The 72,089-nt window shown below is 42.4% G+C and overlaps 2 protein-coding genes across 2 annotated transcripts; one reads left to right on the top strand and one right to left on the bottom strand.

Moving 5' to 3' along the window:
- Positions 1-39,961: 39,961 nt before the first annotated feature.
- On the bottom strand, positions 39,962-40,483 carry LOC139442264 (uncharacterized). The gene has a single exon (XM_071223051.1). It carries the CDS (start codon positions 40,481-40,483, stop codon positions 39,962-39,964), a length of 522 nt encoding a protein of 173 aa, XP_071079152.1.
- A 3,932-nt stretch (positions 40,484-44,415) lies between these two features.
- Positions 44,416-45,453, top strand: LOC139442029 (uncharacterized). Its single transcript, XM_071222785.1, has one exon. It carries the CDS (start codon positions 44,416-44,418, stop codon positions 45,451-45,453), a length of 1,038 nt encoding a protein of 345 aa, XP_071078886.1.
- The last annotated feature ends 26,636 nt before the right edge of the window (positions 45,454-72,089 follow it).

Raw genomic sequence — 72,089 nt, 5'->3', positions numbered from 1 at the left:
CCAGAAACCTATGATTGTGAGTTCGAATCCCGGTTCGCCCCGATTATGTTTCTAAGTTTGTCAGCACCATACCCGTGCTCGTGGGTTTCACTGAAGTGGTAAATGTCTGAGATCTGCATCACTTCGGGCTTTCCTCCCACATTAAGCTGACACGCCGTGATATGACTGGAATAATGTTAAAAGCAGAGTCAAACCCAACTCACTCACTGAGGTGTGGGGAGATCGACAGTTTGACAAAACAGAGAAGATCAATCGCCTCCCCGCTTGCATTTCACATGGGCGCCACTTGGGGCTAACGTGGGTTGGGAAATAGGCCTTACATGGGTAGTCTTTCGGGGCCCGTTCGGGGCCCGTTCGGGTTTTTCCAAGGGCTCCAAAAGGGTCCAATATGGGCGTATCTATTATAGCCAATATGGGACCCAGATGGATTGTCTGTGAAAGTGTTTGTAGTTTTATATCCCTGCATAAAAATCACATTGCATTCCTCTAATGACAACACTAACTCATACCTTCACATGCATATAAAATTACATATATTCCATATTTCATGGATATACGAGTTCAAAAACTCACTTAATATTTAATGCGAGGGTCACTTTTCAGAATCATGTATACTACGTAACACTTTTTGCAATTGTTGCGATTCAAATTCAAAATTACAATTATTTTATCTTGTCTTACGAAAACGGCCCTTTTTACCATCTTCAAGGTAAAACAAAATGAATATACTTCACAGTTTTTTTATGGTTAAGGTGCCAATTGGCGTCACTCAAACATGCCAGAAGCCTATTATCGTTTCCGAAACCCGTTTCGTTCTGTGTCTGGTAAAGTGGTGAACGTCAGAGACCTGCATCACTTTAGGCTTTCCTCCCACATCAAGCTGACGCGCTGTGATATACTGTTCAACGCAACGTTAAACTCACTCACTCACTCACTCACTCACTCAACAGTTCCTCTCAGTTTTGACTTGTAATATCAGTGAATGAGTGAGTTAGTATGGGTTTCCGCCGCTTTTAGCAATATTGCAGCAATATCACCGCGGAGGCACCAGAAATGGGCTTCATACATTGTACCAATGTCGGGAATCGAACCCGGATCTTCGGTGTGACCAGCGAACGCTTTGACCACTAGGCTACCCGCCCGCCCCTGCATTATCCGTGGATACGGGTAGAGCAGTGATCTGATTCGTGTGCAGAGCTTAGTTCCTTAGCCGGGCCAAGATATATTCAATGACGTTTCGAAACCCATTGGTATCATTGATTTGTCCGTTTCAATTAAATGTATTTTATTCACAAGGACAAGGATTGGGTCCAAGTTTTCAAAACTTTGGTAGCCCTCTGTCGAAACATTTACATGATTAGCGTTACATAACATCACATTTGAAATATGTACAAAAGGCAGTGTATACAGAGAGAAGCTGCATCAGAGTATTTGATAAACGTTTGTCCATACCCGGCTCGCAGGTTTCACCAACGTGCTACATATGGAATACTGTGAGAGACATTATCGCGGGCTTTCAAAGTGCGAGATCGCGAGAACGCGAGATTATGCCAGAGACCCAGCACCGCCAACGTGACCCAGCTTGGCGTAGCTCTTCAGGCGGAAAGGCGGACAATATCAAGGGCAACCAAACATAAGTTAATCAACAGTATGCCATCAACATGTCGTGCATGTGTGGCCCAACATGTCTGTCAGTCTGTCCGTCTGTCCGTCTGTCTGTCTGTCCGTCCATCCGTCTGTCTGTCTATGTAAGACATTCATTTCATAAGGGACTCATGTTAAACACACGTTGTGAAACGGTTCTACTCCCTGCCTGCACCCAACAGCCATTGTTTCTGGTGTACGTCACACGTCGACCTGATTATGACCCTTGGGTGGGCTTCAACACGCTGCGAACTTACTTCCTTCACCAAAGTGGTCACCAAGTGGCTTTCATGACTCGGGCTTTGCTCTGAATTAAGCTGGCACGGCGTGATAAAACTGAAATTCGCTCATTTGAACAAATATGCAAAGACTTTTGCTTCTATTTTTAATTCGGTTTCTCTTAAAACACACACACCTAATACGCCGCGAGGAAATGTGATATGACAAGACACGTGGATCTATAGCCATGACAGTGTGAAATATGTATAAAGTCATGAATTTCCACAACACTGCATTTAAGTTTAAGAAATAGAAGCGAGTCCACGCATGTAGCATAACTCATAAAACTGTCATGCGTTGTCGGGAATTCTTTGTTGAGTCGTTTCCTTCTGCACTCTCACGAACCAGGAAACCTGCCCAGCGACGTGACAGACAGCATCAGTCACGTCTGGAGGTGTGACACTGCAGCTTGTACGCCTGACCTGCTGGGGTCCGTCTTCACGTCTCACCGGACACGCGACTAAGCCTCGATTCGGTTGTGAGGGCATAGGCTGTCTAGCAAACTTCAATAAGGCTACAAATACGATGATAACGTAAGATTGTTTAAGCAGCGCTTGGAATAGGCTCTCGATGGCTACCTTTAAGCTAACACATGTCTAGCATTATATAATGAAAGGCCGTTTACAAGGGCGGTAAACCTCACTCACTCACTCACTCACTCACTCACTCACTTCATAATTACCTCTAGGCTGTGCTCTCTGTGTTCTTTCGTGGAATGACGATCTGTAGATATATAATTGTTAAATCAGGGTTTAAAAAATGAAATGTTCATATCTGACGTTTGAACAAGGAAGAGAATTCGTGGATGTCGACTTCTTATTAAGAGGAACACAACGTTTCGGAGTTTACGCTTACTCCTTCATCAGTTGAATGAAAGAGTGAGCCCAGTGTGTTCCTCCTAAAAAAGAAGTTGACATCCACAAATTCTTTTCTTTTTGTGTATAACTTTTAAATGCCTTTCAATGACTTGACTTTTGAATGTTTTGTTTGTGCTTTCAGTGAGTGAGTGAGTGAGTGAGTGAGTGAGTTGGGTTTAACGCCAATTTTAACAGTATTCCAGTTATATCACGGCGTGTAAGCTTAATGTGGGAGGAAAGCCCGAAGTGGTGCAGGTCTCAGACATTTACCACTTCGGTGGAACCCACGAGCACGGGTACGGTGCTGCCAAACCTCGAAACACAATCGGGGCGAACCGGGATTCGAACCCACAATCATAGGTTTCTGGCGTGCCCAAGGGACGCAACTCTCCACAGCGAATCGCGGCGCCTTAGACCACTAGACCACCCGTGCCCTCCATTGCCCACAGTAACACATACGCTCTCCCTCTTGCTTTTAAGACGAAATAGATAGATAGATCTTCTTTATTTCCTCCTTGGGGCGGTCGGGTAGTCTAGTGGTTAAAGCGTTCGCTCGTCACGCCGAAGACCAGGGTTCGAATCCCGACATGGGTACAATGTGTGAAGCCCATTTTTGGTGTCCCCCGCCGTTATATTGCTGGAATATTGCTAAAAGCGGCGTAAAACCAAACCCACTCACTCACTCTTTATTTCCTTCATTTCAAGGTATACAGTGAAATGACAACATCTATAGTATAAATGTGCACACACACACACATATGTATATTACATATATGTCAGAAGTAGTTCATATACATATGTATCATATTGATTATTTGTGTTATTAGATGGACAATTAGCATGTGTTATTTACAAATGTACACTTGTTTACAATACATACATTGTTTAGTATAAGCAGCTTCGGATGACTTCATCCCACTTTTTAACTGCACCACCAATATTTATCATGCTCTCTGCCCATACATTGTAGTCTAATTCTACTTCAAGTTGTTCAGGTAACCCGCCAAGCAGAAAAGGCAGAAAGGTATCATCGTCTGTCCAGATTCTCACAAATATTTTAACATCAAGCAAATCAATGATTTTATCAAATATGATATTTCTTTCTTCTAAATTCTTTTGACATGACATGAAAACGTGTTTCACTATATCATTCGCAACTGTTCCACAAATACATTCCTTTGATTCTATTGGCATTGAACCTAAGCGAACTAGTCTAGCTAAGGAAGTAAAATATGCTGGTCTATCGAGAGCAAGTTTCCATAACCTATGTTCTCGTCCAGATCGTATTGTTAGATATCTTGACAGACATAATCTGCTCAGAAACGCATTGTTTAGTAATTGTTTTTCGTGTAGGTGAATCTTTTCTTTCACCAGTTTTGTCCATAATCGTTTCTTGATGAAATTTAAACACATTATATAATCATTAACCTCGCCAAATAAATTGGAGACAAGATGAAAGATAGGTGATTTCGTGTCCCACTTGTTCTTATTAACTAGTGTTGTTTTATATCTAAACTGTCCAGGTCGGGCTAGAAACATTTGTTTGAAAATATACATAAGTTTGAATTACATAGCTTACCAAGGAGCAAAAACTTTTGTTGATCAATGTATCCTTGTACTGATATAACATCAATTGTGTCTCTCTCTGTGTTTCTTTGGGCATACGCTTATTAAAACCCTGGATTTTCTTACAGAAATAGCTTTGAGTGATTTCTAGCATTTCATATTCCTTTAAGGATAGTTTTCCCCACACATTACATCCATATAAGCCACAGGGTAATATCACTCGTTGCCAGATGCGCACGGCGGCTATAGGATTAAGTCCACCAAAGTACAGGCCAGAATCATGGTTTACATTTATCAATTTTCTCAGTTTTTCACATGCTAACCTCGTTCTTTCTACCGAAGTTTTAGCAGTACTTATGTACACTCCCGCATAGACAATTGCCTTTTGAACAGGTAATTTTATCCTACCAATGTAAAGATGTTCAGGCGACACTGTTTTTTTACTACATCCAAAAGTTAGGACAGCACTTTTGATCACATTGTATTTTAACTGCCACTTGTTACCATAATTTTCTGCAACGTTTAGGAGCATTTGAAGACTTGTTGTGTTACAGCTGATCAAGGTCGTGTCATCTGCTAACAGTATTCCTGGGCATCGTCCCCATGGGAGACATAGTCCACAACCAGAATTGCTTAGTTCATGAAGCGAATCATTTATATAAAGAGTAAAGAGCCATGCTGATATGCCACGACCCTGACCTACACCCTGTTTAACAGGGAAAATATCAGATTTGAAGCCGACAAAGCTAACACATGAGTACATAGAATTGTAAGATAAACGTAGAATTCTCCATAATTTACCATTGATACCAAATTTATGTAATTTGTAGAAGAGACCGTCAAGCCAAACACGATCGAAGGCTTTCTCATTATCGAGGAAGGCACAATAAACTGGTGAGTTTCTTTCGTTAAAGTATGAAATACTTTCTAGAAGAGTGAGAGCCGTTTCAGCACCAGCATTTTCCTAAATCCAAACTGTAGAGGGTGAGGAAAGGCTACATCGTCGCTTGTCCATTTTTCGATTCTGTTGAAAAGCATTCTTTCGAAAAGCTTACTTAGGACTGAAGTAAGTTTTATGCCCCTGTCGTTAGATGGATCACTTTTAATTTTTCCTCGTCCCTTATGTACTGGTAAGATTTCGCCAATATGATACACTTTGGGTATATATTCATGTTTAATAATAGCATTGAATAATACCATACTATGCTTTAATAGAGATCTTCCCGCATACTTAATATGTTCGTTTGTGAGCCCATCAGGTCCTGGAGATTTATTGTTTTTCAGTCCTTTAACTGTACTTACTACCTCTGCAATGGTGAATGGTCTCTTCAACTGATGGTTAGCAGTTACATCGTTATCAGCATCAGATGTTTCGTTGTTTTCAGTATTTTTGACTGAGCATATTACTTCATCAGCAAAAGAGCAGTCAAAATGACTTTGCATGGTTGGGATTCTCTAATGTATTTACCAAAGATTCCACAAATACCTTCCGCGTTACTATTTTGATTACATTAATATATTATAAAGAAGTTTGTGTACTCGGCCCTTAGTTTTGTGATATCGTTTTGCAGTTTTAAAGTATTCATGTACATCTATTTCAGCTGCCTCATAGAGTTCTTTCAGTCTGCTATCTATGAGCGATTGTTTGGATCTACGATGCTGTCTTCTAAAACTACGCTTTGCTTTTTTTAAATTTATATTTAAGTTCTCATTGTTCTTATCATGTGACCTGCAATTCTCTTGCCAATGTTGTATACACCCTTACAATACACCGCCAACATGTCCTGTTGGTTGTTTACACCCTTACAATACACCGCCAACATGTCCTGTTGGTTGTTTACACACTTACAATACACCGCCAACATGTCCTGTTGGTTGTTTACACCCTTACAATACACCGCCAACATGTCCTGTTGGTTGTTTACACACTTACAATACACCACCAACATGTTCTGTTGACACACCTGATACACCTAGTCCTTCCTGTTTCTTATCAACCCGTCACCTTCGCTCGATACCTCTTTGTCTTTCTGTAATGGTCTGTTATTTTCTATTGTTCCCTGCTTTGTTTGGAGTGTATATGTCGACACATCGTGATGTAACTGAAATACTGTTTTAAAAAAAGCAGCGTTAATCCCGACGCAATGACTCACTGATACGTGATACGCCATGGGGGAAAAACCAGTTGAGAGCAGTACAAATGCCCTCACCTTATCTAGGTGAACAGGGACGGAGGTTATTTTATTTATACGCGTTTTTGCTTATTTAAAAAAACAAACTAATTAAATGTTCTAATTACAAGTTATATTAAAGCAAGTCATATGACAGCTACACGTCTAAGCGATCAGCATTATATCCGCTAACAGTGTGGTTCGGGGTAACTCGTTTTGTTTGTTTATTTGTTTGTTTGTTTGTTTGTTTGTTTGTTTGTTTGTTTGTTTGTTTGTTTAAAACCGCACTCGGCAATATTCCAGGTTTGACGGCGGTCTGAAAATAATCTGGACCAGACAATCCAGTGATTGATATCATGAGCATCGATAAACGCAATTGGGATACGATGACATGCATCGACCAATTCAATGAGCCTGACCCCTCGATCCCGTTAGTCGCCTCTTACGACAAGCATAGTGGCCTCTAAGACAAGCATGGGTTGCTGAAGACCGATTCTACCCTGTATCTTCACGGGTCTAACACGCATGGACATAACGACAAAACATGACTCTGTTAATTTGAACAATAACTATTGAGTTATATATATAAAACATTTTATCATAAAAATACAATACATTAAAGGCTTGAGATTTAACTGTGTCCGCTTAACCCTATCCGGTATCAGTACCGGTTGTGAATGTATATTATTTTGTCATAGAAATCGTGATGAAAAAATATAATTTTCAATGACAAGATATTTCTTCTCTGACGGATCTTACGTGATTAAATGGCTGAAGTCACAGGAGGATTTCTCCCTTCTTTGGGGTGTAAAACTGTAGTAACAGCTGTAGTAGGATGTCCCCTCAGTGAAAACAGTGGCCTCGCCGTGGGGCTTCGGGCGTCCCTCCACACGACGTGACAAAGCAGAAATACCGTTCCGAGCAAGTAAAATTGGGGATGGTAAAATTAATGTGTCCATCGCGTGTAATATAGCGTCATTTAATGTAACCGTCTCGTTACGACAAGCTGAGTAGCCTCTTACGGCAAGCATGTGTTGTTGAAGACCTATTCTACCCCGGATCTTCACGTGTCTGTTTTCTGATAAACAAGATGTAGTTTATCCTTGAAGGTAACACTAATGTGTCCTCCGTGTTAGCGTCATTTGGGTTGGAAATGTAACCAACTTACAAATTAAAGAATATATGGAATAAAACCGGATGGCAAATTGCGTTTTTCCAGCTCATTCGGAAAATAAAATGGCCAATAGCTCAGCAGTGGCCCATGTTACTAATTTCTGTTTGACTTCATCACATGACACATGACACGTGACTCCCATAAACTATCACATGACCACTCACCCGGGGTGTATAGTGTTACCTTGACTATGACCCGCAGTCAGCAGATCTGGCTGCAAAATGTTTGTCTTGGGTCAGGTATATCTCTATACACAATGTACACCAAACGGATCAGGCGACGCTGACCTTTTTGCGAACACCTGGTATCATCACTATTTGATAGTGATTCATAAACACATGCTCATGATATTGTCGGACTCGTGCAATCCACTCTGCTTTTTGCAGAGCTTTCTTCGGAATATGGAAAGGGTTTTGCCGCTTCTTTTTCGTCTCCACATGTGAAGTTGATATTCTGTCATTGTGCCATTATGTTTGAGAACTCTATTTGATAGTTCTTCATGAAGATGTGAGGTGAGGTGAAATGGGTTTTAACGTCGCGTCCAAGATTATTGTACTTGTATAGCGACGTGTGTGTGTGTGGCTGCTTGTACTAGTCCGGACTGATGCCGATTTATAGTGCTAGCCCACTGAGATACCATGCCGCAGTTTAACATGAATACCCCACTCAGACACAGTATACTGACTCCGAGCCGACCAGTCCTTGTTTTAGCCCCTTAATGCCGAGCGCCAGACAGGGTAACAACAAGTACCATCTTTTAACGTCTTTTGGTATGACGGGGCCGGGGATCAAACCCTGGACCTTCCGCTCTCCGGGCGGACGCTCTACCACTAGACCACGGAGGCGGTCCTCTTCATGAAGACATCCGTATGATAGACATATAGTCGGACTCATGCAATAAACCTTGTTTTTAGCAGGGATTTCTTTTGATTATATAATTGGTTCTGTCGCTTGAACAAGGCCCGATTCTTACATGCATTCAAAAATGCAAATTGAATAGTATAACAATTGCAAATTTCAATTGATGCCATGTATCACAAGTATACAGACTTGACAGATTAATATAATCCCCCGCCTGAATACACCCACCCGACCTCACCTACCCGTGTGTGTTCACATAATCCACCCCTTTCCGGGTACGTCAGTTTACCCTGTCATTCATTAATCATCAAATAATTGTTTGCATCAACCAAGTCAGCTAGCCTGACCACCCGACCCCGTCAGTCGCCTCTTACGACAAGCTTCACCGTTTACGGCAGCACTTGAATGGTAGACGCAGACACGGACAATGCTATAGACTTGCATTAACACATTGAGTAAACAGAAACAGGTATTTCGCAATAGCATTTAGAAAAAGCCAGGTGTTAAATTATACGAATCACGACAAGGCGTCAATCAGACGTCTAAGCCTTTCGGTCGTCAAGGGTGACCTGCACCAAACACTTCGGGGAATCCCCCGATATCTCGGTTAACCGGATACTCCGTGGTATGTGAATGCCCCACTGGCTGGGTAACCGTGATTCAGCAAGAAACATACCATGTGACATGAATGGAGAGTTCAATATACAGGTAACATTGATCGTAATCGCTAGACGACTAATTCAGATAAGAGTTTGTTTTTTGAGAAACCAAATTTTTTTGAGGTGAATGGGCATAAGAGATTGAAATATATGCAAATAATCTATTCCGTCTGTATAAGTGGGAAGTCTACGAAAGAGACAGAAATATATGCTAATAAGCTTATTCTTATGTATTAGCAGGAAGTCTAGTAACGTGGTGCCCCTTGAGTAATAATCTTAAACCGCTTAGCTTCTCTACTGTGTAGACTACGGGTATTGAACAGAGGGTTGTTATCAATAGTCGTTAGATACAGTGTGAAGACTCGCCTTAAAGGGACGGTAATGCTAAGTGTGGGTGTGGCACTAACGACATGAATAGCTGAAATTTGGGTGTGCTTGGATGATCTTAACAAATCCACATACAAACAACGCACCCCTCCTTCTCCAAACACACTTGCACGCCCCCTACGCACATGCATGTGCGTGTTAGCACTACCTAGGTGCAACTGTGTATTTACGTGTACGTACTGTCAATGAACACGCAAAGTGTTGCTACCTTTAACATATACCTACATGTATTAGAATATTGTTCAAATTTGATATACTCACATTGGGCAGTGTATTCATTTGTTTGCGCCTGGGAGCTTATATAATCTAAGAAATTGATCGGTCTTGAAATCCTATCGCCGTTAGCAAGGCTATCCATATAGTGGCGAACTTAGACCTGCCTGGTTTCCACTCTCCATATAGTGACAAACTTAGACCTGCCTGGTTTATACTCTCCATATAGTGACAAACTTAGACCTGCCTGGTCGATACTCTCCATATAGTGGCAGACTTAGACCTACCTGGTCGATACTCTCCATATAGTGGCAGACTTAGACCCATCCGATCCTTACTCCCCATATAGTGGCAAAATTAGACCTGCCTGGTTTATACTCTCCATATAATGGCAAACTTAGACCTGCCTGGTCGATACTCTCCATATAGTGGCAGACTTAGACCTATCTGATCCTTACTCCCCATATAGTGGCAAACTTAGACCTGCCTGGTGGAAATATTATCACCGCGATGGAAATAGTTTTCTGTATTTTCTTTTTAGTTTTTGACATTTTAGTTTTTGACATTTTAGCTTCACTTTTCAGCGATTCAGTATCTTCTTTATACATGATTTATCACATATTTGTATGACAAATCGTGTTAATTTGCAAAAGTCTACGATAAATGTAAGTGAAATATCAAAATATTAAAAAAAGACTCCATGTCCCTTATGGGCCACCGTAACCCACCCCTAAACTAAGTGATTCGTGCTAAAATCGGTGTTTTTCCTCTTAAACTGCGCATATATACCCAAATTTCCTATCTGACCTCCACTATCAATAACTGAAATGACCGTGCATGTAGCATCGTAGATTGTTTACCTCGGTAAACCCCAAATTCAGATATATAATACACAACCTCGTTTAAAGCCATTCCCTCACAAACACTCTTTACTCACTCACCCTGTCACTAAAAGCCCCGCCCTACCCACATGACACACACCACCCTCACCCAACCCCAAAAGAAATGCACAGAAATACGCAGGTGTTGTAACGTGCATTCAATGTGAACGCGCGCGTTGTCACGTGATCGGATCGTGAAGGGGAATCCCCCTACCACGCTGACCTAGTTTGTAAATCAGATGGAAACTAATGTGTTTATTTCGATGGGCGCGGTCAGCGTATTTCTGTTATTGCGTAAACACTTGTCCCAGTGCACAGAATGACCCATCTGTACGCGAAGGTGCGAAACGATGCGTGGGAGGTGTAAGGGCGTTGTCCCGACAACAATATCACGAAATTTTAGGACTTGCACTTTGCCTCAGTTTAAACTATTTTGGAAATGTAGGGAGGGGCTAAATAACCAGATGTGGAAGTATTTGTAACTTTATTTGAATTTACTCTCATTTGCAAATTACGATTTAGTAGTAAAATAATACGGAATATTGCTAAAAGTGGCGTAAAACCATACTCACTCCGAACTTACACCTGATTTTTTTCTCTGAGAGACAAAATCCTTAATTTTTCCGAAAACGTTGTCTATTGTTTTACTAATTATTCGTATCAAATATTGACAAATATTATATTTCGGAGATGTTTGTATCTATCTTTGTTTATTTATTAAAAGTTTGAAATTTAAATACTTTATTTCTGTTTGGGTTGTCACTAAATGAAGTATGATGAAATTATGAATGGTTCCAATGTGACAACATCAGGGGAGTCTAGAGGGAACATTGCTACTTCAGCACAGCTGTTGAAACATAATTGAACTAGCATGCGCTCTGGTTGTCATGGTGACACGGATCGGCTGGCCAAGATAGCTGCTGATAATAAATAGCGCGACAAGAAGAAGACCAAGTCGGTCCTGACTGAGCGCTGACTCACTACTGACTAGCTACAAGTCGATGTTTTCACTTTTCTCTGCGACAGCGATAGACTACAGCTCATCCATTCTTACCCCCACTCACTCACTCACTCACTCGCTCACTCCCTCACTCACTCACTCATCCACTCATTCACTCACTCACTCACTCACCCATTCACCAACTCTCAGCCACACACTCCCTCACTCACTCACTCACTCACTCACCCGACCACCCACCCACTCACTCACTCACTCAGCCACACACCCACTCACTCACTCACTCACTCACTCACTCACTCACTCACTCACTCAGCCACTCACTCACTCACTCACTCACTCACTCACTCACCCGACCACCCACCCACTCACTCACTCACTCACTCACTCAGCCACACATCCACTCACTCACTCACTCACCCGACCACTCACTCACTCACTCACTCACTCAGCCACACACCCACTCACTCACTCACTCACTCACTCACTCACTCACTCACTCAGCCACTCACTCACTCACTCACTCACTCACTCACTCACCCGACCACCCACCCACTCACTCACTCACTCACTCACTCACTCAGCCACACATCCACTCACTCACTCACTCACCCGACCACTCACTCACTCACTCACTCACTCACTCAGCCACTCACTCACTCACTCATTTGCAACAGTATTCATGTCAGTATGTGATAAATATTAAATTTCCCCCTCGCTTCTACCATTGCGAGTTGTAGTTTCTCGATTTTTGATCAGTACAAAAACACCCCCTGACAATGTAATTAAGGGAAAGTGACACAAATGCGCAAAGTCAGAACAATAGGCACATTTTCCTTAATTTCAGTAATAATAAGAAATTTAAAAACAGTTAATCCCGGTAATGCAGATAGATTGACGGGATAAAATCGCCCAAGTATTCTCTCTGCCTCTACACGAAATCGTTATAAATATCACCATGTTCAAAGATGTGCAGATTATTTGATCTCTACATCACTCTGTGACTGTTTAGAACGGAAAATGATTCACGGGTTCGTTCCGTTTTGTATGCTAACGTTCCACTCATCCCAGTCACGATAATCTCTCTCCGGGTCTGAATGAAGGAAACTTTTGTACCCATCCTTGGATAAAGGTTCCGCAGCGCAGGGAGAGCGAGACGTAGACGATAGATGGCGCTGTCGTGCAGCAGCTTCAAGGATGTACTTAAAGCGGATCTATAGGAAGCATCACAAGTACACCCAAAGGACTTTCCAGAATATTGATATGAATATTTGACCGACTTTCGACGAATGGCCGATGTCGGTTTTTACATCCGCCAAAACCTGTTAATTGAACAACCTGTATCTTATTTGTCTACTACGTATTTGAATATGATTCTATTATGACATTGAACGATAAAAGATAAAGTTATAAAGAAAAAGATAAAATGGGATAAACGTATGAAACGCGGCCTATAGAGAGGTGACACAGCAGGATGAAATGTAATTTTGTTTGTTTGTATGTTGTTTAAGGCCACACTATCAATATTCCAGCTATATAATAGAGTCTGGAACAGACAATCCAGGGATAGATATCATGAGCATCAATCAATGCAATTGGGATACGATGACATGCATCAACCAAGTAAACGAGCCTGACCACTCGATCCCGTTAGTCGCCTCTTACAACAAGCACATAGATCGCCTTTTACGGTAAGCATGGGTTGCTGAAGACCTGTACTAAACCCGGATCTTCACGGGCCTGGCGTAAGGTATTTTATTAAACAGGTGTATCAGACAGGTGTATCAGACAGGTGTATCAGACACGTGTATCAGACACGTGTATCAGATAGGTGTATCAGACAGGTGTATCAGACAGGTGTATCAGATAGGTGTATCAGACAGATGTATCAGACAGGTGTATCAGACAGGTGTATCAGATTGATGTATCAGACAGGTGTATCAGACATGTATATCAGACAGGTGTATCAGATTGATGTATCAGACAGGTGTATCAGATTGATGTATCAGACAGGTGTATCAGACAGGTTATCAGATTGGTGTATCAGACAGGTGTATCAGATTGATGTATCAGACAGGTGTATCAGGCAGGTGTATCAGACAGGTGTATCAGATAGGTGTATCAGACAGGTGTATCAGACAGGTGTATCAGACAGGCGTATCAGGTAGGTGTATCAGACAGGTGTATCAGATAGGTGTATCAGACAGGTGTATCAGACAGGTGTATCAGACAGGTGTATCAGATAGGTGTATCAGACAGGTGTATCAGACAGGTGTATCAGACAGGTGTATCAGATAGGTGTATCAGACACGTGTATCAGACAGGTATATCGGACAGGTATATCAGACAGGTATATCAGACAGATGTATCAGACAGGTGTATCAGATAGGTGTATCAGACAGGTGTATCAGACAGATGTATCAGACAGGTGTATCAGATTGATGTATCAGACAGGTGTATCATATAGCAGAGTAGTAGCATGTGAGAAACGTGTATGACAACAAACTTTTATAAGTATGTTTATTAATCGTCATTTTCAGCTAATATTTTTATGGTATGGAAATTTATGTGGAATTTACAGCTCCATGGCACTCCTGTAAGGATATATTCCAGATTGTGTTTAGTGTGGTACTGGTACATGCATACATTGTATTGAACCTGTGAAGATCCGGGGTAGAATAGGTCTTCAGAAACCCATGCTAGTCGTAAGAGGCAATTAACAAGATCGGGTGGTCAGGCTCGCTGACCTGCCTGTCATCGTATCCCAATGGCGTGGATTGATGCTTTTGTTATCAATCACTGGACTGTGTCAACTAAATTCAAACCTATGTCAGAAAAATGTAAATGCAGAGATAGTGGCGAGTCATCAGAGGTATTGGTTGTCAGGACATGCACGTCAGCTGGTGGCGGTGATAGAAAGCAGTTAGCTTTGAATGGGGCTTATATATAAATAGCTCCTGGCTTAGATCATGCTGCTCGTTGGCGCTCCAGGGTGTGTTTGTTAGTACACAGAAATACGCACACGCACACGCACACGCACTCGCACACGCACTCGCACACGCACGTAATGTGTACTCATACATATTAGAGTGTGGAGTTAGTTAGTTTTTCAGAGAGCAGTGCAGGTTAGCCGAGGAATATGTGTTCGTTCAATTGTATTTTCTGTGATGTGTTTCCAGTTCAAACTATTTCCGAGCATACTTAAATCCCTTGCTTTTGCATTTGTAAAAAAAACATTTTCTAATTGTCTTTGATAATTTAATTTAACAGTTTAGCTTTCGACACAACAGGTGTAAGGTTATAGCATAGTCACGGTGCGCTTTTGTCGGTTCCATTGAGATAACTTTTACACGTTGTATGAATAAATGGACTTCGAGTTAACTACACGTATTCGAGTAATATTTAGCATCTCGAGTAATTTTTTGCATCACAAGTTATGGTACAACAATTGTATTTCACTCAAGAAGCTTTCTGGTCCACAAGTGGTCTGTTTATAGAAACAGGTAATTTTAGGTAAATGTCAGACACTGTCTGATTCACCAGGACAAGTGTCTGATTATAGAAACAGGGTATTTCAGGTAAATGTCAGACACTGTCTGGTCCACAAGTGGTCTGATTATAGAAACAGGGTATTTCAGGTATATGTCAGACACTGTCTGGTCCACAAGTGGTCTGATTATAGAAACAGGGTATTTCAGGTATATGTCAGACACTGTCTGGTCCACAAGTGGTCTGATTATAGAAACAGGGTATTTCAGGTATATGTCAGACACTGTCTGGTTCACCAGGACAAGTGGTCTGATTATAGAAACAGGGTATTTCAGGTAAATGTCAGATACTGTCTGGCTCACCCGGACAAGTGGTCTGATTATAGAAACAGGGTATTTCAGGTATATGTCAGATACTGTCTGGCTCACCCGGACAAGTGGTCTGATTATAGAAACAGGGTATTTCAGGTATATGTCAGATACTGTCTGGTCCACCCGGACAATTGGTCTGATTATAGAAACAGGGTATTTCAGGTATATGTCAGACACTGTCTGGTCCACCCGGACAATTGGTCTGATTATAGAAACAGGGTATTTCAGGTAAATATCAGACACTGTCTGGTTCACAAGTGGTCTGACTATACAAACAGGGCATTTCAGGTAAATGTCAGACACTGTCTGGTTCACAAGTGGTCTGACTATAGAAACAGGGTATTTCAGGTAAATATCAGACACTGTCTGGTTCACAAGTGGTCTGACTATACAAACAGGGCATTTCAGGTAAATGTCAGACACTGTCTGGTTCACAAGTGGTCTGACTATAGAAACAGGGTATTTCAGGTAAATGGAACTTGTTCATTATAACTTCCAGACTCTGAATGCATTACTTACGAATGCATTAAACGACCAGGCGTTACATGCATGCACACACTGACCGCACGCAAATACATGCACGCAGGCTGCACTGCTGGTGTCAGACAGGGGTGGGAAGAGCTAATGCATTGATATAATTCAACAACACGCCAATGAGGAAGGTGCTAGAAGGATACAGATGGCCCCGAATCACAAAATACCCAACTTTCTCAAATCGTTGGCTTTTCCAGCGTCAGAAGTAATAACAGCTGCATCATACAACCGAACGGTCTATGTTTCCTTTTAAGGGAAATTTCAATGCCTCAATGCGCACGCGTATCTACGCATCAAAGTGTGCCACGGGGAATTCCCCGATTGCACCCCGTTATCGGTTTCGGGAAGAATCTTTGTTACAGCTCAACAAGGCATGTTTCAAAGAGGTTATCGTTGTTGTTTGGAGCGACATGTCATTCACAAAGGCGAATCCAGCATTTTTAAAACTGAGGGGTCCAACAACAAAAAATACCCGTCTCGTTTATAATGTGTCTCAGGTAACTTTGTTTTGTTTATAATGTTTGTTTGTTTGTTCTTTAACGCCCTACTCGAAAGTATTCCAGATATATGACGGCGGTCTGTAAATTATCGAGTCTGGACCATGCAGACAATACAGTGATTGACATCATGAGCATCGATCCACGCAATTGGGATACGATGACATGCATCAACCAAGTCAATGAGCCTGACCACCCGACCCCGTTAGTCGCCTCTTACGGTTGCTGAAGACCTATTCTACCCCGAACCCTCACGGGTCCCGCCATAGTGAATATGGGCCGAGGGCCTTCATTCTTCTTGAATAAACTAATACTAGTGACTTTTCCACGACATTTTGCCTTGATATTTTCACGCAAATTTCCTGAGCAAAGAAACATAATATTAGACATTATAAGTAAGATTGTCAGTCCACAAGTAAAGAAATCCTTTGTAATCCCCGAAAGCCGAAGCCATTAACTTGCCAGATGACGGAACAGACTTTGCGCTCTTCCTCAGGTCGGGCGGTCGGTTAGCCTAGTGGTTAAAGCGTTCGCTCGTCACGCCGGAGACCCGGGTTCGATTCCCGACATGGGTACAATGTGTGAAGCCCATTTCTGGTGTCCCCCGCCGTGATATTGCTGGAATATTGCTAAAAGCGGTGTAAAACCATACTCACTCACTCCACGTCACTGAACCAGGCTTCCCCCCTCAATGTAGTCATTGTCTCACATTGAGTGGAATTAGAGGAACTGTCAGTCACTCATAGTTATCTGCTTATCGTAAGACCGACATGTGTCACCCACTGGTCTGTTCAAGGCGACGTTAAACCCAGCTCACTCACTCACTGTTCAAGGCGACGTTAAGCCCAGCTCACTCACTCACTGTTCAAGGCGACGTTAAGCCCAGCTCATTCACTCACTCACTCACTCCTAGCTCGCACACCTCTATCTCTCTTCAAGCGGCGTTTAATCCAACTCACTCACTCACTCACACACCTCAACGCGTGGGTTCAGTGAGATACATGTAACAGTCCCATCACGACACATTCCGTGATGCCTTGATGCGAACCGCGTGTCACATGCACTTATAAGGGTGTTAGTTGTAGGGATGTGTGTCAAATGCCCACTGTGTAAATGCAACTGTACATAAGACTTACTTCTCTTTGCTGAAGCATACAGTGTGGGATGGTGTAGTCTGTTTTCATTAAAGCCTAAGTACATCTTTTGTTTGTTCTGGCGATCCTATAAACCATAGAGAGGCGAACGTTCTCAAAATGTTTATCTCCCGTAACTTGTTAAAGATGCGTTCACCAAGTGCTGCTGCCTTATATCATACAATCGTTCTATCCACAGGAGGGAACTGGCCCAGTCGTCTAAAGCCGAAATTCGCTGCGTATAGTTGCGTTCCTTTGGCGTTCCAGGATCCTGTGATCGCAGATTCGTTCGCCTTGATAATGTTTTTAGGTGTGTCGTGGGCTTCACTCACTCACTCACTCACTCACTCGCTCGCTTATCCACTCACTCACTCGCTCACTTACCTACTCACTCACTCACTCACTCAGTCACCTCTCCCACTCACCCTCTCACTCACTCACTCACTTACCTACTCACTCACTCACCCACTCACTCACTTACCCACCCTCTCCCTCACTCACTCACGTACCCACTCACGCACCCACTCACTCACTTATCCACTCACTCACTCACTTACCTACTCACTCACTCACTTACTCACCCACTCACTCACTTACCCACTCACTTACGCACCCACTCACTCACTCGCTCAATCACTCATCCACTCATTCACCCACTCACTCACTTACCCACTCACTTACGCACCCACTCACTCACTTACCCACTCACTCAGAACAGTCCACACCAGCCCAACACGAGGAAGGCGACATCGGGCATGAATCATTGCTTCTGGATTTGTCCACCATCATAATGCTGAAGCGATGACATGAACGTGTAGCCCCGTCATCATCACCGGAACTGTTTTACACCACCAAACAATGCACACATTATTCAGACACAATATTCAACTGTTGCCAGGTTACCATATGTAATACCTGTAATCGGCATGAGTCAAAGACTCATGTTCAAATATAAGGGAAAAAATCCCCAAAACCTAACATCTGCCTTTTGACACAGTACAGCCTTGCATACGATTAGGGTTTGTATTGGTCCAGAACATGCAAGTTTGTTTGTTTGTTGTTATACGCCGCACTAAGCAATATTCAGCTATATGACGGCGGTCTGTAAATAATCGAGTCTGGGCCACACAAACCAGTGATTGACATCATGAGCATCGATCGACCCAATTGGGATACGATAAAATGCATCAACCAAGTCAGCGAGCCTGACCATCCGATCCCGTTAGTCGCCCCTTACGACAAGCATGGGTTGCTGAAGACCAATTTTAACCCGGAATCTTCACGGGACAGAACATGCAAGTGTTGAACAGTTTTATTATTATTTATTTTGGAACTTTCAAAAAATTTCTAAACGTTTTGTTAATTTCGTAAGCCGAGCAGTAGTGTGAAATAAGCATATACACATAATACGTTGTCCTCCGCCGTATCCTCGTACCACCTACCCAGGATGTCGCCCTGCCTCCCCCAGTCTCTCCTGATACGAAATGCATGTTAGCTTTAACCTGGCTTGTCTGCAGTCCATTAATGGATGCTATTTCTTTCCGCCAACAGTACATTGGGTAAATATCAAGTAAATAAAGACAAAGGAATGGCTGAAAGATTATTATAAAATGTCAACAAACGACACCCATAGTGTACTGGGTACGTTGAGGCTGTTGCCTGATGTCTCTACGTCAGACACATACACCCCTCCCCACCCACCCCATCCCTCTCACCCGCGTCTCCATGTCCACCCCCCCCCTCCCTACCCCATCCCTCTCACCCGCGTCTCCATGTCCACCACACCCTCCCTACCCCCTCCCTCTCACCCGCGTCTCCATGTCCACCACACCCTCCCTACCCCATCCCTCTCACCCGCGTCTCCATGTCCACCACACCCTCCCTACCCCATCCCTCTTACCCGCGTCACCATGTCCACCACCCCCTCCCTACCCCATCCCTCTCACCCGCGTCACCATGTCCACCACCCCCTCCCTACCCCATCCCTCTTACCCGCGCCACCATTTCCACCACCCCCTCCCTACCCCATCCCTCTCACCCGCGTCACCATGTCCACCACCCCCTCCCTACCCCATCCCTCTTACCCGTGTCACCATGTCCACCACCCCCTCCCTACCCCATCCCTCTCACCCGCCTCACTATGTCCACCACCCCTCCCTACCCCACCCCTCTTACCCGTGTCACCATGTCCACCACCCCCTCCCTACCCCATCCCTCTCACCCGCGTCACCATGTCCACCACCCCCCCTCCCTACCCCATCCCTCTTACCCGCGCCACCATTTCCATCCTCCCCATCTCTCACAAACCTGCAACCCACCCCATCCACCCCCACCCCTCTCTTCCACACGACCACACCCCACCCCACCCCCCACCCCCCACCCCACACCCACACCCCGCCCCTTCCTTCGTGCACCTCAACCCTAGTCACGTCGGTTCATGTTGTGTTGAACCCCTTCTGCCTCAGCAATTTCGGCTGACCTGTCCCTCTTTGGGACTCATGCGTGAGAGTATCTATCTAATATCTATTGTAAGTTTCAGTATTCACAGAATTTCTGTTTTTATTGTATTGATATGATTTCTGTTTTCGGATATTGATATAATTTTATTTCTATCTTTGGCTGCTATGTTTAGTGGCTGTCCATCTCTTAGAAATAGAGTTTGTCCTTCGCTTTGGCAGCTCTTTAGGCGATCTACGACAGATAGCGGATCTGACTGCAATTCTTGGTTTAACCAGACCGGACTGGGGCATGGTCTTGACATTCCAGTAACACGTGAGCAGTGAATTCAGGCTGATTGCAAGATGGACATACCTTGTCATAGTGCTTTTTGTGACCGAGTCTGAGACGTAAGATGGCAATTTCAACTTTCCTTTTATTTGAGTATGAGTAAGGCTTTTGGTGGATCTTGGGTTGAATTTTGTATAGCCATCTGCCGATCTTACTTGCGTCGCACTGGGCTTGCCATCTTTGGGCTATGGAGACTTGGATTTTGCTTTTATCTCTAGTTTACTAAAGGGAATAGGTTGTATCTCCGCTTTGTCTAGTGTGTCTGCTTTTAGGTTCATTTTGAGAATGGATACACTGTTGTAGCTTAAAAATGCGTCTGTACAAGGTGAGGTGAAATGGGGTTTAACGTCGCGTCCAAGATTATTGCACTTATATAGCGACGTGCATGTAGGTGTGTGTGTGTTTGTGTGGCTGCTTGTACTAGTGCGGACTGATGCCGATTTATAGTGCTAGCTCAATGAGATACCATGCTGCAGTTTAACATGAATACCCCACTCAGACACAGTATACTGACTCCGAGCCAACCAGTCCTTCTTATAGCCCCTTAGTGCCGAGCGCCAGGCAGGGTAACAACAAGTACTTTGGGGATCGAACCTCGGACCTTCCGCTCTCCGGGCAGACGCTCTACCACTAAATTACGGAGGCGGTCCGTCTGTACAAGGTTGAATTGGAGTTAAATTTAGGGGGAAATGACTTTTGTGTATCTTGGATACAAATCGGGTTTTTTTGGTGTTTTTTTATTGGACAACACATCCTGAATATATAGTTAGCGCTGCACGATGAATTGTTGTTTAAACAAAATCATGCATCCGCTTCGTTTTGAAGAATTTTCTCGGGTTTAATGGCCAATAAATGATCACGTGTATTATACAGTGAAGTATGTAGAAACAAGACTTGTGTGTGACCGAAAGTTTAATCCGGTTAAACCGCTCCGAGTTGGATTACTTGATGATAAATTGCGATTGTAAAAACGGGACCATAAATTTAGTACGGGATTGTTTCAGATGCGGATTAGCCAGCGTCTAGTTTGTAGAGGATTTTCCTCCTTGGGTTCCGTATTCGTTTACTCTTCAGTTCGACATACAGTGAAACCCATTAAACCGGAAACCCCGCTTCCGAGTGCGCAATCTCACGTCCGGCTATTTCCGTCAAGCCTGTAAAATATGCCAGCGCTCTCTTTTGGCAGATTAGAGTGAGTAGAGCTATGATTCGTCACCACTCGTCCCTTTCCGTTAACGGGTAATCCCGGAATGACGCGAAGTGATCACGAAGTGTCAGGAGCGTCGCTGGTTCCATACAAAGAGACCTTACTCCGTAACCACGATTTGGTCGGTTCGAACGAGGACAATCTGTTGGGATTAACGGGGTTATAATGTGCGAAGTTTTTTCAGGAGACGCGCTTTTGACGCATTGAACAAGATTCAACGACCTATCACAGAAGAGTAGACAGTGAATATATAGAGACTACTAGACTCATTCTCGTTGGATACCATTTTTACAAAACGAGTGGACTTTCTATGGTATCTGATTGTCATAGATGCTGATTAGTCAGGTTATTCAGTAAAAATGGTATCTAACGAGAATGAGTGTAGTATTCTCTATATATTCTGTCTAGTACGGTGGCCCATAAGGGACATGGAGTCTGTTTTTCAATAGTTTGATGTTTCACTTACTTTTATCGTAACCTTTTGCAAATTAAGACAATTTGACATGCAAATATGTGATAAATCATGCATAAAAACAACCGAAAACATGGAAAATGTACTTTCAAGTAGCTATTGAGTCAAAAACTAATAATCTAAATATTTTTCACCGCGGTGTAAATAGTTTTCTTTATTTTCATTTTCGTTTTTGACATTTTCGCTTTTGTTTTTGACGCTTTCATTTTAGTTTTTGACATTTTGTTTTTTGACATTTTCATTTTAGTTTTTTGACATTTTCGTTTCACTTTTTAGCGATTCAATATATTCTTTACACATGATTTATCACATATTTGTAAGACAAATCGTGTTAATTTGCAAAAGTACTTGAAATATCAAAATATGGAAAAACAGACTCCATGTCCCTTATGGGCCACCGCAGTCCAGAGAGTTTAAACTGACTTCATTTCACCACGCTGATGCTTTTACGTTAAATCAAATTGAAAGTCGTTAAGTTGTCGGGTGCGTCACGCTCATTGGGAACGCTCATCGATCCATCAGTGGACATTGCATATGGCTCGATTATATAATGTCTACAGTAGCTCTATGCATAACTGATATAGAATATAAAGCGAATTTAATGCGTGTGAGGATCTTCTTTGGTTTAATAAAATGTGTGTAAATGTCCCTTGCTTTCGTAAGATTCCTCTCTTCTGTCTTTTAGTTGTAAAAGTGAATGGCGTCTGGCGATTTTTTATGAAAGAAAAAAAGTAGTCCCGGTGTGACATAGGTCACGGTTAGCCAATCAAAACGAATAAAACGAGGTCATCCTTGTACGACACACGTGTGACGTACGGATTTAGTATCTTACCATCTGTATCATCATCACGTGGGTAATAATCAGTCATGTCGCTTCACGTTTAAAACGAGGGCTCGATGGTGTTTTGCCCTGTTTGTCTTAAGATGTCTACCTATATATCTCCTTATTTTAAAATATTTAAAAGTCTTTCCTTGGGCATATTTTATCCTCAAGATCTGTTGTCGTCATTGGTCCAAAACATGCAATAGGGAAGAATAAAGTAAAATTGTCATTTGTATGAAACATCGTGGAACTGGCATATAATTGTTTATTTCCTATTTCAAAAAGGGATCTTATCTTACCTTGTTCCAATTCAAAATATAACTGGTTTCCTGTTGTGTTTACTGCATATTTTAATTCAGATGGTAAAAATCTCGTCTCTTGCAAACACGCCCCCAGTTCGATCCTCAAATATAGGCAACTCTCATTTGATATCATGGAATTGAAGTTAAATTATGATTAGAAAAAAAACATGTGAATGTCAACTTGACTATGCTAATACCCTGATACCCGGTACAACTATGTAACCACATTATACTCAATACGAACATAATAACATGTAATACCCCGATATGACTTTAGCGGCGAGAGAACCGTCTTATACTCAGTATGACTATTAATGTTACCCTTATAGGACTAGATTGACACAACGCCGGTTTTAGTGCTGTAAACCCCGTCCATGTACATCTTCCTGAGTCAAGGGATTTAACTGATTTTAAAAGTCCAGTTTCCACCCTTGCCAAACAAGGCTCGCATTATGGAATTATGTTTTGGCTGGACTAACGAGTCTATGCATAGTCCAATCAAATCGCGTTACAAAATCGACATCCGGTTCGTAAATTGCCCTCAAACTTGCAAAACTTGTGTACCGCCAACTCTTTTCATGTTTTTAATTCAGGTGCTCACGTGATTTGATGAACTTCGCGTAGAAAGACTCTTTTAATTACAATATTTTTTTATTATCGATCAGATCGTCTTGATTGGGCGCTGCCATTTTGTGTGAAGCAAATGCAAGTGACATGAGTCGCGGAATCTGATTGGTCAATGGGAGGGAAATAGAAGGGATATAACTAATAGCCACTGGTGGCTCTACGGTCGAGCCCAGGAATTCCGGCCTAATTCGGCAAGGGAGGAAACTGGACTTTTATAGTCAGTTAACTCCCTTGCCTCGGGAACTGGATCACCTACAGATGTGTGAACGCAATGGCCCCATCCTACCTTGCCGAACTCATCACACATTATGCCCCAGAAAGACAGCTACGATCAGCTAACAACTAACTAATGACAGTACCAAGAGTCCTAGAGTCATCAACATCATCATCATCATCATCATCATCATCATCATCACCACCATCATCATCATCAACACTGGATCTCCTTATCAACGATAACCAGACAGAATTTATCCCGGGTAGGTGTATTAGCGAAAACATTACACTCTTATATGACATCATCTTCGAAACAAAAAGATTAAAGAAGAAAGGCCTATTAATATTAATTGATTTTGAAAACGCCTTCGACGCAATTTCTAAACGATTCATTATGAAGGTTCCAGATAAATTTGGTTTTGGAACTTATATGCAAACATGGATAAATATAAAAAATATATAAATGATATAACTCTACTTCTTGTGTCATTGAAAAAAACGGTCACTTGTCATCATTTTTCAGTAACGATAGCGAGAGAGGATGTAGACAAGGAGATTCGATTTCCCCACATTTGTTTCTTTTCGTCGCAGAAATACTGGGGATAATGATAAGAAAAAATACAAATATAAAAGGTACAGAGCTTGGAGAAAGTGAGCATGTTACAGGTCAATATGCCGATGACACCGAACTATTTTTAGATGGCTCAGCAACGCCCAAAATGAAACAGTTAATACACTAAGTAAGTTCAAATAAATACCGACAAAACTAAAGCTGTACGGTTAGGCTCAATGGCAGGATTCAATGGCAGGGAGTTCACTCACATTATGTCCTGATTTGACATTGGACTGGCACAACGCAGATTTCTATATACTTGGAATTAAACTTAACGCTGATTTGAAAAACCTTTGGGTTATCAACACTAGAATAAGCTTGGAAACACTTAAAAGGATTTTTTCAAACTGGCGGAAACGCAACTTGACATTAACAGGGAAAATAACCGAAATACAAACCTTGGCTTTGTCAACTATAGTTCATATATTAACTGCTTTACCAAATCCCCCAAAAGAATTTATAAAATAATGAAACAGCATTTTCATTTTTTCCACTTTATACGGAATGGAAAGAAAGACAAAATAAAAAGAGTAAACCTTGTTCGAAAATATGAAGACGGTGGCCTTAGAACTGCTGATATTACAATGTTTATTTACTCACTCAAGTTATCATGTATCAAACCATATATTTCCAAACCAAACAGCTACCCTATTTCAGGCTTTCCCTCACAAGACATTTTCCGTTTGGGCGCTAATATTAAAAAACACTTCAATATCACAAACCCATTTGCGAAGAGAGATTCGACGCTTGGAACAAATATATAAAAACGCCACGAAATAAACGAAAACGATGTAAATGAAATTTTAATGCAACCACCCTGGTACAATCATGAATGTAAATTTCCGGATTTCATTATCAGAAATTGGTATACAAGGGGTATTTGCCATGTTAAGGATTTATGTGGCTCGAAAGGCTTTATTCCATTCTCTGAGCTGAAAGTAATGTATGGCATAAAAGGTACTTGATTAGACTATAACCGTTTACTCTTAAACATCCATGGAAAGATCTTGTGCATGATGCAAATAATCTAAACACAATACAATAAAACATTTCTTCGCCATGGCTTGATCTATTTAAAACAAGCAAAGGTTCAAGGATATTTTATGATAACTATATTTCATCATCTAACCTTCCAGAAATTTGTGAGAAGTTGAGAGCAAGAACAATCAATTTAATTGGAAATATGTATTTTTACAATATAGAAAATCTACAACAGATACAAAACTATTAGAATTCAAATTCAAATTCCAACACAAAACTATATACACTAAAAAGGAATTGTCAACGATGAACTTGGTTGATAACAACCTATGTTACTTTCGCAATTCAGACAATGAAAACATTGCTCACTTAAATTTAGAATGTTCTTATGTTAAAGAATTCTGGGACGAATATTATGCTTTCATAAATATCATTTTCGGTCATGTTATTATAGCAAAACAGGATATCTATTTTGGACGTACAAACAACTTCTTATTAAATCACTTATTGATATTAGCAAAAGGACACATTTACGTAACACATATTACAGGAATAAAACCATGTTTTAAATCATATAGAAATATACTGAAATCTATTCACCATGTCGAGTTGTTCCTTGCAAAAGAAACGGAACATAATTTCTTTCACTAAAAAATGGAGTTTAATGGGGGAAGCAATAACGTAGGCGGATTATCGATATCTCTTGCAATTATTACAATGGATCAAAGATGAACTTACTGTCATATGACATTTTGTACATTTTTTGTTATTTGATGCCTCCTTTGATACGATGACTATGAACCCTCTGGCATGAATAAACACATTTTTTATTAAAGTAAAAAATCATTATTATTATTATTATTATTATTATTATTATTATTATTATTATTATTATTATTATTATCATCATTATCATCCCCACCATCATCATCATCATCATCAGACTGCTACTTTTATTTTCATTATTATTTAAGACTGCTGCTTCTATTTTCATTTATGGTGGAATATTGAATTGTGGCAGTAATGTGGAATAAACTGAAAATAACCGACGTCCACACACAAAAACTAGAGTTACGTCATTCATTGATAACATCAACGATGATCGTGACGCATGTGGGGATTCCCCACAGAAAGTAAGTCAGCCATCTCAGTCAGTATTCCCGCGCGGCCCATTCCTGCTATTTCTGTCCGCCAGTGAGTCACAGGATATTGTTAGATCTTTCAGAACAGGAAACAACATCAGCTGTAATTTCCAATATTCGTTTCACTCCTTGAAGAAAATGTTTAATTTTACTTCTGTGTCTTTGCACGATGTTGAATAATGTTCTACACATTGCATCCATGGTTACAGTTCGAGTTAAGGCGTTTGTAATAGGACATCTCCACAAAAGGTCCTTGAGAAAAAATATATTAAACTTATAAAGTCTTAGCGTGAACAGCGTTGCCATTCTGTTGTGTTTAACCGCCATGTCAGACGCGTGCAAATCAATGACAGTTATTATTTTCTTTCATAGCGCTACTATGGCAATACACATGGTTTAATTTAGTTTCAACAAAATCAGTTAACGCGCTTTCGACCCCGGAGAATCTGTTCTGAAATAAAATCTCCCCCGGGCGGATATGTTTCGCGCCCCCTCAGTATAAAGTCTCCCCTCTGATTATTCGGTTTGTTTCAATGTCTTTAAGTACAATATTCTTTAAATAGTTATCTTTAATGTAAGGAGGGTTACTTTAAAAAATAGATTATGAAATATGGTCACAATGAATTGATATTTCAGCATATTATATTACGTAACTGTACCTTCCATCCTAAAATAATTATAAGACATAATTATACCAAACAAATTTGAATGAAATGACTTAATGTAACAATTACATGTACGGTTACTGTTGTAACAGAATTCAGAAATCTTATTAATCCTCGCAAACATTCGGTTTTAATACTAACTACGTAAAAACTGTCAACATATCCACGCGCGCCTCCAGCTCAGGCTGTCCGTTATACTCTGATTTAAGATCTAAAATATATTCCTTAATACAGGCTACGATATGAAAATGGCATCAGTGTAATATCAGTGGCTAGAATATCATGGTGCAAGCAGGTTTCTGTTTAACATACAACATCATAACTATCTAATTCAGCACTGATAAAATCTACTTTGTCTTAAAAAGCGGCGTAAAACCATACTCACTCACTCACTCATGACGCTAGGTACACCTTACCGTTCATTGATATTGTAATCAAGTGGTCTAGTATTAAATATAAGCTTAACACAGCAACATATCTTCTTGTGTCGATATTGTTATCAATAAACAATTAACTTCTTATGACAAGAGGTAAAAACATTTTTGGATATTGTTCACATAAAAACGTCATATTACACTTATCTCCATCTAAGTGTACATGTGAAGTACAGTTGTAATATAGACGTGTTCAACCCAGGTGTCTATGTTTGTTTGTTTGTTTGTTTTGTTTTGTTTGTTTGTTTGTTTGTTTGTTTGTTTGTTTGTTTGTTGAACGCCACACTCAGCAATAGTCCTGCTATATGGCGGCGGTCTGTAAATAATCGAGTCAAGACTAGACAATCCAGTGATTGACATCATGAGCATCGATCCACGCAATTCGGATACGATGACATGCATCAACCAAGCCAGCGAGCCTGACCACCCGATGCCGTCAGTCGGCTCTTACGACAAGCATGGTCGTCTTTTACGGCAAGCATGGGTTGCTGAAAACCGATTCTGTCATGAATTCAGCAGCAATAAAATAATTCCCATTATAAATACAACTGAAGGGAAACGCATAGATACAGAAAGTCACTACAGGGTTGGTACAAGATATGTGTTTCCCCGTTGATGAATAACGCTACTGGAATGACGCAGTTTCCGAGATTTCATTGTTACCCGCAACTGAGTCAGGGATTAAACTAAATTTATATAACATCCTCCCTTCAGCCGGAAAACGCACGTGTGCATATCAATCCCTATAAACTGTATTATCTTTTTCCTGTTTCTGCGTGATTATGTCTTTTCCTTCTTAAATTGGAATGGCGGAAAGGCTATATTGAGCCATGATATCTCATTGTATTGTTACCAAACCCTCGTCATTGTGAAGCACCCTGAGTCATTGTTACACTGAAACCTTGTCTTTTTATGCCCTGATTGAGGCTGGTGATAAGTATAGGATATAAACCGCCTCCGCGGGCTATCCGTGAAAATAATGCAGTCCCGGAAAGAAAAAGCCCAAGAGCTTTTCCAGCGTTGGAGTGCATTATTTTCACGGATAGCCATAGGAGAAGGTTTATATCTGACTTATAAACCGACAGATATGAAGATGCTTTTTTGTTTACATGACATAACTTTAATTCTGAAATTTCAATTGTAGCACTCGAAAGTTCTCAGTCAAAAGCGCACAGCTCGAGAATCCCGTGGGCAGAGGGATTTTCGGAGAAAAGAACAACCTGTTGTAACAATGTTAAAACACATCTGTGACGTCATTCTATTGTTTGAACGCTCCATTATTTTTCAGGAATGGAGAGTTGCTTGTCAACTGTAAATTATCTTGAAGCAGCATTTGAATTTTTCAAATATTTTCAACTTCAGAATATTTTGTCAAAGCTTAAAAGTAGGGATGAGTTTTAAGTAGGGGAATATCCTCGTAACTCTCCATTCCTTAAAAATAATGGGCCTCGGCCCCTGCGGGGCCTCTGCTCCATTGCATCAATGCATAACTGGAAGTTTATAACCCAGATTACTTTATATCTCGAGGGTCAGCGTCATATTTCCACGGCCAATATCATGTGACGTTACATCTCGAGGGCCAATATCATGTGACGTTACATCTCGACGGCCAATATCATGTGACGCTTTTTTTCCCCTAGGGCCAATATCATGTGACGTCATACCTAGAGGGCCAACATCATGTGACGTTATGTTTCGAGGGCCAACATCATGTGACGTTATGTTTCGAGGGCCAACGTCACGTGACGTTATGTTTCGAGGGCCAACATCATGTGACGTTATGTTTCGAGGGCCAACGTCACGTGACGTTATGTTTCGAGGGCCAACGTCATGTGAGGTTATGTTTCGAGGGCCAACATCATGCGACGTTATGTTTCGAGGGCCAACATCATGTGACGTTATGTTTCGAGGGCCAACATCATGCGACGTTATGTTTCGAGGGCCAACGTCATGTGACGTTATGTTTCGAGGGCCAACATCATGCGACGTTATGTTTCGAGGGCCAACGTCATGTGACGTTATGTTTCGGGGGCCAACGTCATGTGACGTTATGTTTCGGGGGCCAACGTCATGTGACGTTATGTTTCGAGGGCCAACATCATGTTACGTTATGTTTCGAGGGCCAACGTCACGTGACGTTATGTTTCGAGGGCCAACATCATGTTACGTTATGTTTCGGGGGCCAACGTCATGTGACGTTATGTTTCGAGGGCCAACATCATGTTACGTTATGTTTCGGGGGCCAACGTCATGTGACGTTATGTTTCGAGGGCCAACATCATGTTACGTTATGTTTCGAGGGCCAACATCATGTGACGTTATGTTTCGAGGGCCAACGTCACGTGACGTTATGTTTCGAGGGCCAACGTCATGTGAGGTTATGTTTCGAGGGCCAACGTCATGTGACGTTATGTTTCGAGGGCCAACATCATGCGACGTTATGTTTCGAGGGCCAACGTCATGTGACGTTATGTTTCGGGGGCCAACGTCATGTGACGTTATGTTTCGAGGGCCAACATCATGTTACGTTATGTTTCGAGGGCCAACGTCACGTGACGTTATGTTTCGAGGGCCACAATCATGTGACGTAATACCTAGAGGGCCAACATCATTTGACGTTATGTTTCGAGGGCCAACGTCATGTTACGTTATGTTTCGAGGGCCAACGTCATGTGACGTTATGTTTCGAGGGCCAACATCATGTTACGTTATGTTTCAAGGGCCAACGTCACGTGACGTTATGTTTCGAGGGCCAACGTCATGTGACGTTATGTTTCGAGGGCCAACATCGTGTGACCTTATGTTTCGAGGGCCAACATCATGCGACGTTATGTTTCGAGGGCCACAATCATGAGACGTCATACCTAGAGGGCCAACATCATGTGACGTTATGTTTCGAGGGCCACAATCATGAGACGTCATACCTAGAGGGCTAACATCATGTGACGTTATCACTCTCCTACCCAGAGTTCCATGCGGCCGGCAGCCAGCTAGCATAGTACCTCTCTGCCACAGGCCAGCGCCATGTGACGATTCGTCACATCTTTCACAGTCCATTCAAGATATTGCATAGGCTTTTCATCCGTTTCATGTTTGACAAGTCTACATATTTTCATAAACAAATGTCAAAGAATGGTTAACTTTCATTGAGAAAGTATGCAAATACGTAAAAATCTACTTGTTTTTGCGTAGTTATCCTAAGTTTACATTGGTTGTACGGCTCCACGTGCTGTCATCGAAGCCCAACGGAGAGCTAGCGACACGGTCACTTTGATGCATAAATATATATTGTCATGCAACTCACTGTCGCAGTTGTAGTAGCATATCTATATAGTTATGCAAAACAATATGTAAAGCGCCCCCAAATACTTGCATAAGTCCGTTCTATACTGATTTCTGAAAAAGCGCGTTTGTTCACAAACAAGAGAAAAGTCCGGTCACGTAATATGCAAATTAGCCTGTGGCCGTGGTGTTATGCTGCGACGGAGTGTGGTGACGTTATGTTTCGAGGGCCAACATCATGTGACGTTATGTTTCGAGGGCCAACATCATGTGACGTTATGTTGCGAGAGCCAACATCATGTGACGTTATCTTGCGAGGGCCAACATTATGTGACGTTATGTTTCGAGGGCCAACATCATGTGACGTTATGTTGCGAGAGCCAACATCATGTGACGTTACGTTGCGAGGGCCAACATCACGTGACGTTATGTTTCGAGGGCCAACATCATGTTACGTTATGTTTCGAGGGCCAACATCGTGTGACCTTATGTTCCGAGGGCCAGTATTATGTGACGTTATATCTCAGAGGCCAATAAAATGTGGCGTTATACTTTGGGGTCAACATCACGTGAAGCTCTACCTCGAGGACCAATATCGTGTCATACGACGTTACACCTCGAGGGCTTGTTTCAGTTTCGTTCAAGATAAATTCTGCCCTGTGAACAAAAATACATGTGCAAATACGTTGGGTTTTGGGGGGTTTTTTTATGAAATGGTATATGTGGCTGTTTTAATTGCAACTAATTCCCATCATCATGATATTTTCCATAACATTAAATCGAATATTATGTTTCTGAAACAAAGTTTCTAATATCGACCCACTGCTGTTTATCTCATTTCTGCCGCCTGTCGCTTCAAACAGGGGAAGGGAGACAACTCGTAGATGTACCAAAAACGTCAGTGATTTGACATAATGTCGTCGACATAACTTTCTGGAGGTAAATGTTTCCACTCTAAGAAAGCTAAGGGTTTGGATAGAGCGAAAGGTCGTGATATGTACGTTATTCCCCAAATAAACCAATTTATTCTCATGCAAACCCTGTCAAATGGAATGTCTAGGAAGATATTTCACATGAAAATCTTCCACTACAAAACTTCAACAAACTTCGTTGTGTTCACAAAATAGACAAATAAGATATTATCTGTGAACGGACAATGGCTTTCAGAAGTGGCCAAATGTAACATATATTGTCTTTGGGGCTACACGTTCTTAATGTAAAGTCCTGGATATTGCGTTGAGACGTTTGGCCAAACCAAAAGACACCAAATCAGACAAAGACCGCATGTTGTTGAATTTTAAATTTACAAACAATGGAACTGATGCCTTTAACTTTAGTAACATTCTCAAATATCAGTTACAAAAGGTCCCACAATATTTCAAATTTCAGGAACCACGAACACCATTTCATCCAGGTGGCTCCATTATAGGAAAGTGTTGCAGAGCGTGGACCTGGCGGCACATGCTGTAAACTCCCCTACTTGTGGCCAAGACATCATATCAAAATGTTGGTCGCACAATCACAGGTGACTTCTCTATTGTTGACAATAACAACCTTCGTTAGTTATTTTAATATGGACCAAAATATCTTGAGCAGCCTCCTACTAATTGGGATCACAACTTTAAAATCATTATGGATGCCATCAAAGCATATCCCAATAAATGGGCCAAAAGAGAAGAGGGACCTGTTGAATGTCTTTCAGAGTGGGCTAAGTCAGTGCGTGATGTCGTCATTGGAAGAATGCCCAAACTGAAGAAAAAATCCAGGAAACAGAATTGTTGGAATAAACCCCATCCAGTCCCAGCCAGTCCCAGCCAGCTGTCGTCCAAAGTCTGGATGCCCTTCATAAAAGTTTGTTGTTGTTCCCATGCACTGACAAGGCCTCAAACAACATAACCATTATATGTAAACATCTCTACATTTATTGTTTGATCACGATTAAATAATACCACATAAGGCCAGTATATTAACTAAGAATTCAGCTTTCAGTTTTTGATTTGGCTCTAAAACCTGCAGATATTCTCCTATTGTACTGGATTCCAAAGGTCCTGTAACCTGTAACCTGTAATCTGTAACGAAGGGAGATATATTGCTGGGTCCAACCAATCCCAACAAATCCCCGTCTCAAAGATTAAAAATAATCCTTTACGCAATCAAGGACGAACCTTCTTTATATTCACAGAGACAAATGAAATTAATGCCGTGTGGATTCTCAAAAACACGGATTATACGGATTTGCTTGACTTTTTGCAATCTGAGAAAAGAACCGATTTCAATTATGTCAAAACATTTGAATTTTCAACTTTGTACACCACTATCACACATGACAAAATTAAGGGGAATTTCAATCTTTGAACCATGGGACATTTGTAACTGAACGTGGTGACTATATATATAGTTACATATCAGGGCAATTTGTCAAAATAAAAGCAAATGCCATTTGAAGTTTACTGAGAAAGCAACATGTGAAATTCTGGACTTCCTCGTTAATAACAGCGATGTAAAATTACGAGGTAAGGCATTCAGTATTGGAGAAAACACTTTCCCTCGGTTTTGGTAGACAGAGCATACCCTGGGGGTCGGGAAAAACCGCTTGGTTTTTCCCGACCCCCAGGGTATGCTCTGTCTACCAAAACCGGTTTTTCCCGACCCCCAGGGCATGCTCTGTCTACCAAAACCGAGGGAAAGTGTTTTTCCATGCTTATAAACCGAAAAAAGAAACTTAAAACAACATTTATCAACCTTTTTATGTTTCGAACATACTTTCCATGAACCTTAGGAAACGCGCGTAAAATATATGTTGCTGGCGTACCGATCATGAAAAGGACATTCTAAAAACCAATTAGGGTTATCAACACCTCTGTAGCCTCGTTGTACACTCACTGATCTACAGATATGAAGATTGCGAGTTCGATCCTCGGGAACATAAAGAAAACATTTGGCATTTGATTTTACATTTCATTACATGTTACAATCTGAACGGAAATTATATAAATAAAATACCCAGGACTTTATATAAAATCCCTGGGATTATTATAACGTCCCGGTTTATGAGATTTATCCCGACTGGAAAGTAAAACCTCACAATAGGTCTTAATGCCTATAGAAACAAGTCTCTTACTTAATAGCGATCCCAATGAATAGGTTTATAAGACAAGAAGCAGGCGTCAATTGTGCTGATCTGTTTCTTTATGCATATGAATCGGAATTTCCGCTCGGATTGGCAAAGTCAAAACAAAGTTATTTGGCCTAGAAGTTTAACTTAAGCTTCAGGTATATCGACGATCTGATATCTTTCAATTACCATGAAATAGCCAGTTAACTTCAACTAGGTTCGAATCCCGGATAGAACGTCTGTCTAAAAGCCTTTTGGCCTTGGGAGCCGTGTCAATTTACTACTTGAGTACACAAAGTACGTGATGGACCCTTGGTGGCTGAGAGGGTTTGGTCGCTGACTTTGTGTGATGGTGATTAGGTGCCTTGTTCTAAAGTGAGGTGAGGGGAGGTGAAATTGGGTTTAACGTCGCGTCCAAGGTTATCGCACTTACATAGCGACGTGCATGTACGTGTGTGTGTTTGTGGGGCTGCTTGTAATAGTCCGGACTGATGCCGATTTATAGTGCTAGCTCACTGAGATACCATGCCGCAGTTTAAAATGAATACCCCACTCAGACACAGTATACTGACTCCGAGCCGACCACTCCTTGTTTTTAGCCCCTTAATGCCGAGCGCCAGGCAGGGTAACAACAAGTACCATCTTTTAACGTCTTTTGGTATGACGCGGTCGGGGATCGAGCTCCGGACCTTCCGCTCTCCGGGCGGACGCTCTACCATTAGACCACGGAGGCGGTCTATTCAAAAGTTTTGATCCGATGTCGCATAGGACTCTATCTCCAAAAGTACTTGGATTTGTACAAAACTATGAAACGTAATTCCAAATATAACAATTGTTACGATATTATCTGTGTTTGAAAACAAGTAAATTGATGCAGACAATGTTTGAGTAAAACATACTGTTATAGTTAGAGTAAGGCTAATTTACTCTCGGTCACCTATGTTTTTCCCTCGAGGCGACTAAATGGATGGAGTAGACAGGCGCCTTGAGTGTTGATTGTGTGTCAACGTATTCCGACGGCGTTAGACGTAGCTCATAATATCAACCCCCGGTTTGTCTGGTCCTAACTCGATTGTTTGACACACAACCGTCACGTGGCAAGGATATTAGAGAGTGCAGGGTTAAATTACAAACAAAACATCACGTTTTCGCGTTCAATTTTGTCAGCGTAGAATGGAGATAAATATACTGTATTTCAAAATAGAGCTATATTACCTGCAGATTTGTTAGTTAACCAACTGAAAGACCTCGCTACGCACTCGGTTTCAAATTTGCCTTAAAAGCTGCATGTAACATGCCTCGACAGAATATGTTAATTTCCTACTTACATAAAAATAGCCTATCATGTAAAACTTTGATGTGTAGAGCACATTTTGTCTAACTCCTTTGTTTTCGAATTTTTCCGCAGTGTTTCGAATTTGGAAATATAACATAAAATTCAAAATGCGCATATTTAGTATGACGCTTCATATAGAAATAACAACTAAAATTTAAAATGATGAGCTTGCAGCTGTACTAAGGGAGGCAACTCTCAGAAGAGTAGTCGTCATTCCATCTTTAGAGCTTGTCTGGTCTCTAGTCGTACATACATGTGAATATCGAAATTTGGTATATGTTCTCTCTCTCTCTCTCTCTCTCTCTCTCTCTCTCTCTCTCTCTCTCTCTCACACACACACACACACATACACAGACACAAACACACACACAGACACACACACTTCTCTCTCTCTCTCTCTCTCTCACACACACACACACACACACATACACATACATACATAATACACAAACACACAGTCACACACAGACACACACACACTTGTTCTCTCTCTCTCTCTTTTTCTCTCTCTCTCTTCTCTCTGTATGGTTCTCTCTCACACACAGACACACACACACACACACACATACATACTTAATACACAGACAAACACACAGTCACACACACACACACACACACACACACACACATGCATAATACACAGACAAACACACAGTCACACACAGACACACACTCTTGTTCTCTCTCTCTCCAAATGGATCTGACTGCTTGATAGTGCAACCGTGAATATCCGGGGTAAAATAGGTCTTCAGCAACCCATGCTTGCCGTAAAAGGCGACTGTGCCTGTCGCAAGAGGCGACTCACGGGATCGGGTGGTCAGGCTCGTTGACTTGGTCGATGCATGTCATCGTATCCCAATTGCGTTGATCGATGCTCATGATGTCATAAAGCTGGAATATTGCTAAGAACTTAACCACACAAAGTCTATTTTTGCAATACGTGGCATACCAATGACACTTAGAAGTAAAAGTTGTTCGCAGTTTTCAAAGAAGTTTCTTTAAGACTTTGCTGGAGAAAGGGGATTTGAACATATTACTATCAGTCCTTTTCATTCACAGTCAGGGGCGGTCGGGTAGCCTAGTGGTTAAAGCGTTTGCTCGTCACACCGACGATCCGGGGTCGATTCCCCACATGGGTACACTGTGTGAAGCCTATTTCTGGTGGCCTCCGCCGTGATATTGCTGGGATATTGCTAAAAGCGGCGTAAAACAATACTCGCACACTCACCCATTCACAGTCAAATGGACTTGTTGCGAAATGAGAAGATCAAACTCCACAAGAAAGATCCTTATCTCAGTATGCTGGAACAGAGAAATACGCCTTTGGACGATATTGGATCACCAGCACAAATACTCATTAGCAGACGTCTCAGGTCAAAACTACCTATACCATGGAATAGCTTGTACATCAAGTCATCAATTGTCACGTGATACAAGAGACACTGGAACAGAAACAGATTAGTCAGAAGAACCACGATGACAAGAGTTCCAAGACAATGTTTCATTTAGATGGTGAGACAGTTCGTATACAACGAAATAGGAGATGGCATCAATCAGTGTCAGTGAAGCGTGAAGATCATATAAGATGAGGCTGAAGATGGGGCGACACTCCGAAGAAATCGGCGTCTGATGAGGACCTCTGAGGACAGGTAGAATGACTGTGAAAGTAGTACAGTATCAGTAACATCCGTACCATCCGTATCATCCGCAATATCAGTAACGTCCGTGACATCAGTAACGTCCGTATTATCCGTAACATCCGTAACATCAGTAACAACCGTATCATCCGTAACATTAGTAACAACCGTACCATCTGTACCTCCGTATCATCCGTAACATCCGTAAAACACGTATCATCAGTACCATCCGTAACATTCGTACCATCCGTAACATCCGACGCTGAACAAGGAATTGAAAAGACAGACAGCTATTAACGCGCATGTGAGTCAGTTCTGTACAATTGTGAGACGACCTGCTCGTTTCAATGATCATGCACAACTGACCTGTGAATATGGTGTATCTCGTGTACATACTCGATTTTCTACTTTAAAGTCAATGTATTATAATAGAGAGATTATATTATCACTAAAGTACATACACTTGATAAGTATGTTAGCAAGGAATAATTCTGTATGCAAGACTCTCAGTATGATCTGAAATTTCTGTTAAGGTTAAGCAAAGGTACGAACTGTTATTTTCAAGGGAAGCTGCAGTGATTGTAACTAGTTGTCGAACTAGTAGGATGAGCGATTCCTGTAACGACGGTTCGTTTGGTAAAGTCGTGATGGCTGGCCGTACGGTCCGTTCTCTCTGTCCAGCGGTCAATTGAGCAATCACAACACTTAGTTATTTACTAATAAGAAAAGAAAAAAACATATTTTTTCCGAGTAAAAGCTTTACATTAATGTATATTTGATGGCCATTCCAAGTATTTAGTGGGGGCACGGGAGGCCCAGTCGTCTAAGGCGCCGCGATTCGCTGTGCAGAGTTGCGTCCCTTGGGCACGCCAGAAACCTATGATTTAGGGTTCGAATCCCGGTTCGCCCCGATTATGTTTCTAAGTTTGTCAGCACCATACCCGTGCTCGTTGGTTTCACCGATGTGGTAAACGTCTGGGACCTGCATCACTTTGGGCTTTCCTCCCACATTAAGCCGCCACGCCGAGATATAGATGTAACACTGTTAAAAGCGGCTTTAAACACCAATCACTCACTCACTCACTCACTCACCCCAAGTGTTTGGTACAGGAATTAGTGTCCTTTTTAGATTCTTCAAAGCGGACGTAAAATATATACCACCTCCCGCCCCAGATCTACCCCGAGAAACATTCGCCCTAATTCACACTGGCGATCAATATGATCCATATTTGGTCTGCAGCCGTATTGAAGACCGGTGATTGTACTTTCTATACAACTTATTGTCGGTCCAGCCGCCCTGGTGTGGCCCTAAGACAGCCCTTCTATACAGGCGTCAGGACAGCAGTCTATGAACTAACAATACGTGTTTTATGTTGAACGCGTATATGATTTGGGCCATTCAAGCGGAGTGTATGGTTGGGAATGGGTTTGGTACTTTATTGAAGGAGAACATAATATTATCAAACGTGCTGATATTTAATAGAGTCCGATTTCTGGGGTCACTCAAATGTCAGACATGATAAGTGTGTATTCTAGGTAAACAAAGTTCAAGTACGATGTTGACATTGGCCAGAAGCATTGTCTTAACGTACGCCGTGGTGTAGTCAATGACACATAGTTAATGTTATACACCTCAGTTGAGACAAAAGGCCAACTAACCAGCGCCTGAAAACCGAGCCATTTTGTCGCCTCTGACGACGAGCTTGGACATCTCATGTTTCACCTGGGTACAATGCGTGAAGCCCATTTCTGGTGTCTCCCCGCCGTGAAATTGCTGGAATATTGCTAAAAGCGTCGTAAACCGATACTCACTCACTAAGCACGGCAGGGTTGAAAAGAGGTTGACTACGCACGATATAGCTGAAACGAGGTTAACTGGGCACGATGTTATTAAAACAAGAGGTTAACTGAGACGATGTGGTTGAAACAAGAGATGACGTACGCACGTTATGGTTGAAACAAGAGGTTAACTACGCACGATATGTATACCAAGAGATTGACTCCGCACGATTTGATTGAAACAAGAGATTGACTGGACACGCTATAGTTGAAACATAATTAACTACGCACGATATGGTTGAAACAAAAGATTGACTGCGCACGATATCATTGAAATAAGAGGTTAACTATGCACGATGTGGTTGAAACAAGAGATTGACTGCGCACGATATCATTGAAGTAAGAGGTTAACTGGACACGCTATAGTTGAAACGAAGTTAACTATACAGTATATTGTTGAAACAAGAGTTGAACTGCCCACGATATAATTAAAACAAGAGTTTGACTATGGCCATTTTTGTTGAAACAAAACGTTAAATGACAATGTTGTGGTTGAACAAATGTTACATGCTATAGTTAAGACGTTAAGTGCACAAGACATGGTTGAAACAAGATATGAACTGCTTGCCATAAGCGTAATGAAAAAGGTAAAAGAAGGTATTAAACTGCTCTTGGTATATTTGAATCAAGAGTTTAACTGAAACTCTTTTACAAGACGGTGTAATATGGTTGATTGCGTTCGTTGCCACACACATACTTGATGTCTCTGTCACTGTGTGTTTGACGTTCACGACGTTCCCGTTGTCATATACAGCTCTGATGCTATCTAAAACGTCATAATGTCATGACGTCATAACCATCTCGGTTTCTCATAAAACGGCCAAGCGCAGTTCGTACCTCACTTCGGCAATCTCCGGATACCTACGCCCATACACCGGAACTACCGATAGCCCATAAACAAACCAGGGGTCAAGGTTCAACTCTGACAACCTGCTGTAGTCACAGAGATGACGTCCGTGAAACACAACATCCATATCACAAACCGCTACACCAACAACATCGGACACCTTCTCTTTCAGGACAAGCGGAGACTCATTTCCATACACACGAATCAGATTGTATGTCATGTGCTCCTCCTTATAGACCAATATCCGAATTCCGCTGTTACCCGTGATGCTTTGGGCAAGATGGATGACAGAGCCCTTCCTGATCCGGTATTCCGCCATTGTCCTGCTGTCGTCCATTGTTTGGTGGAGGAAGATGAGACGTTGATGCTGAACGGGAGTACCCTCTTCCTCCGCAATCTTCTCCTTCAAACTCAGCACAGTGTCGTCTGCCATGACGACCAGATCTGTCGTCTGCCCCAGATGAGAGGTCACGTGAATCAACATGGCAGTTTTTGTGGTGTAGAAGGAGCTGGATTGAACCCAGACAAATATCCCAGTGTAAAGAGAACAGACAACAGCTACGATCAAAGCTTGAGTTGATGAACAAAGGCAGGCTGAATTCGATTTTGCTTTCGATTTCTCCATCGTTTTGTTTCAGGGTAACATAAAACTTAAGATGGTGGCATTCCCAGCTAGCACAGTCGGGGTTAACCCAGCACCTCCAAGAACTTCCAGGAAACTCCCATTTAGAGAACACAGAAAGACGAATGCCAATTTGGTGCAAATTTCGTGGAGTTTCATTTCTTCAACACTTATATAATATTGCACCATGAACTTGGGCCAGTTTGATCACATAGACTATGACAACGTACATACATCTTCACATCCGTGTAGATACAGACGCCCATACCAACAAGATAACAGCGATAACAGTTGTTATCAATGACCTCGGGGACAGTTGCATGTCGGTGACAGGGGTTGCTGTACTCGTAACGGGGACCGCCTCCGTGGTCTAGTGGAAGAGCGTCCGCCCGCAGAGCGGAAGGTCCGGGGTTCGATCCCCGGCCGCGTCATGCCAAAAGACGTTAAAAGATGGTACTTGTTGTTACCCTGTCTGGCGCTCGGCATTAAGGGGCTAAAACAAGGACTGGTCGGCTCGGAGTCAGTATACTGTGTCTGAGTAGGGTATTCATGTTAAACTGCGGCATGGTATCTCAGTGAGCTAGCACTATAAATCGGCATCAGTCCGCACTAGTACAAGCAGCCACACAAACACACACACGTACATGCACGTCGCTATATAAGTGCAATAATCTTGGACGCGACGTTAAACCCCATTTCACCACGTCACTCGTAACGTGGCACAAGAAGCCACCTGGTGACCGGTCATTTTGTATTCTTGTGGGTGGATTTATTCTAAAACAACCTGTGTCCTCGGGGTTTAGCCAATAACTGTTCGGTGGTCATACTTGATATCCTGTAAAAATGTGCTGTTGTTTCCTAAATACATTTTCCTTCTTTCCGACACTAAACAGGGACCAAAGCAACCTATGCTTGTGGGGAGGTAGGGAAGCCAAGTGGTTAAAGGGTTCGTTCGTCAATTTCTGGTGACCCCCGCTGTGATATTGCTGGAATATTGGTAAAAGCGGCGTAAAACCATACTCACTCACCTATGCTTGTCGAAAAACGTCACTGAGTTGAACGGGTGGCCAGGTTAGCTGACTTGGTTGATGCATATCATCGTATCCCCCATTGCGTAGATCGATGCACGTGATGTCAATCACTGGATTATTTGGTGCAGATTTGATTATTTACAGACCGCAGTAATATTGCTGGAATATGGACTGCGACGTTAAACAACAAACAAAAACGACAACACATGGTCAGTCCCAGTCTCAACACAGAGGCAGAGTTATGTCCCTTTGTTTTAACCTTGTCCCATGTTCAAATCCAGATTCGCCAAGGCTATGGTCCTTGCTCTGCCAGCACTATACCCGGATATCACCCGTGTGGTGCTCACAAAACCTGAGTCATTTGAGTAAATTGTTTCCCTGTGACAAGTTAGTAAAATAAGCAAGGGCTGTAAGCTTGGAAAAATGGACGGACTTGAGGAACGTACAGGTCAAGACAATGAACATCACAGTCACGTCACAATCTTTACATAACAATTTCTGTACTGTCGTTACAAACAATAAAGAAGTCGTTATCAATGAAAGTTTTATGTCTTCTAAATGCCTATGAAAGACCTAAACTATAAGATATCTTTAGCACAATTTCGATGCAACTCGCGACGATTATTAATTGACCTTGGCAGCTATAGACATATAGATACAGACCGAGAGAACTGAGATTTTATCAACGATGTAAGTGAGAGGCAACAGGGATCAATACAATTTCTTCAAGGTTGATCCAATCCAATTTCCATGTGTAAACCGTAGCCCCGCAGTTTAATTTGCCACTTTGAAAAATCAATTGTATTTTGAGCTTGTGGCAGTATTGGAATATATCCTTCATTCAGATTGCCAGACTAACATTACAAGATTCATAATTATTTACAGTGTGGTTATTGTATGATGTTCTTCAAATCTCAGAGAGCCACAAACGGTTATATTTTCACGAGAACCATGCACAATGCTGGTAGTCTATCATACAGACTCTGATACAAATATATCCAATACAGCCCATGCAAGTCTATAATGTTTGGCAAGTCTAGATTAATGCAGTATCTGAAAATGAAGAGATTCTGGGCTCCTTTTTATCATATTTTTATTAAGATAATTGAGCAACTTCTTTGTGTGAGATATGTTCATTTCAGAGACTCGATGTCAGTCTATCAATGCTGGCATATTTAGCAGATACCAAGTCGGAGAGAGCAGAGTAAGTCTCACCGTAAACCGAATTTATTCAGTCTTTATGACAAGACAAAGCTACATCAGTGGGTTCAAAATTTTTTTTTTTTTATTTAAATACATAATTTCACCTGTGCGTGCCAGCAGCAGTTATCCTCGTATTATCTATAATTATCTATAATTTCTATAATTGTATTTACAGCCACGCTATGAAGAAGAACTGCACCGGATTCTATCGATTTATTGGTTGATTAAGTTCTATCGATATCAGCGTCTGGTTACAGCAACGCTCATCAACAGCAGATTAAAATACTTGCCAACTGCGTGATCGGGACATGGCCCCTGCAATACAAGACACCACGTGACTTAGTCTCCCGAGATGTGGGCTCATCCCATAATGCAGCGCTTCCTTAGAATGTAGAATGTCGCAGAGTACAAGATGAACGAGGTGTCGATAACTGTGACCATTAACGTCTTTCTTTGCTTTATTCAAACGCTAGGGAAAAATGAAGTGTCGCAATGGTTCATAAAAAACAAACTTTGTGGTTATCAGTTTGAAGTGAACATGAAATAGTGAAATTGATTCGTGATTTCAATATTATTCGAACTACAGACAAGGAACGTGATGCGGGACGTGTGTCGTTGTGATCAACGTTGTAAATCGTCACGGAGTAGAAAGGTGTCGAGGAACTGCTTTGATAACAACGCCAGGTTGAAGGTCTGGCATGTTTACTACCTGTAAATGACACTCGACTCCCTGTACAAATACAACCACGTTTAATGATGGTTATGACAATGTCGAGATATGATTTATAATGGTCATTAAATATGAAATAATACCAGCCGCGCGCGCCATGGGTCTTCCACAAGGAGAGAGGACCACAGACTGAGTGTGTTGGGGAAGATACCCTGCGAGAGTTTCTGAAGGCGTAGTTGGTTATACTTTCTTGTTCAGATGAAGATGGGGCCAAACAGTGTTCACTGATGTTCCTGTTCTCGGGTCAGAAAACACGGGATTAATCGATTCAATGATTTGAACGTGTGAGTGTTGTTTGGGCGTCTTCACCAAGAGTGTACGAAGTTTCCCTTTGGTGGAAAAAGTGAAGTTGGGTATCAACATAGACGTTAACAGTTTGCACATAGGACAGAATCAAGGCAATACTGAGCGGACGATTCCGCCGTTTGAGAAGACGCACCTTGGGGATAATATTGCCAGAAAGACGAAACTGGTATAGAAGGAAAGGGCACCAGGCGACAATGTGTGAAGTCCTTTTCTGTCGTCCCCCGCCGTGATATTGCTGGAATATTGCTAAAAGCGGCGTAAAACAATATTCACTCATCAGGCGACACATTATTAATAACTGATGCTTACCATAGGAAAGTAAAGAGAAGTGTTCAAACAGTACTGTAATGACAATTTGAAGATTTACATGAAACAACTGCACATTCCACGTGTTTGTAAATACCCACTGTACGTCATATTAATGAAGCATGTTCGACAGTTCATGTGCCGTGTCCTAGCCCATGGGAAATCACCCCTAATTCTTGGATATTGAGAGAGTGGGACAGTATCGGTTCTATGACAGTATGGATACGGTTATGCCAACCAGACGCTTTTCAGCTGAATATATAAAACAGCAACCTGAGTTTCAGTTCATCAAGTCTGGCGTGTTCGGGGAGTATTCCCGTGTGTCTGTAGATCTGTCAGTCTATGCACGACGGCCATATTCTTTGAATATAGATTCTGGTGACCAATCGCCTAACACCGGAACCGGAAGTGATAGTTCAAAGTTCAATGATCCTGCTTACCCTCGACCATCAACAACAAGCGCAATAAAAATAGTTCATAAAGTGAATAAGAAATATGCATCAATTTCAACGATCCCACGACCAAAAACAACTTTAGGATTTTGCTCTCAAACCAAAGACAATGAATCTTCAAAACCAGGAAAGGATAGAAAGGTGAGTGAAGTGACGTGGAAATCAAGTACTGTGGAAGCTGATTACAAAAACGTGAACCCCGTAAGGAAAAAATCATATTACGATCCAGCATTCGAAAAATCGAAAACCTTTCTCCATAAGAAAAATGACATGTTTAGCAAAACTAACCAATACCTGACACCAGCTCGACCTGGCCTGAGGAATCTTCAGCTGCACTACACCGGCATAAACACCACCTACAACGACAGAGTCATCTTCGCAGACTTGCTGCAGTCTGCACACAAGAAAAATGCAATAGTAGGGGACGAAGTATACAGCCTTGAACGACGCCTGTACACAAAAAGAGCGGATCCAGCGAAATCCACAACATTCTGGGACCGAGGGGACGTGGTAAGTCCCCCAGCTAGAAAAGGAACTGCCAGAACTGTTGCTCAAAGGAAGAAGGAACGACGGCAGAAGATTCAGGTGAAGAATGAAAAGATCAAGCTGGGGTATGTCCCAAGAGCGAAATCCTTGACAATTCCTAGCGTGGAGGACATGGAAGAGTTGAGGTTCAACTGTCGGTACCTCAGGATCGACCCCCGGCACCAGCAGCATCTCTACAACACCGGCCTCGTGTTCTACGGTCAGGACCATACTGGTCCGGAGGCTGGAGCTCTAACGTGTGACGGTGAGGAGAGTTAAGCGGGGGATCGTCATCTTCCTGAGGCAAGGGAGTTAACCGGGTATAAAAGGAATTCCGGAGTTACATTTTGGCATGACTAACGAGTCTATGCATAGTCCAGTAATAATCAGTTAAAGAACTTGACATCCGGTTCGTAAACAACATGGATTTCAACATGCAGATTTCAGTCGACTGCAGCATTTGCAAAGCATGTGTACCACTGACTGTGTGTCGACAGATATTTACCAAATCTTTTCGTGTTTAAGTCAAGGTGCTCAAGTGATTTGATGCAGTTCGTGCGGTAAGACCCGTTCCATTACAATATTGATCTTGATTATCTATCAGATCGTCTTGACTGGGCGCCGCCATTTTGCTTGAAGAAAATACAAGTGATATGAGAGAGGTGGAATCTGATTGGCCAATAGGAGGGAAATGGAAGGGACATAACTAGTAATAGCCACTGGTGGCGCTACGATCGAGCCTGGACATTGCAGCCCAGTTCGGCAAGGGTGGAGACTGAACTTTTGGGGATGGGGATGGTGTTTTCAGGATCAGGGAGACACTGGACCCAAGGCTGGACCCGAGGCTGGACCTCTACCCTGTAGCAACAAAGAGAGTCAATAGCAACTTTTGAGATCAGGATGGGAGTGGGAAACCCAATTAAAGCGTTGCTTCTGACACCGAAAACCTTGCTCGAATACCCAAATGGTTAAAGTGTGTATGTGTGTCATTCTTGGTGTTCTCGGCTGTGATACGCCTGAAATATTGCGTGAAATGCTTGAAACCAAAAACGCAATCAGTCATTGTGCAAGCAGACTGTAAAAGACTAAACAGGCACTTCAGCAACACTTGCTTCCAATGTTATCCTGGGCCTACTTGCACAAAGCGCTCTTAGCGATAATATGATCATAGCTCCCATACTTTATCATAGGCTTACAATAGTCTTCGCCCTAAGATCGCTTTGTGCATGTGGGCCCTGGTCCCCTGACGATCGGGTGTGTTATATCACCTTGTGCTACTACTGTTGCCATCTGGATGATCCCCGTCTCGTGTCTCAGTCGTACTTGTGTGATATCATACTCCGACATTGACTGGCTGATTTTCTAATGATATGTAATGAAATTAAATGTCCCCCCGGCAACGTGCATGTTTTTAAAACGTGTAACTGTGGAATATCTGTCGGTTTATATATCAATTCCCGTTATCGTTCTGTGTCACCTCCCGGCAACCTGTTTGTTCCAGAAACGCATAACAGTAAACTATCTGACCTCTTATATATCATTTCCCGTTATTGATGTGTATCAGTTTGAAAGGACATAATTTTATATGTGACATTTGACCCCGTTTCCGTTCAAATCGACAAATATACAGTCAGTAGCTGTGATGGAGCTATCTGCTGTTCCGCTTTACCCATCACATTCTAAAAATATTTTGTCACGACCGGGTCGTGTTTTATCACTAAATATACAGAAGTGTGTACGTTAAGAAGAGATGTTTCCAATTAGTGTATCAATTATTGGCAAAACTAACGATCAGTCAACTGTTAGAACAGAGTGTCTTTATTCTTATCACGATATGCTGCACGTGATTTCCAAACTTTACACACTAATCCTGCACGGGACAAATGGTGCATCTCGAGTCATGGATCTATGACGTCACATGTGATGCATTTATGAGCGTCGATTCAAACAACTTAACAGTATTTTCGTTTGTGCGTCGAACCATTCAAATATCTCTTGAATGTGAGAAATTCTGTATATATTAACCAACATGTATGGCATTCACGTTTCTTTTGTCGGTGAGTATACATGTTCAGTCTAAATATTTGGGTAGCTTATAAGTAAATGGTTTTGGAGCTAATGGTAATTAAATATTCCACCACATGCCTATGTACTCTGACGGAGCTTGTGAAAACTGGTGTAAATTCAGCATCGGACAAACAAATCAGCCTGGTTCCCAGGGAACCAGGCTGACTAACACATAAGAATGATAAAATTATAGTCCATGCCATCAAAGTAAGTACTAATTTTCAGTTAACTTTAATCTCAAATTAGATTACTGTTTTATTCGCGAGTTTTATTTCCCGAGGAGTGTACTGTCTATTTATATTTATTTGAATGTATTTTTGTCCTGATTGAGCGTGACGTAGGCAATGGGTATCGGAACATATATTTAATAACGAAACATAGACACTAAAAACAAAACTGAAAGACGAATTGTCTGTGAACAGTGGCATAGGTGTATAACTGGGGTGGTCGTGCAATTTACAGATGACCAATATGTCCCTGTAGAAACTCAAACCGGAAGTGGCCTTTCATTGTCTGTTAACAATGTCAATGTGTATCGCTCCAAGTACAGTGCTAGAAAGACATTGTACATAGATCAAAATGATAAAAAATATTTCAGATTGTATCGTTTGTGATGCAATTAAATTGTGAATACAGCCAAACCCTGGTATTAGGACGCAGTTATTTAGGAGCCTCCCTTTCTGAACGAGTCCTCTTGGGAACGTCTGTAGATAATGCAAATAATATTATTTCGTACTCTCCATAAACCAGGAACTATGTTTATCTGGACGATCAACTGGAAACGATGTTACACTGTATCAATAAACGAATAATTATTAATTATTGATATTCGATAATTAATAGTTTGTATTTATGAAAGGGAGGATCCGGCATTTTTAAAAGGGAGGGGTCCAAAATATCAAAATCCTTCTCAGCCAGGTTTACTGCAAACGCCATACTACAGTTGATTTTCAAGGGGGTGGGGGGTGGGGTGGGGGTTAGGGACGGAGGGGGGTTTCCCGACTCCCTCTGGATCCGACTATTTTTTTGTATTTTTTGTTTCATGAACCTGCAGCTGTTATTGTGTATATTTCGATATTTATTCAGTATGTTGCCCCGATTCAATGACATCTTTGGGTAACTTTAATTTTCTAATCTTCACATCAGTTCCACTGCATCATACGGGTTAGAGATTCACAGTACTGTATATGTGTTCTATTAGTTCATTATAAACATGGGGCACGGTTGGCCCAGACGTCTAAGGCGCCGCAATTTGCTGTGCAGAGTTGCGTCCCTTGGGCACGCCAGAAACCTATAATTGTGGGTTCGAATCCCGGTTCTCACCGACTACGTCTCTAAGTTTATCAGCACCATACCGTTCTCGTATGTCTGAGACCTGTATCACTTCGGGCTTTCCACCCACATTAAGCTGACACGCCGTGATATCACTGGAATACTGTTAAAAGCGGCGTTAAACACAACACACTCACTCACTCACTCACTCGCTATAAACAAGACTGAGGAGAAGTATATATACTTGTGGCCATAGTGAGTACAATCGCTGAATCAATGGCCGAGAATTACAAGTTAGTATTTGATTTCTGTGTACCCAAGTGACAAGTCCAGCATGAGTCGTGTATGTGAGTAAGATTTTGACAGAAAATAAATATGTCAATTAAAGCTACCGGGATTTGTTTTGTGTGAAAACATATCTCGGACCTGCACACAGCCTGGTTCCCTTGGAATGCTGCGCTGGCGCTACAGTGTAGCATGTGATGTCTACATCTCACAACTGTTGAGGTACAATCGAACAAGCTCTTCCTACAAAGATTTCAAAAGCGTCAAACTACTCTTGCTCAAACGTTGTTTGATTAGGGTTACAACATTCAGGGTCTCTTCAAAACTTTCAAAATGTTTGACGGTAGACACGTCGTGGACATTTCCAAATCTGACGCATCAGTGAGATTTTAGCAGATGTATTAAAATGGTCACTGCTTATTTACATGCATCACCATAATGGGGAACACCATGTTTGTATAAATTGGTACAGGTGGATTTAAGCTTTTTTCCACCATCCTGATACCATCTCACGAGGGTGCCTGCTTCCGGTCCTTTTGTCCCAATTCTTTAAAACACCGGAAACCTCTTGCGTGGTAAGGAGCATTTATCAACCCCGAGTAAAAGAGTTCTTTGTACTTTGGTCGGGTGGGCTGTAGTTTGTTACGTGTCGATTCCCAAATTGAAACAATGTTAACCCCGAAATATGTAGGTAAAAGAACTTAGTGTGAAACCAACAAAGAATCAACAAATGGTATTCAATTAACAATTTTATTATAAATTAACTTAAATTAAGTTTACAAATCAATACAAATACCTGCACAATGACAGTACACAATAGACTTGTAGTACAATATTCAATGGCAGTATATAATGTGAGAGCAGTGGAAATAACAATTACAAGAATAACAATCGCCTCGCCGCAACAGAGATAGGCCTAGGCTGGGAATCCGATGTGATAAGTGATCTTCACACGAAAGCTGGTCTGGATGTAATGTCAGATGAAATGTGAGATGAGACAGGTATACGCGGACGCTCGATTTACATAATCTAACCAGCTTCCATCACTTTCTACACAGTACCAGACCAGTCCAGCGTCACTTGAACATCACAGAATATTTCTATAACACTTGACGTCCTTCCATCCACGCTATTCCGGATGTTTACAGATAATTCAAGCATATAAATATAATAACTTCCTTCCTCACCACTCCTTACATTAAGTAGTACCACATTCCTGACAACTAATCACTGCCCAAAGAGAGTGCAATGAGCTTCTACTGAATCTCAGAAACAACGTAAGACAGTTACAATCAGTGTTTAACAATATATTACACTGCCATATAACATGTTTTTAATCTAAAAGTATTATTACTGATTATTATATACCGCTTAAACCTGAAAATACTTTAACCTTAAAATAAAGAAATATTATTTGAAAGAGCAAGTGTCATACCTAAACAATTTGGAAACAGTTTTTGCTCAGCAGCAATGATATGAGGCGGTCAGTGCTGATGCCTAGATATAGCTCTCATTTATCGGTAAGGTTCAACCGAACGCTTTGCGAAATAGCGAATAGATTTGCGTGACTGCCTTAACCGTTCTAATTTACCCTTAACACAATCGACTCTAGCTCATATCACAGTCAGAAAACGCCGCCTTTTAACCGTTTTGAAATCGAACCTCACGGTTGAATAAACAAGATTAAAATCCATTTCTTATCACGCCCTATTCAGGTCACTTGCAAGGCGTAAGACTGACAGTGCAAGCCCGCCAGCCACATGATCTCTTCCTAAACACTGGATCAGCCAGCCCTGTGCACACAACGTCCTAGTTCAGAGTTCTACATATCAGGATAGCGTGTCAAGTTGGAATTACAACTGAAGGGGTAAACGTTTTATGCACCAGGAATATGTCTTCATGTGCCAACATGAATATCACAACAAAGCTTTAACGCTAAATGTGAATTCCTGAATTTATTAACTTGTAAGTAATTTGAATTTTAATTCCATGTTTGTTGCCAATTGTGTTTTACTGCTTTTGCTGATTACATACGATTCAAGTCAAGAGTTGTTAAAAGGTTTTATTTGAGTTTTATATTTTGCGGAAATGCAGGGGGTAGTTTTACATATTCATAAGCTAAAGAAACTCCATAATAAAACCTAAGGTAATAAAAACTACATCTGCACGAGAAGGTCTACATGCAAACCTGGAAACTGTAATTGTGCTATATCACCGTGTTCAATATTAGATAATATAAGACAGCTACGCGATAAATTGCAAAGAACAATGAAGAACGAAGCGTGGTTTATTTAAGAAATAAACGACGACTGGGAGTTGTTTATCGTACAATCACACACTGCAGGGAGAATAAACCATGATGGGCGCAGCCAAGAGGGTCGTTTATTTCTTAAATGAGATATCAATATTATGTACAGCCTAATTAAGGATGATGATGAAATGTACAAGCTTTATAAACATCTACCCGTATTTCAATAATGATGACTCCCTGAACAGAATCCTACCTCGGGAATGTCGGACAAGTCCATTTTATCCACAGGTGGGTATTACCGCATATCCTCGCCACCCTCACGTCGATTACCTGTGCCTTTTCTCCTGATAACTTTTCTCCGCTTTTGGATGCGATCGTTCGTCCATCGCGTTTATCTGCGTTGCTCAGCAATATATCTGTGAAACAACTCACCAGACACTCCCCTCTCAAAAAGAACGTCTTCCAATATATGACGTCATCCAGTTGCGAGCGCATGTTCAAATCTCCAGAAATGACGTCATGATAGAACAATGTTTTATTTACCCCCCTGTTTATAACATGGACTTGTCCGACATTGCCACGGACGGAAACTACTCAGGGAGTGATCATTATTTAAATACGGGTAAATATTTTTAAATTTTGTACTAGCATCCTTAAAGAGGTTGTACGTAAGGTTGGTATCTCATAAAAGCAAAAAACGACTCGTGGTCGTTGTTTATCGTGCAATAAAACACTGCAGGGAGAATAAACGTTTATTTCTTAATTCAATAAACAAGCTTCAGTTAATACTTCAATATCCATTCACCAATCACATGTCCGTGTTTACCCTCTGTATTCAACATTTGTCAAGAATCCCACATTGTAGAAGCGATTGGTGATATGGCACTACTCATGTTATCCCATGGCTTAACTCCTATCAGTTGGAAGGGCCGACTTCACCATCGAACAAAAGTTGAATTTGATATGAGTGAACGTGCATTCAAGGTTCCCTGTACATTGGCAAGCGTCTTAGCAATGTATATATTTGGTAATATTACCCAGCCAACTTACCATATATACGTAATAATCAATTATAGCCATGGACAAGCGGTACAAACTTTTTTTATGTTTAACACACATTGAGACTGGAAGATGTTTTAATGCAAAAAATAATTCAAGGGAAAAAAAAGGAAATTTTAAATCAAAGTTATAGATTCTCGAATTTGTCTATATTTGTTTCCTTATTCCGGTTGTATTTCTAGTTAATATTTCACATTACATTTGACTAATACAGATCCAATAATTGTCCAGCAGTCTAAATTAAATATTAATCCACAAATCTTAGTTACGTTTTTACATAATGAATTGAACACATCAATATATCGACCTGCCATGGCGATGTGTGCTTATTTTCACCATGATCGATTGCTCTGGGGTGAACCCGTTTAAGACTGTAAGTATGCGAGTGAGTAAGTTGTGTTCAACGCCGCTTTGAACAGTATTCCAGTTATATCACGGCGTGTCAGCTTAATGTGGGAGGAAAGCCCAAAGTGAAGCAGGTCTCAGACGGTTACCACTTCAGCGAAACCTACGAGGATGGGCATGGTGCTGCCAAACCTAGAAACATAATCGGGTCGAACCGGGATTCGAACCCACAATTATAGGTTTCTGGCGTGTCCATGGGACGCAACTCTGCACAGCAAATTGCGGTGCCTTAGACGACTGGGCCACCCGTTGCCCTGTAGGTATGTGAGCCTGCACATATCTGGAGACTCGGACATCGCCATTGCTCAGGGTTCAATTCATTTTAATACCACACACAGCACAACATGGAACCGCGCGAGTGAATGTGTAGGTAAATGTCTCTTCGGAACAGTACTTCACAATAACACAGGTCTTGGAGTTTGTGGGTATGGTTTTACGTCGCTCTTAGCAACATACCAGCAATATCACGGCGGGGAACACCAGAAACGGGCTTCACACATTGTACCCTTGAATCGAACCTCGGTCTTTGGCGTGACGAGCGAACGCTTTAACCAGCAGGCTACCCGACCGCCCCGCACGCTTTAGAAGCTTAGCATTTTGTTAAACCTAAGATCGCAAGCACTGGTGTGGTGATGTCCTAACAATGTTCATATTGAAAGCGAGTTTATTGTTGTCTTTGCCTTTGATTAACATGTTAATGTGATACAGTACTCGAGGACGTAAAGGAATTTAAACAGGTGCGTGAGTGGCCCGTGAAGATCCGGGGAAGAATAGGTCTTCAACAACCCATTCTTGCCGTAAAAGGCGACTATGCTTGTCGTAAGAGAGGCGACAAACGTGATCGGGTGGTCAGGCTCGCTGACTTGGTTGATGCATGTCATCGTATCTCAGTTGTGTAGATCGATACTCATGATGTCAATCACTGGATTGTCTGGTCCAGACCGCCATCATATAGCTTGAATATCGCTGATGCGGCGTTAAACAACACACAAATAAACAAACAAACAAACAAACAAACATGATATGAAACATGAAAACAAGTTTCCCGACTCAGCACTTGCTTCGAAGGATGGTTTACTGATATACAAGCAACAACTTGCAGTCATCTTTTCTCCAATTATCAAGCTTTATAAACCCTCACACAAATGTCACTGGCCCAACTCGTAGGGTTTCACTTGCTATTGACAACTGGGTGTACATGTCTTTGATAGGCTACGCCAGTGTATTAAACTCTCCAAATCTCCGTTACTCATTCCACCTGCTTGTGACATCGATCGTTTCCCAAGGCTTGCCGTGAATAGAGCCAACTCGGGCACAAGGCGAGATCTCAGTCTATAATAAATACCCACACAGCCACGGGTAGGACGGCATTGTGTGGGCTCAGCGAATCACCAGCCTTGTATTGAACGACGCCATGCAATATATGCTCTTACCCCATGGTTTGGACAGCAATAACGCTTTGCGAGTTGTCGTCTGCTTGTATGGCCACGTGAAACCAAAGAACTGTTCTTTTTGGTGTTGAGTGACAAATGTTTTAAACAGGTGATCTCCTTGGATGTTTCAATTTACGAGTGTGTCACTGACTTGAAACGTCACAGGACTGATTTGATCGGGACGCGATCGTTTGGTCGACTTATGTTGTTTTATTAAGAAAGTAAGTTCAATGACTCACTGAACATCCCGGGCCAAGATATCGTTTGTGTGACGTTTCGTGACATGACTTGGTGACGGAAGTGTTTCCGACGACGCTATAACTTTAACATCACGTGCAAACTCACGTCTAGCAGTTAAGCTTGCTCAGCGAGGCTGCTAACCACATATATGTAATAACAATATACCGGAAAGGGTAAATCAGTGCTGGGATAGTCTGTGACTGGACAAGGTGCCGGCAGGTGGTCGCAGTGATGGCGTCTGGCAGGACAGAGAGACTGAAGCGGGTAAACTGATGAAGTGGGTTTGTGATACCCGGGACAGGATGAACAACAATATCGTCAATCGGTTATGACTGGTTCGTGTCCCCTGTGAGTATTGTGTGGTAGATGTTGTTTATATTTAGGATACATAGGATGTATAGGATATTTAGGTTATTTTGGATATATAGCATATATATATCATGTATTGGATATGGTTATTTAGGATATATATCATGTATAGGATATGGTTATTCAGGATATAAAGGCTATATATAATTTATAGGATATTTAAGTTATTAGGATATATAGCATGTATACGATATTTAAGTTATTTAGAATATATATCATGTATAGGATATTTAAGATATTTAGGATATATAGCATGTATGGGTTATGGTTACTTAAGATATATAGCATTATAGGATAGGGTTATTTAGGATATATAGGATATATAGCATGTATAAGATGTTTAGGAAATGTAGGTTATTTAGGATATATAGCATATGCTAGTAAAGCATGTATAGAATAATTAGGATATAGCATTAGGGTATATTTCGGATATGCAGGTTATTTTGGATATATAGGATATAAAGTATAAGGGATATTTAGGATATATACATGTAGGATATATTGGGATCGAGAATAAGTCTGTCTGGGGCTGATTTACCCATTTCAGAAATATAACAAATAATCCAAATAATAATAAACATTGTGTCTTGTAATTTTATAATATATGCATGTAAGACATTGTACCTAATTTAAGAAACGCTACACCTGAGCAAATTTTGAGTTAAAAACGCAATGTTGTACTTTACATGATATAAATACATTATATACATATACAGACATTAAATACACCAGTTTTACAAATATTTCTCAAGTACCTGCTAACAGCATAAATACACATTACATACAGCTATACTTATACCTACTTGCACACGCAAGGCACACACTGTGATTTTTTTTTCTTACACAGACCCTTTAACAAACCTTTACACAGGGGCTTCAACACACATTAACACAGCCCCTGACATTACACAGCGTCCCACATTGGCACGTTCGTGTGTATTGTGTGGTATGTTCATAACTTTGTCCACCGAAACCTCGTTAATCCAAGCCGTAACGTTCCTCGTCCGGATTAACAAAAGTCCTGATTAACGTATCGTCTGTGTACTTTGTAATGGTTCTTTCTCAGTCGTATGTAAGCTTCCCGAGCAGTGACAGTTTAAAGTGAGTGAGTTGGGTTTAACGCCGCTTTGAACGGTATTCCAGTTATATCACGGTGTGTCAGCTTGATGTGGGAGGAAAGCCCGAAGTGATGCAGGTCTCAGACGTTTACCACTTGGGTGAAACCCACGAGCACGGGTATGGTGCTGACAAACCTAGAAACATAATTGGGGCGAACCGGGATTCGAACCCACGATCATAGATTTCTGGTGTGCCGAAGGGACGCAACTCTGCACAGCGAATTCCGGCGCCTTAGGCGACTTGGCGCCCCGTGCCCCCGATAGTTTAAGGAGGAGGTGTTTCCCGACTAGTGGGTTTCACTGCATCATCTTCACACTGACAATGCTTGTTGTTTAGCGCCACACTCTGCAATATTCCAGCTATATGACAGCGGTTTGTAAATAATCGATCTAGTGATTGTTATCATGAGCAACGATCCACGCAATTGGGGTACGATGACATGCATCAATTGTCAATATTGCATGGACCTGAATTATAATGAATTTGACCGATCTGTCTCATTTAGTAGATCGTCCTATTGTTTACATCCACCGAACAATCTCAATACACTCGCTTATCGTCTTGTGTATCCCATGTGTGCAGTCACACTTAAATCATTCAGCACACAATGGCTGAGATCAAAGCCGACAGGAACAAGAGCTGTCAGTATGAAGTGCCGTGCTAACACAGTTCTCTGTTTCTGATTAGGGCTGATATGGTTTGAACGTCGCTTTACCGTTACAGAATAATGATCGATGGGAGAGTAACATAATTCGGTGGAGATTTGTGCAAACAATGCTGCTAAGGATGGAAAGGCGGCGTGAGTGTGTTTTGGTTTAGTATGCAACAAGGGTGCCTATTGTCAATAGTTGTAGAAAGTTATTATCGCTAGGCCTTCTAGAAAGTTTCCCTTGGACAGATGAAATTTCCATTTGTGTCCTACCAGGTGATGAACATCGTCAATACTTCAACGGCTGTGAATACATCACGTTTCCCCATCATGGCAGCAGCCGTCACGGGGTGTGACGTTAACCCATCATGGCGGCAGCCGTCACGGGTTGTCACGTTAACCCATCATGACGGCTGCCGTCACGGGTTGTCACGTTAACCCATCATGGCAGCAGCCGTCACGGGTTGTCACGTTAACCTATCATGGCAGCAGCCGTCACGGGTTGTCACGTTAACCCATCATGGCGGCAGCCGTCACGGGGTGTGACGTTAACCCATCATGGCGGCAGCCGTCACGGTTTGTCACGTTAACCCATCATGACGGCTGCCGTCACGGGTTGTCACGTTAACCCATCATGGCGGCTGCCGTCACGGGTTGTCACGTTAACCCATCATGGCGGCTGCCGTCACGGGTTGTTACGTTAACCCATCATGGCGGCAGACGTCACGGGTTGTCACGTTAACCCATCATGGCGGCTGCCGTCACGGGTTGTTACGTTAACCTATCATGGCGGCTGCCGTCACGGGTTGTTACGTTAAGCCATCATGGCGGCTGCCGTCACGGGTTGTTACGTTAACCCATCATGGCGGCAGACGTCACGGGTTGTCACGTTAACCCATCATGGCGGCAGACGTCACGGGTTGTCACGTTAACCCATCGTGGCGGCAGACGTCACGGGTTGTCACGTTAACCCATCATGGCAGCAGCCGTCATGGGTTGTCACGTTAACCCATCATGGCGGCAGACGTCATGGGTTGTCACGTTAACCCATCATGGCAGCAGCCGTCATGGGTTGTCACATTTACCCATCATGGCGGCTGTCACGGGTTGTCACGTTCACCCATCATAGCAGCAGCCGTCACGGGTTTTGTATACACTACGATGACATGCGGTCAACCAAGTCACTAAAACTGCCAACCCCAACCCCCACCCCTACCCCCACCCCCTCCGGATTCTCACCCGTCTTGTCATTTAGAGATCGAGAAGCGAGGATGTCTAAACCGTGTCGGCAAGCTGGTCATCGTGACCTGGTAAAATATGCGACGCAAGTGTACGGTCAGTACTAAGCTTCCCACGCAACGCTTGTCTGAGATATCATGACGCGGTATAAAACCCAGACACAGTATACTGACTCCGAGCCGACCAGTCATTGTTTTAGTCATCTTATTGCAGGCAGGGTAACAACAAGTACCATCTATTCCGCCGCCTATTGTTTATGACGCGGCCGGGGATCGAACGACCAATCTTCTGCTCTCCGGGCAGACGCTTCATCCTTTTGAGTCAATGATGTCCACAGAAGAGGGCCAATGGCAACTAGCATTAAATCTCTACATGGATGACGTATAATCTTATTTCTATCAGTCATTTTACTGCGTCTCTCAGTTTATCATCTCACGCCACAAAGCAATTACCTACTACAAAAAATACCACTGATCAGAAAAATAAATATCGATGGCTGAAGTTTTCTGTCTGTGATAAAAACTGCAGCCCCGTGACATGTTCCATTGCCGTGGCTACCCGCTATTGTGTTGCGTGATTGATGGGTGGAGGCAGAACCGTTACTGGATGCGGCAACAGCGATATCTGAGCAGCTCTTGCCATGATTGACTTAGGCTTGCTATCATTGTTATATTGATTTTGTGATTAACATGATTGTTTATAATGGCACGGGAAACAGAAGGCCAGTGTTGTAAGGGGTGCTATTGAACTTGGGCATGGATACCGCTGATTAATGTGTGTATTATCTTGTTTCCAGAAGTCTGGTGGTGCTGTCGACTGGATTAAGAAAAGCTGGTCGGTAAATAAAGATGTGTTTGCTGTTCGGAAAGGTCCGTACGACTCAAAGCAGAGGAATATTAAAACCTTGTTAGAGGATGTCATTAATAATGTAATACAGTGACACTGAAAGACCTTAACTCAAACTCAGATATGAGATATTTTTTATGAATCTAGTGTGCGTGGGTGGCAACGTTTTTGTGAAGAACATTCTAAATGCCTTGTAAAATATCCGTCCCGATATCGACGAAGATGACGTATCCTGGTCACAAGACGTCATTGCGACGGTCTCAGAGTCTGTCGATGAGGCCAAAACTAAGTTCCTGTGAGGGAGGGAGGAGTGACACATTGGCTGACGTCTCACGTGCGAGGAGGCTCAGCATCAGCGAGGAGACCACGCAGTTTTACGTTCTTCAGCCAAGGCCCGTTCTTCACAAAGGCCTGGATAGACTTCATTACCCCCAACCATTGATGCCGAGACGGGAGACTACGTCACATGGTCATGCCGACATGGACGACGGCATCAAGTTCACCAAACACAAGCCGGATATTAATTCTCTTCAACTCAGTCCAAAATCAATTCTCAAAAACTTCACGGCAGCGTCGTATAGAAATCCCGTTCTTGTTACAAGAAGTGATGACGAGGAGGAAGTAGCGAAGCCATCTTGCTTACGGTCACGTGACACTAAAGGGAGACAATCCCATGGTAACTTCCGGTATAGACTGAACTTTAACCCTCCTCACTCTGCCAGTGATAAAAGAGTTACCTTCGACGAACAAGTGTCGTACATAAACGACAACAATTTGTATCGGCGGCGACATTCTACACCATCGTTGCCGCTGTTGTGAGCGTCAAAGTCATTAGTTAGTCAGTTATCCGTCCTTCCCAACACCCTCCATTCATGTGCTGTAGCAATGTCCCGTCATACTCTACTATGGGTGTTTGGATAGCACCCGTTAACGTTTGGACTCGCTCCTTCACGTGAGGTCAATGCTGGAATCTGTTTCTCGTCGAAATTTGGCTGGAATATTGCTAAATACGGCGTAAAACACTTCTCACTCACTCTACAGTTGCGATGCGGGATAAAGGGTTAAGCATTCGACAAGCGGCGAGGAGACCATACCATGAAAACAGGGCCATGGTTGTCGTTAGTGGGTATTTAGCTTAAGTGGGAATGTATTTAGAGGGTCACTGTGTTGCTACCTCGATTATCCAGTGTGTTGTACCTTCACTGGATAATCGAGGTTCGCCGTTCACCTACGCCAAGTCAGACTTAAGGTAAAAGGACATTCGCTGTTTGACGCTCGCTCACTCATTCTGCTCGTTTTAACAGATGCATCGATCTCTAATGCTCGTTATATTCACATATACGCAAAAGTGTAACTGAAATTTAGTGTGTTGTTATTTGGATGAAATGTCAGCGTATGCTTGGAATATTATTTTTGTTCGCTTTAGTCATCTTCCCGAGGCAAGAGCGTTCACTAGCCTTGTTTTTATAAAAATCTTGTTTCCAGTAGGATTTGATATATAGGCTAGTGGACACGCTTGCCTCGGGAAGATGGCTTAAGTAGGCAGTCACTGTTATGCAGCTACATTTAATTATTGAATGTATCGACCCGCGAATGTTGAGTATCTCACAGGGGGCTCGAAGGGCCTTTTGGTCTCAGGCGCTGCAATTCTTGTGTTCAGAGTTTCGCCCCTTCGTTATACAGGATCCGCTGACCTTCGTCATAGTACCATGTTGCAATATACATCTACACATATGTTACCGTTGTATTTCATTATTCCTTTCGTTTCATGTTTAATGACACATTTAAGGCCCACGTTCAACGTGTTCTATGTGAGAATTCGTTATTGATTCAGTAACTAACAATGATTCAATAGGAAGTTGATGAAATGTCATGTTCTGATTCACAGCCAATGGAGATAGGGTTGTAATATGTCTTCAGCGCCCCGTTACACAAAGCCTAGGTCTATGTAGGTCTACAACTGCCGTTGGTCTATGATAAAATATGGGACTTACGATCAACCTATTAGAGCTAAGATCGTTTTGTGCAACGGGCCCTGCACTCTACTGCTTGTCTTATGAGGCGACTAAATTTAATCAGGTTCTTAGACCGGGTAACTTGGAGTGTCATCGTACCCCGACAACAGGGGATGCTGCTCATGCTATTCACACCTGGTTTGTCGGGCCCCAGATTGTTTACAGGGTGGTCAAGTGGTCAAACACGCCAGGCCAGCAAGCAAGCACCAGGTGCTGAGATCGTATCCTGCTAGTGACAGGGTTGTTATTCAGCCTTGGGACCAACTATGTTAACAGGGCCCTGTTCCACAAAGTGATCTTAGCACTAAGTCGATCGTAACTCCCATTCTTTAACACTGACTTACTACAGTCGTAGCGCTAAGATCGCTTTGTGGAACGGGTCCCAGGTCTCTACAATGTTGCCACTACCCCCAGTGTACAGTACTAGGACCCCTTCATTTCAATCGACTTAAGTTATATTAGGTAAAACCTCGTTAACTCAAAGCCTTTGTACTATCGAGGTATCCGTCCTTCGAGACAAGCAGAATACTGATATTAGATCATTCAAGCAATCGCTGCGCTTAGACGATCGTCACTCCCATGCTGTCACACAGACTTACGACAGCCGTTGCGTTACGGCCGCTTTGCAGAACGGACCAAGGTGTCCGTTCCACAAAGCTATCGTAGCGCTAAGGTTATCGTAACTCCCATACTTAAACATAGACTTAAGTCTGTCGTTGCACTTCGATCGCCTTATGGAACGGGCCCAGGACAATATACACACTCTGTCTTATACGATATATCGAGTTAACGATGTGTTCTGTATATTCATATTTTTACCATTATGTTGTAACTGCCACGTACCATTAAACTCTTGTGATGATTTCCCCATTGTTGTTCTTCAAAGACCAGGGCCTACTTGCACAAAGGGGGGCACGGGTGGCCCAGTCGTCTAAGGCGCCATGATTCGCTGTGCAGAGTTGCGTCCCTTGGGCTCGCCAGAAACCTATGATTGTGGGTTCGAATCCCGGTTCGCCCCGATTATGTTTCTAGGTTTGTCAGCACCATACCCGTGCTCGTGGGTTTCGCCGAAGTGGTAAACGTCTGAGACCTGCATCACTTCGGGCTTTCCTCCCACATTAAGCTGACACGCCGTGATATAACTGGAATAATGTTAAAAGCGGCGTTAAACCCAACTCACTAACTCACTCACTACTTGCACAAAGCCATCTTAGCGCTAAGATCGCTTTGTGCAAGTGGGCCCTGTCTGTTCCCAGCGAGGGTATGGTGGCCCAGTCGTCTAAGGCGCTGTAATTCGCTGTGCAAAGTTGCGTCCCTTGGGCACACCTGAAACCTATGATTGTGGGTTCGAATCCCTGTTCGCCCCAATTATGTTTCAAGGTTTGTCAGCACCATACCTGTGCTCGTGGGTTCCACCGAAGTGGTAAACGTCTAAGACCTGCATCACTTCGGGCTTTCCTCCCACATTAAGCTGACACGCTGTGATATAACTGGAATACTGGTAAAAGCGGCGTTAAACACAACTCACTCAATCCTGTTCACTTCCTTAAAGGAGGTTCATTCGGATATAAAGTGTGGTATAAGTCAATACCATGTAATCCATACCTTACTAAATACCACACACAGACAAATACAATATCAGCAGGCAGTCCTTCCACAATCACCTACCACAGGGTAACAATGCTTGACGGATTTCACAAGAAAATAACGCCTTGTCATGATCTCAAGTGTTTCCAATGCACAATGACTGTCATAAAATACATTTTTTTGTTTCCCTGTCTCCACAAAGAGAGTTTTATAATAAGCATGTGAGTGTTCTGAGGGCGTACGGGTACTCGTCAACAATACCCAGTGTCCATGAGAGTGTCACTTGAGATAAGGTAAATCATCGCGCATTGTAACCAGATTATTAACTAGCATGCGCAGACGCATTTCGCGCATGCGCGTAAGAAAATGGATCGACGGTTCAGTCATTACATTTAAATTACAGAAATAAAAATGTATTTCCTTTTAAATGCCTGGCAAAAGAAAGGATACACCCAATTTGATGGTGGCTAAAATAAGCAAACAAAATGGTTACTCGATGGTGAGGTATTTGATACGGGTGTCATAGGCGATATTACATGGATCATATCACAAAGTATCTCACAACAGGTGTGTGTGTGTGTGTGTGTGTGGGGGGGGGGGGGGGGGGGGGGGGGCACGGTTGGCCCAGTCGTCTGAGGCGCCGTGATTCGCTGTGCAGAGTTGCGTCCCAGAAACGCCAGAAACCTATGATTGTGGGTTCGAATCCCGGTTCGCCCCAATTATCTTTCTAGGTTTGTCAGCATCATACCCGTGCTCGTTGGTTTCACCGAAGTGGTAAACGTCTGAAACCTGCATCACTTCGGGCTTTCCTCCCACATTAAGCTGACACGCCGCGATATGACTGGAATACGGTTAAAACCGGCGATAAACCCAACTCACTCACTCACAACAGGTGACGTCACACGGAAAAAAGATGGTCGCAATTTCACAGTTATGATAGACGTATGGATTTTTAAGTGTATACTTCTTTTGCCCGGTAGTCTACCATAGTGATCTATGTTTAAATCCGTGACAGATTCGAGGAGCAAAGTTATGAAAAAAACGGGCCTCTGGTCAGAAACGATGTGTTGCCATTCACGTTATCGCTGTGTACCGTCGCGCATTGAATTTGGAGACGACGGAAAGGGCTGGGGGTGCGTCACAACTTGTACAACGTTAACAATACGTTGTGGTATGTGGGCGTGTCGTGATCAGCGAGTAAAGGGTCACAAGTTGGATAAATTGAATACATCTGATAACACCTAGAGATTAATCCAGGCCGTGCCTAAAATCGTAACTTACCAAGCTGAAAATCGGATTTGGAAAGGCGCCGCTCGAAATCTAGTAATTGTTTGCATACAGAGGCTTTTGCATTGCTATGATTGTCTCAAGAGGCGACTAACGGGATTGGGTAGTCAGGCTCGCTGTTGTTGTCGTTGTTGTTTTTGTTTGTTGTTCTTTAACGCCGTACCCAGCAATATTCTGGCTATATGACAGACCAGACAATCCAGCGATTGATATCATGAGCATCGATCTACTCAATTAGGATACGATGACATGCAGAGAGCCTGACCACCCGACCCCGTCAGTGGACTCTTACGACAAACATAGTCGCCTTTAACGGCAAGTATAGGTTGTTGAAGACCTATTCTAACACGTATCTTCGCAGGTACAGACTCACTGACTTGGATGATGCATATCAGTTGACTTGGATGATGCATGTCATCGTACACGATTGAATCTCACATTTTTATATGCTCACCGACAAAAGAAACGCGAAAATCATACATTATGGTTAATATATGAAGAATTACTCATATTCAAGAGATATGAGACTGGTTCAATGCTCAAACGAACATACTGGTATGTTGTGTGAACCGACGCTCATGAACACATCACATGTGACGTCATAGATCCATGACTCGAGATGTACCATTTGTCTCGTGCAGGATTATCGTGAATAGTTTGGAAATATCGTAGTAATAATAAAGACACTCTTTGGTAACACTTGACTAATTGTTAGTTTTCTCATTAAGTGGTACACATTTGAAACGTCTCTTCTTAACGTACACACTTCTCTATATGTTTCTATAGTTCGCGTTTATTTTGGCGGTGAGTATATATGTGCTTCTGTACACAAGTGGATCTCATGTCTTTATATGTATGAATATATTAATGCAGCATTTCTCCATGACATTTTGGTTTCTGACAAAGATCAGTGAGAAATACATTATATACAGAAAACGTGGCAAGACATGTATCTCGATACCTGAAACAGTTTTCATTCATAGTTGTGCCAGTCTTGAAAAAATATTTGCACTCACCCATCCACTCACTCACTCACTCACTCACTCACTCACTTACTCACTTGAAAATATCCATTTCGGCAGATCACTCGATGAGACAAGAAACCCAATTATCCCCGATATAGTGTTGACCTCAGGCTATTATATTCGCCCACAGGAGGTGTAACACCAGCTGCATGGGCGACCACAGTTGACACCTACATTCTAATTAGGACGTCGGGCAATATTTGAGCCTGCACAATACCTGTCTGTACGGCTACTTAGTGTGTGTGATATCGGATATGCCATGATATTTGTTCAGTCAATAGAGCAGTGCTATTTTTATCCGATTTGATGTTATTTAGAATATACATACATGGCTTACGTGAAAGGCGTATAGATATGCTATTGATGGCGCTTGTGAGACGCAGGTGACATGAAACATGATCTTGGTGGCAGTTGCGATTGATTATATTCAACGAAAAAGCACAAAAACATCACCGAGACGGTGCATGTTTTCAATTGATTGATTATGTTGACAAAACGTCTACAAAATGCATTTAAATTTGACGGGGTACGTATTTCCGATGCAATTAATGCCAAAGTGGTTTAAATTCTGCAAAGTGGCACTCTGTGCTGCATTGTTCACACATATGGTTCGTGGTTTGAAACATCACTCACCCAATTGTTATATTCAAATTGCAATGTCGAAAAAAGCATCGACAAAACACACATGTTATTGTTTTGTTTTGTTTATTGTTATACGTCCCGGACAACAATGTTCCATCTGCAGGGCGGTAGTGTACGTGTTGTACCAGAGGTTCGTGTGTCATACCAAAAGACGTTAATAAATGGTACTTGTTGTTGCCCTGCCTGGTGCACGACATTAAGGGGCTAAAACAAGGACTATCGGGTCGGAGTCAGTATGCTGTGTCTGAGTATGGTATTCATGTTAAACCGCGCCATGATATCTCAGTGGGCTAGCACTATAAAATCATCATAAGCCCGGGCTAGTACAAACAGCCACACACACACGTGCATGCACGTGCAATAGTCTTGAACGCGACGTTAAACCAAATTTTCATTTCATCTCATGTGCAGAACGAACACATTAAAACCCGCGGTTCGTGAAAGGCACATGGCTGGTAGCTGGCTACTGTGCTGAAAGAGTTTCTATTGGCGTCATGAAGTGCGTCGTCTTTAACAACATTTCACAAAGCCTGTCGCTGCATCACTAAACCCGTCACACTACCATCCTGACTGACCTACACCCCACACCACTACCCCCGTCACACTACCATCCTGACTGACCTACACCCCACACCACTACCCCCGTCACACTACCATCCTGACTGACCTACACACCAAACCAATACCCCCGTCACACTACTACCCTGACTGACCTACACGCCACACCACTACCCCCGTCACACTACAATCCTGACTGACCTACACCCCACACCACTACCCCCGTCACACTACCATCCTGACTGACCTACACCCCACACCACTACCCCCGTCACACTACCATCCTGACTGACCTACACACCAAACCAATACCCCCGTCACACTACCACCCTGACTGACCTACACCCCACACCACTACCCTGTCACACTACCACCCTGACTGACCTACACCCCACACCACTACCCCCGTCACACTACCACCCTGACTGACCTACACCCCACACCACTACCCTTGTCACACTACCACCCTGACTGACATACACCCCACACTACTACCCTGACTGACCTACACCCCACACCACAACCCCTGTCACACTACCACCCTGACTGACCTACACCCAACACCACTACCCCCGTCACACTACCACCCTGAATGACCTACACCCAACACCACTACCCCCGTCACACTACCACCCTGACTGACCTACACCCCACACCACTACCCCCGTCACACTACCACCCTGACTGACCTACACCCCACACCACCACCACCATCACACTATTCCGACCAAGCCAGCTCTGTGACACTACCACAACGACATAACCACCTGCCCTACAATATCACCACATTGTCAACGCATGCATCCAATTCTAATGTTACGCCTTCCTTTAAAGTGGAATTCCAAGCTCTCTTATTAACTCGTATACACTTTTGAGTACAATGCCAACCATTTACCATAAATACTGGGTACAAAATTCAGCGACTTTAATTGTAGGCCTGAGCTAATATAAACCATTGAAGTACTTTGACACCACCAAAGAACGTTTTGCAGTCCCATAAATCAGTTGCGCCTGTGTCGACTGGCCTTAACCATCTCGGCTCACACAACAAGTGAACATGGGGTATCGGCGGCTCACGGGACATAACAAATATCTACTAAATAACAACCTGTCAAACGCTTTGTGGACGGACGATAAACAGTCGGGGCATTTCTTCACGAGATACCGTTCCGCACGCTACGGTGGAGCATGAGTCTTTTCTTGTGTTGTCGCACACTTAGACAATCACCCGAAGTTTAAAGCCGACGTGCATTTTTGAAAGCTTCGATTATTCCTCGAATTTAATCGACGAAATTTATGTTTCGTTAGGTTTAGAAAAGAGGTTTGAATAGAAGCTTGTACCAATGACCAGAGTTCGAATCCCGATGGGAACATTGTGCGTTGTTGGTGTCCTCGTCGTGATGTTGCTTGAATATAGCACCGGTTTAATTCGAGAGATGGTTTGCCTACACGTGTTGATTCCTAACTTGAGGTGAGATGAAATGGGGTTTAACGTCGCGTCCAGGTTTATTACTCTTGTATGGCGACGTGCGTGCGTGCGTGTGTGCGTGCGTGTACTACTCCGGACTGATGCCGATTTTACAGTGCTGTGATACCATGCCGCAGAATTTTAACATGAATACCCCACTCAGACACAGTATACTGACTCCGAGCAAACCAGTTCTTGTTTTATCCCCTCAATGCTGAGCGCCAGAGAGGGTAACAACAAGAACCATCTATTCTCGTCTTTTGGTATGACGCGGCCGGGGATCGAACTCCGTACCTTCCGCTCTCCGGGCGGATGCGCTACCACTAGATCACGGAGGCGGTCTGATTCTCAACTTGAAACGGGAAAGGTTTACCCAGAAATTGGTATGTACAAAACTAAATTGTGTAATCAATAAACAACCACACAACATCAATGTATAATTAACAAATTATTTTGCAACACATAGGATTAGATCACCAATACAATGTGGCAACAGCAATAAATAATAGGCCCTGTTACACAAATCAGTTTCCACGAATGTCCAGAATGTGTCAAGTTTGGTGCTTGAATCGAGGAAACAAAGTTGGAAGCAGACAGAAAAGTCGGGGTGTTCTAACAGGTATCCCGTCTTCACTGGGAAAGTAGATGAGCAAGTCAGATCAGTCTATAGCAAGTCAGATTGTCTATCTAGGAACTGTCGATGGGACGGATGGCCCAGTCGTCTAAAGCGTCGCGATTCGCTTTGCAGAGTTGCATACCTTGGGAACCTATGATTGTGGGTTCGAATTCCGGTTCGCCCCGATTATGTCAGCATCATACCCGTGCTCGTGGGTTTCACAAAAGTGGTAAACGTCTCAGACCTGAATCACTTCGGGCTTTCCTCCCACATTAAACTGAAAACCGTGATATAACTGGAATACTGTTAAAAGCGACGTTAAACCCAACTCACTCACTCACTTTAAACTGTCACTGCTCGGGAAGCTTACATACGACTTACTATACCAAGGACCATTACCTGGACTTGACTGTCAGATGCTATAGGAGAAGCACACAGCTCGGGTATTTTTGGACATGTCACTCTAGCTTTAACAGTCTTGGTCAGGTCACAGTGTAATGAAAGCGGTTGTGGATTAATATATTTGACGTGTCTATATATCTTTACTACAATGCGAGGCATATGTAAAACAGGTGTTTTATTTTTATTTATTTTTTATAAAACAGTGAGTGAGTATCCACATGGGGTTGAATTTAGAGTGAGCGAGTACCATATGGGGTTGTATTTAGAGTGAGTGAATAAGTACCAATGTGGGGTTGTATTTAGAGTGAGTGAGTGAGTGAGTACCCACATGGGGTTGAATTTAGAGTGATCGAGTACCATATGGGCTTGTATTTAGAGTGAGTGAGTGAGTACCATATGGGCTTGTATTTCGAGTGAGTGAGTGAGTGCCATATGGGCTTGTATTTAGAGTGAGTGAGTGAGTACCATGTGGGCTTGTATTTAGAGTGAGTGAGTGTGTACCCACATGGTGCTATATTTAGAGTGAGTGAGTACCATATGGGCTTGTATTTAGAGTGAGTGAGTACCCATGTGGGTTGTATTGAGAGTGAGAGAGTGAGTACCCATGTGGGGTTGTATTCAGAGTGAGTACCCATGTGGGGTTGTATTCAGAGTGAGTACCCATGTGGGGTTGTAATGAGAATGAGTTAGTACCCATGTGGGGTTGTATTGAGAATGAGTGAGTACCCATATGTGGTTGTTTTGAGAATGAGTGAGTACCCATGTGGGGTTGTATTCAGAGTGAGTACCCATGTGGGGTTGTATTGAGAATGAGTGAGTACCCATGTGTGGTTGTATTCAGAGTGAGTACCCATGTGTGGTTGTATTCAGAGTGAGTACCCATGTGTCGTTGTATTCAGAGTGAGTACTCATGTGGGGTTGTATTCAGAGTGAGTACCCATGTGGGGTCGTATTCAGAGTGAGTACCCATGTGGGGTTGTATTGAGAATGAGTGAGTACCCATATGTGGTTGTTTTGAGAATGAGTGAGTACCCATGTGGGGTTGTATTCAGAGTGAGTACCCATGTGGGATTGTATTGAGAATGAGTGAGTACCCATGTGTGGTTGTATTCAGAGTGAGTACCCATGTGGGGTTGTATTCAGAGTGAGTACCCATGTGTCGTTGTATTCAGAGTGAGTACCCATGTGGGGTTGTATTCAGAGTGAGTACCCATGTGTGGTTGTATTGAGAATGAGTGAGTACCCATGTGTGGTTGTTTTGAGAATGAGTGAGTACCCATGTGGGGTTGTATTCAGAGTGAGTACCCATGTGTGGTTGTATTCAGAGTGAGTACCCGTGTGGGGTTGTATTCAGAGTGAGTACCCATGTGGGGTTGTATTCAGAGTGAGTACCCATGTGGGGTTGTATTCAGAGTGAGTACCCATGTGTGGTTGTATTCAGAGTGAGTACCCATGTGGGGTTGTATTCAGAGTGAGTACCCATGTGGGGTTGTATTCAGAGTGAGTACCCATGTGGGCTTGTATTTAGAGTGAGTGCGTACCCATGTGAGGTTGTATCGAGAATGAGTGAGTACCCATGTCGGGTTGTAATTAGAATCAGTGAGTACCCATTGAGGGTTGTAGAGTGATTTAGTGAGTACCTATGTAGGGTTGTATTGAGAGTTAGTGAATGAGTACCCACGTGGGGTTGTATTTAAAGTGAGTGAGTACCCATTTAGGGTTGTATTTTGAGTGAGTGAGTGAGTGAGTACCCATATAGAGTTGTATCAAGATGATTCGGGGTGCGTGTCTGACATGCCTGTGTACCTTTACCAGACATACGCACCTTATCAACAATCAACTTTTATCAGATTCGTTTACCGTGTCTTGCATTTATTCAAAACCTACTGACACCTGGAACTGGTGTTAATGGCCTATGCACGACATAGCTGCGTGTGTGACTAGACATTTAGTGGTGCGTGCCTAGGCTATAGATAGCGGCAGTTTATAATAACGATCTATGTATGCTGCAATTTACTCGAGGACTAGGTGTCGCGTGGGATTTCATCGGGTCACTTCGCATTCAGGTGCCACATAGACAGCATATCACGTCAACAGCACGACGGCGAGTGTGTGTATGTTCACCAAGATTATATTTTAGTTGTATGTCTACTAACTTTCTCGTGAAAATGTTAACTACTCACAAAAATAAGATTTATTGGACATTTTGTTATGACACAACAATTGTTTAACCTTCGATTGTTATTATTTAGGGACCCGTGACGATATTGGGTAGAATAGGTCTTCAGTAACCCAAGCTTGCCCTAAAAGGTGGCTATGCTTGTCGTAAGAGGCGACAAACGGGATCGGGTGGTCAGGCTCGCTGACTTGGTTGATGCATGTCATCGAATCCCAATTGCGTGGATCGATGTTCATGGTGTCAATCACTGGAATTTACAGTCCGTCATATAGCTGGAATATTGCTGAGTGCGGCGTTAAACAACAAATAAACGAACTATTATTTAGGCTAAACATCAAATCCTAACGTCGAGCTAGTGTCATTTAAGAAATAGACAGTGTTTTATTGTGCGATAAACGACGTCCACGAGTCGTTTATTTCTTGTACGAGATATCAACATTGTGTACAGCCTCTTTTGCATGTTGATATGTGTACAAGCTTTCAAAATATTTATCTAAATATCAATAATGATGACTCCCTGAATAGAATCCGACTTCGGAAATGTCGGACAAGTCCATTTTACGAACAGGTGGGTTAATTTTGGTATTTCCTGCATATTCTCACTATCCTCACTTCGATCATCTGAACTTCTTCTCCTAATACCGATTGTTATATCTCACCCACTTTTGGGTGCGATCGTTTGGCCACTGCATTTTTCTGCGCAGCCAAGCTACATATATAACTAGATTAGACTAGATTAGACACGTCCCTCTTAAAAATAACGTCGCCCAATATACAATATACAATGTACGATGTTTATCAATTGAAATTAAGAGTTCATATTCGAATCTCCAGAAATGACATCATGATAGAACAATGTTTTATCGTGAAATAAACCACGCTTCGTGCTTCATTCTTCTTTGCGATGTATTGCGATGCGTCTATCTTATATGACGGTATAAATGTCGGGACATTGCATGTCATTACGGGATAAATGTCGGGACAGTGGATGTCATTACGGGGTAAATGTCAAGATAGTGGATGTCATTGTGGGATAAATGTCGAGACATTGCATGTCATTGTGGGATAAATGTTGGGATAGTGGATGTCATCGTGGGATAAATGTCGGGATAGTGGATGTCATTGTGGGATAAATGTCGGCACAGTGGATATCATTGTGGGATATATGTCGGGATGGTGGATGTCATTTCGGGATAAATGTCGGGATGGTGGAATTCATTACGAGATAAATGTCGGGATGGTGGACGTCATTGCGGGGTAGATATCAAGATAGTGGATGTCATTATGGGATAAATGTCGAGATAGTGGAGATTATGTAGGGTTTCTAATGTCGAGCTAGTGGAGATGATGGAGGGTTTCTAATGTCGGGCTAGTGGAGATTATGGAGGGTTTCTAATGTCGAGCTAGTGGAGATTATGGAGGGTTTCTAATGTCGAGATAGTGGAGATTATGGGGGGTTTCTAATGTCGAGATAGTGGAGATTCTGGAGGGTTTCTAATGTCGGGCTAGTGGAGATTATGGAGGGTTTCTAATGTCGAGATAGTGGAGATTATGGAGGGTTTCTAATGTCAAGACAGTGGATATCATAACGGGATATATGTCGAGCTAGTGGATGTCATTACGGGATATATGTCGAGCTAGTGGATGTCATTACGGGGTAAATGTGGGGATAGTGGAGATTATGGGGGGTTTCTAATGTCGAGATAGTAGCTATATAACGACAGTCGTGAAGCCAAATATCTCCGACAACTACATTGCACCTTTATTTGTTGGTTGGTTGGTTTGTTGTTTAACGCCGCACTCAGCAATATTCCAGCTATATGGCGGCGGTCTGTAAATAATCGAGTCTGGACCAGACAATCCAGTGATTAATATCATGAGCATCGATCCACGCAATTGGAA

This window comes from Haliotis cracherodii, unplaced genomic scaffold (genome assembly GCF_022045235.1).
Source record: "Haliotis cracherodii isolate W230 unplaced genomic scaffold, xgHalCrac1.p SCAF_5, whole genome shotgun sequence".
Lineage (NCBI taxonomy): Eukaryota > Metazoa > Mollusca > Gastropoda > Lepetellida > Haliotidae > Haliotis > Haliotis cracherodii.
The sequence above is the reverse complement of the archived record's forward strand: the minus strand, read 5'-3'. Positions and strand labels throughout refer to the sequence as shown.

What these genes read in the sequence shown, in the direction of transcription:
- LOC139442029 (XM_071222785.1), top strand. Translation starts at nt 44,416, where the DNA reads ATGGATACGGTTATGCCAACCAGACGCTTTTCAGCTGAATATATAAAA.
- LOC139442264 (XM_071223051.1), bottom strand. Translation starts at nt 40,483, where the DNA reads ATGTTGATTCACGTGACCTCTCATCTGGGGCAGACGACAGATCTGGTC.